This window comes from Salvia splendens, chromosome 2 (genome assembly GCF_004379255.2).
Source record: "Salvia splendens isolate huo1 chromosome 2, SspV2, whole genome shotgun sequence".
Taxonomy (NCBI): domain Eukaryota; kingdom Viridiplantae; phylum Streptophyta; class Magnoliopsida; order Lamiales; family Lamiaceae; genus Salvia; species Salvia splendens.
In genome coordinates this window covers 18,624,640-18,695,855 of record NC_056033.1, presented here as the reverse complement: position 1 = coordinate 18,695,855, position 71,216 = coordinate 18,624,640, and the positions used below count along the sequence as shown (strand labels likewise).

Sequence of the window (71,216 nt, the reverse complement as noted above, 5' to 3'; positions counted from 1 at the left end):
TCGTGAAGACTATCACATGTTCGACAACGCCGAAGAAGTCATTGTTCGCCCAAAAGCAAGCGGTGGCTCGGAAAGATGTGGAGCGAGCATTCAAAGTCCTCAAAGCACGGTGGGTTATAGTGAAAGGAGTGGCCCATGGATGGCACCATCCACTAATCGCCTATATCATGTATGCATGTATTATAAATGCATAACATTGATGTGAGACTTTATACATCACATGGAGTGGCGACGCATGCTCGAGCACCTCCAGTTCGTTCTTTGTAAACGGCCCTCTAGTTCAGGGTTTTCCTCTTGACATGCGCAATGTCATGGCCCGTTCAACTGAGATGCGCGAAGAATAAGCTCACACTCACTTTCAAGCTTATCTAATTGAAGAAATTTGGACACTTACAAATGTTTTCCAGCATTGATGTTGTGTTTTAACTTTTTTTTATTTTTTATGTTTGTAAATTTTTGTTTTCGACTGAACAATGAGTTTTTCGTGTTTTAATTATTCAATATTTTTCTATTTTACGAGTAAAATAACTTGCAGTTGTGAATAGTGTAACTTTATAGTTAGGGTGTGGATGGGGCCTATAAGGTTATAGGAGTTGTGGCCTGACACAAAATATTAGGGGCATAATGACGTGGAGGGGACTTGGCCTGGATCCAGACCAGGGTGAAAGATGCCTTTATACGATTTCGTTTAAGATTTGGCCTCTATAGTCTAGAGTTATCCTAATTTGAAGAGGATGATTTCCAGCCCTATAAATACCCCACAAGAATAGAGTATCCCATTTTGGGATTTAGGTTTTCTTTGACTAAACTTATAATTATGAGATCTTGTATTCAGTTTTCCTTCTTGGTTGTGGTTGAATAAAGATGCATTTTTCATCCGTGGATGTAAACATTGGCGAAGCTAGGATTTTTATGATAGGGGTTCAAATCACTGTTAATAGTTATATAGTTCATTCGATGTTGGTAACGCCGGAAGCTCAATATAGTTAATATTTAATATTTTTAATTTTTATGTAAGAATAATATAGATGGAAACGAAATTGCAATTATGAAGTGATAAAGATTTAAAATTAATATATAGTGGTGTAAAAGAGAAAAGATAGGAATTACTCCATGTTCCAAAAAATAGAAAGTAGGCAGAATATTGTATTGCATTAGATAGAATGAGAAGAGAAGAAAAAAACAACATATGTAGAAGAGAAATATCTTGCTGAAGATAATCGAATTTGTGATACCTGGGTTACAAGACATCATCTCTAGCCAACTGTGCCAGAGATGCTATACGTTTATTTTAGTTTGCATGTATTAGAGACGGAACATCTTTTTTAGTACATAAACTATCTCAAATGAGTAAATTTGATCCGTTACATTTCATAATATCTTTTAAGGTACATCAACTATAAGGTAATATCAATTCAACTAATTTTTGGCCATTTCCAATATTTTCATGACCAAAATACCCTTTTGGCCAATGAGGGCAATTCAATCTATGTACCCTCTCATTTTCATTAAAGTATATAATTTGGGATAGTTGATGTACCAAAAAAGATGTCTCCTCTAATTTTAATTTCAAAATAAAAATATCTTAATGATGTGAATATTCTATTACTATTAATTATTTACGTTTAGTTTTACTTATTTGTAATATTTTAAATCATTGTACTATATTTAATATTAATAGTGAAATAACTAAGATATAAATAAATGTAAACATTATACTTATACAATATTTGTATTGAAAGTAGTTCACTTTATTAGATGGAATATAAAATTTTCAATCTTAAAGCTATACATAGAATATGATATTTTTAAGTGCAATACAAAATTGATGATTCAATTAAAATTTATATGCATAGAATCTTAAATAATTCAAAGAGCTAAGTTTTAATTAAATAGTTAAAATTATCAATAATCAATTTAATAAAAAAGACAATGACATTCTTAGTTGAATATATGATTAATTTAAATCTGTGATTGTTTAATTAAATAAAATATCAATAGCTGCTATCAATTGTTTAGTATCACAATGTCGCGTCTTAATATTATCATTAGGGCATTTACAACATCATAAAAATTGTTCATAGTTCTCATATCTATTCCCTTAACTATTCGTAAATTATATTTTTTTTACTTTATTAAAATTTTATTTCCACGTATATATTATATATTATGATTAACTTAAATTTTCAGCTTAATAAAATTATGAGAATCATTAAAATAAAATAATTATCTTAGTTTTATCTAAATAATTGAGAATGTAACCATATAAAAGTATTAACTAGCACTAGAAAGTAATATCATAATATTCAAATAAGGTATGGTATATATTAATAATAATAGTATAAGATCTATTAAACTTAAACCCAAATAAATTAGAAGAAAGAAAAAAGTGGATGAATAAATAGATTGGATTGCCCTTCATGGCCTTAAGGGTAATTTGGTCATGAAAATATTGGAAATAACAAAAAAGTAGTTGAATTGATATTAACTTATAGTTAATGGACTTTAAAAGATATTATGAAATGTTACGGACCAAATTTGCTCATTTGAGATAGTTGATGTACTTAAAAAGATGTTCCCTCTATATTATATATACTCAATCGAAAAATTGATGGGGGACCAGGGGCCCTTGGCGCCAAGGTGGCTTCGCCATTGGATGTAAATATTTAAGATCGACCCACATAAATTATTTTGGGGGGGGGGGGGGGGGGTGTGTTTCTTGCGCTCTATTTATGCTTAATTAATCTTTTCGTTGTCCTCAATGGTTCACACTTCCAGATTATCTACTTGATTCATATTTTTCTATATCTTCTCAGTTATTGTTTTATGAAACTATTATATACTTTTGGTTTTATTAATCTTGTGCGTTTGAGTTGTTCATATCCATCTCTCTTTTTTTTACTTCTCATTTTCTATATTTCATGTGGCCAAAGGAAAATTATTTTAGAAAATAAAATATAATAGTATCAACTTTTATGTCAGTCGATTAATCACCAAAACACGAACATTTGCAATTCGATTAAAAACAAAACACACGATCATTTGAAGTTAGACTAAAAACTTCTAATTCGATAAATTCCTTGCCCAGTCTATAACATGAATAGGAATAACTCAGAAACTCAATTAATTGACCCGATTAACATCTTAGAGCGGAAATTCTAGTAAATTCTAATAAAGCTATTTAATAAAAATATAATAAAATAAAAATAATAATAATAATAAAGTAAAGAGTTATGTAGGGGAAGGGTTGGGTTTGGTTTTTTTATGGTGGAACAAGAGCTAAGAAAAAGGTGAGCGCACTATATACATACACATTGATTAAGTAAAGAAAATCGTGAAAGTAGATTGAGATGCCCAACAATTATAACCCAAACAAGTAAGTCCATCGTTTACACCAAAAACTAAACCCAAAAAGAGAAGAAGTGAGTAATTTTAGAGGTGGATCGCTAGGTTAGATCAATAACAAGTACAGTAACGTTGTCCGCACTCCTCCGCGCGAGAGCCAGCTTAGTTAGCAGCATGGATGCGTCATTGCACGCCTTGTCCGAGCTGCCTTCCTTCCCCTTCAGGCACATCCTCGCCACCCCGCAGGCCGTGTCGTTGGACACCACATCCCACAGCCCATCGCTAGCTAGTATTAGGCACTCGTCCTCTTCATTCCGCTCTGTTATCGTCACCTCCGGCTCACAGCTTACGTATGGCTTCAAATAATTATCGCCTGCACTCGCCACCTTCCCTTCATTATTATTCGTACTACCCCGTCTTCGAAAAATATAAACTTTTTTAAACGAAACGAGTTTTAATGTAAAATTGGTAAGGTAAGAGAGAAGAATGGATAAAGTAAGAGAGATGAAAACAAAAAAAAATGGGTAAAGTAAGAGACAAGAAGAGAAAAAATAATGGAAGTGTTAGTGGATCGTGGGACTACATTCTAAAATAGAAAGAAAAAAATTTCTATTTTTAGTTTCTATTTTTAAGGGACTAAGATAGTATCAATTACTCCATTCGCTCGATAATAAATATCTCCTTATATATTATTCCCTCCGTCCCGGCTACGATGACACATTTCTTGGCCGGCACTGGATTTTAGGAGCTATAAGTGTATAATTGGAGAGAGAAAATGTAAGTGTAAGTATTAAAATAGAGAGAAGAAAGAATGATGAATTTTTAATAGGAGTGAGAAAAAATGGTTGAGTGTATTAATTGGAGAGATAAAATTTCTAAAACGGAAATGTGTCATCTTAGTTGGGACAAACTAAAAAGACAAAATGTGTCATCTTAAGCTGGACGGAACGAGCATTAAGGATTCTAAAAAATTATTTAATTTTATAAACAAAATGAATAGGGAAAAGGAGAATATTATTTCTATATATTAACTTTTTAATAAAATGTAAATAAAAGTAAAATTAGACAGCAAAGGGACAAAAAAGAAAAACTAAAATTAAATTCAGTAAAGTTACCAATAGCCCTGGACATGGCAAGAACACCAAGAACCCGAGCACCCTCCCAAAATATGACTCGGCCACCGGCAGCCTGTATCCGGTTCATCTCGTCCGGCCGGTCAGGCTACAATTAAGCACACACTAAGCCAACTACTCCTTAAATCAAAATAGGAAACGGAAAAACTCACTTTGTGGTCGGTGGAAAGTGGAATAGCCTTGCCGCTCCGGCACAGCACCGCCCTCGAATCACCGCAATTAGCCACCACTATATTGCACGGACTGACCACAGCAACCACCGCCGTGGACCCCACCGCGTCGCACTCGGGCGTCTGCAGCTCGCACCGGCAGCTCGCAGTCGCAGCGCTCTCATCCCATGCAACCGCCTCTTTGTCCATGCGCCTGAAGCTTCGCTCCATCACGCGCTTCCACCAGTCGCTGCTGTCGCGATCTTCTCCGAAGACTAACTCTTCCTTCACCATCTCGTGCAATCTCTCCTTGCATTTCGTAGCTACCTGTAATCAATATTCGCTCAATTATACATACTACCTCTCCAACTCTAACCAAGATTTCACTTAATTGACACCAATTAATTAATTTGGTACGAGTTTTAAAGAATTCAGTGAAAAACTGTTGAAAAAAGTTAAAGAGCACGTGGATCCTATATATATATATAAAATAAAATGTGACAAAGTTGCTAATAATTACCAAAAAAATGATAACAAATAAATATAAAAAGCAAAGGTGTCGTAATTAATTTACATGAGAGCATCCGTGGCCGTCGTAGACGCCAAAGTAGTGTAGGCCGGCGGAAAAATCGTCGTCGGAGAAATTCCGGCAAAAGGAAGGATGACTGGCGACGGCGTCCTCCATGTCTCGGCGGCGTCCACAAACGGAGGCGAATCCGAATTTGGGGAGAATATCCTTCTTATTCTCGCAATCTGTAGGGGAGGAGAGTTGGAATTGGAGTTGGAGACGACGTCGTTTAACGGTGAGGTCCACTCTGACGCGGCGTAGCTCCATCCTCCGTCTCCGCGCGGCTCTGCTGTTAGTCTCGCACGAACCCTCGCTCTCGCAACAGATCTCTGCCATCCCTTCGATTGAGAAGAGAGCATAAAACTGAAAATGAAAATGAAATGAAAGTAATTGGAGCAGGAGGCGAATAAGAAAGCGACTGGAACAATCAATGGATGCTAGTGTGATATTTTTATTTACCACGTAGTTGGAAAATACATGGAAAAGAACAAAGGAAGATAGAATTAATAATTAATTAATGATAATAAAGGGGGAAAAGAGAGAGGGAGGGAGATGGAAGAGTGGCGACGATGTTCCTTCCACCCGTCTGCTCGAGCTCAACGCGTGTACCAGCGCTGCTTTAGGTGCCGGAGAACGTGGACCAATGGGGGCCGACCACCGCAATGCTGGAAACCCTTGCTTTTCATGGTGGGGCCCTTCCCTACACACGTGGCCGCCCTCTCCGCAATGCTGGAAACCCTTGCTTTCCCCTACCCCTCTACCGGGGCCTGCGGAGTAGTATTTTTAAGATTTCCCCCCTAAATTTCGATTTATTCTACTCCCTCCGTCCCGGACTACTTGCACTTATTTCCTTTCTGGGCGTTCCAAGTTATTTGCATTCTTTTCATTTTTAATAAAAATTATCACCTACTGCCGCAATTGTTGACTTTGCTATACACTCATTCCTTAATCTCCATGCCGAAAAGGAAATGTGCAAGTAGTCCGGGACGGAGGGAGTATAATAGTAACTACTCTATCCGTCTCAGTTTAAGAGTCACATTTTACCATTTAAGTCCGTCTCACTTTAACAGTTACATTTAGAATCTTTTATATTTAGACATAAAATTTTACCCCATTATTCATCAAAATTACACCTAAATGCCATTATTTACATAAAAATAAAAAATAAAAAATTGAAAAACATAACCTACCCCCACCCCCCAAACGCCACCCCTCATTTGACTTTCATCTCTCTCTCTCTCTCTCCACATTCTCGTCTCTCCTCACTCTCATCCGGCGAAACCCTAATCGGCGCTTCCTATAATTTCCTCTCTACCCGCCATTATTCCATCACTGTTCGATTTTCATGGCCGATGAATGGGATGCAACGCCGGATTTTGAATCGTTGTCATCTTTGGATACCATCGACCCTGATACACCACCGTTCCTGCCCTATGACGACACTGAAACGCAGACACCGTCCCAGCCCTAGGACGACTCTAAAACGCAGGCACCGTCCCTGCCCTTTGACGACTCTGAAACTCAACCACCATCCCACCCCTTTGACGACTCTGAAACTCAACCACCGTCTTCATTAAAGGTGGAGTACACCGAGAATGAAAAAGCAATGTTGTTAATCTTGTTGCCTAGTCTCAAGGATCTCATCTAATCTGCGAGTATTTTTTCAATTCTAAGCCACCCCTTGTGTAGGGTTTGGAGGCTGTTTTTAGGGAATTGATTGAGGGTTATTGCTGCCTTGGCTATGTTGGTTTGTATGCTCATCTATGATGAAGTTTTTCTGAGAGCAAATCATGCTAATCTATGTATTCTCTGCATTGGTTGGATTATTGTGATTTTAGCCACCCATGTGATGGTTTGGAGGCTCTGAGTTGCAATGTTTGTGGCCTCTAAATGGTTTGTTGGCTCTGATTTTGTGTTATTGCTCCTCTGTGATGAAGTTTTTCTGATGATAAGCCACCCATGTAATAAGTTTGGAGGCTTAAACCATATGATGAAGCTTTTCTGATGGTTTTTAAACAAAAACACATACCTACATCACTTACACCTGGAATTCATACAAAATGCAGCTTATAGAGCTGTAATGCAGCCTATTTACCCTAACCCAAAATGTATGCCATAACCCAAAAAACAAGTTTACATCCTAAACACCAACCTATTTTAATGTTTATATTGTAAACCCCATGACCCAAGTGGCCTATCTAGAAACTTAAAACATTGCTTAGATGCCCTATGTCATATGAGGCACCCACATCATTCTCAGGGAGTAGTAGATACTCCAAGCTTTCCCTTACCAGATTCTCTTCAACTTCAAGTGAGGTAGGAAGCCTCACTGTTCTACTCAACCTATCTTTGTTCAAGTGGGGGATTTTGTAGTTGTTGCCCCCATGGACTTCTAGGATCTTGCTGAAACAGCTTTGCAATGTTAAGAAAACATTGTTCAGAGTTTGTGGTGTGAGTTCCTCAAAAGAACTCCAAACATTACCCAACAATTCATCTATATTGGTGGATAGTTTGTCATCTTGTACTGATTGTATAGCCCTAAAAATGCCAAGGTCCAATACATTGGTGTCTGGGGAGTTGGTTGGTTGGCTAATTAGATGGAATTGAAAACCATCTGAATTTGCAAGAGCCTCAAATTGTAAGTCAGAGGATTTTAGGTGGGGTTTGACATTATCTTGTTGGATATATATCTTCTTGCTTGCATTGGCTGACAACTTAGCCTTGATTGTTAGAATAATCTGTGCATGATGTATGAATGAATGAATGAATGAATGAATGAGTAAGTGATGACATTACCAATGTCTGATAGTAATGTGAAACAAAAAAATGTACATACCTGATTCAAGAGACATTCTCTCGTGGCTTCCATGTTAACTAATGGGATAGGCTTTGTCTCAAGTGTCCCTTGGCCTATTCTTTGACTTCATTTTGGCTTAAACTTGTTGTGTGAATGGAAATATGTCTATTTTGCCATCAAAGATGGTCTGCCCCATCACTGCCAAATTGTGGCCTACTTACAGCACACATGAACATCACTTTAGTGATGAATCTTTTTTACTTACAAGACCTGTAAGGGCTCATCCTCATCCGGCAACAGATAGTATATGTCTGAAGCCTTTGTCGTGTAGAACCATTTCTCATCGATATGAAATGTGTTGTGCATTGCATGATAAAGAAGCTTACCTTCAGCTATAGTTGGCTGAATATGAGTAAGACACCATCTCATTCTAGCAATTTTATTTGCTTTAGTGAGTGTTGGCTTTATGGCATTTGTATGTGGTCTTATCTGGTTATCCTTCACCCATCTACTAACTGTGGACTTGCTAACTTCCATCTTAATAGCAAGTTCTCTTATTGATGATCTCTCAAGAATGGACAAGTGTCTAAACTTATCTTCATCAATAATTATTTTACCTTTTTTCTTACTATATCCTGATGCTTTGTCTGTCATGACAACAGGTTCCCCATTTTCAATTTGTTGCTTGGCTATCATCCATAAGCGGTTGGCTGTCCTTGCATGCACTTTTAATTTTTTGGCTGCCTCTTCAAATGAACCATATGGAAGTGCTCCAGCACGGCATTGCTGTTGAAGGAACTGCACAATAAGGTTCTTCTCTTAGCTACTCAAACTCAGAGAGGCCCTCGACCCTTGCTCTTGCTCTGCCTCTTGAAACTGCTCATACTCCATCTCTTGGTCCATCTCCATTGCCCTATGATGAGAATTATTTTAGGGTAATTTAGCTATAAATATGTTTGCTTTGTTTTTGGTAAGTGGAATCGAAGTCTTTGATAGTAATGGTGGAGTGAATGTATTTATAGGTGTAGTTTAGCTTTTGATTGGTTTTGGATTTTTCCCTCCATGGGATAGTAATGTTTCCATCCTTAATTTGGAGTTTGAGTTTGTGAAAAGTTGTTGGTTCCCTCTTTAAATTTGTTTGAGATGTGATGGCCGATGCACTCCTTCACATGTGTTAATCAATTTTTTTAAGGTTGGCAGCAGGTTTAATAAATTGAAGGAAGAAAGATTAATCAAATTGAAAGATTAAAAACCATAAGTTTAAATAATTTAATGAATTTGACTTACAAGTCAAAAAGAAACATCTTTTAAATCCAAAAAGTCAAAAGGGACTCACTTTCCACCAACTCACTTCATTTATTACACACTACAACAACTCACTTCATTTATTACACACTCCTAAACTGGGACGGAGAGAGTATTTACACCTATGATACCTTTCTATTTGCGGCAACGGAATTTCTAAAGCGTTAATCATAATTATTAAATAAAATTAAAGGATATTAATGTCAATTTTATCTTATTAAAATCATCCTAAAACTTTAAATTTTCATAACTCTCCCGATTTAAATTTTTTCGCAAAAAAATATATCAAATTAAAGGTGATTTTATAAGGATTCTAACGAGATCTCAATTGCATATGTTCCGACGACGTTCAGAAGATAAAATTTGATTATTTTTATTTTAGTTTTCGTGTATGTTGATAAGCTGATTTTTATCTACAAATACATCAAAAAATCTCAATATAATGCATGTAAAATCTCAATAAAACTATGTTAATATTTTCGTGTATATGTGTTGAAATACTGATGTCATTGTATTGATATTTGTAATACACTATGTTGACATAAAAACACGAAAATTGTGGTATAATAACAGAATGACGATCTTACCCTTTTGTTGATATTTTGTCTACTATTTATTGAAATTCGTAAGATTTAATCTCATCTACTCATTTTAAAATCTAAGAGTGGAGATTTGGTCTTGATTTTGGATTATGATGCTATAAGCATTATAAGAGGACCCCTACTTCCGATTCTATAAGGATATTTTCTTTTTTCATTTGTCCCATAAAAATATTCTATTAGCAACAAACCTTTCAATATCTTTTGTGAAGTAATAATAAATGAAATGTAGTTGGATTTTATCGTTGCTGGGAAAAAATTAAACAAGTATTTCAATCCTTGATATTATATACTCCCTCTGTCCCTCAAGAATATGCACTTTCTAATTTTGGAAAGTCTTTTCTCTCTACTGAGGTGAGATTCATTCTCCACTAACAATAATTTATTTACTTTTTCTCTCTACCTCTCTCTTACTTCATCAGTTTTACTTTAAAACCTGTGTCGTCCCCAAAGTGCATATTCTTTGGGGACAGAGGGAGTAGTATTAAGTTCAAAGTTTGTGCTGCAATTTTTTTAAAAAAAATATTTCGTGATATTAAACACCAATATTCCTTTTCTTTGTCTGGTTCATAATAAATATTTAATTTCACTTTTATATTTTTTATATACAGATTTCACATTTCACTAATTTGATCTTACTTACAATTATTACTCACACTAAGAATGAACTTCAAATTGGATTCCTAAAGAATGAACTTTGCACCTTTTAGATCCTAATATTGTGAAAATTATTGGCAAGAGTCTCTAATTTCCTAATTAGAGAATTGCTATATTCTTTTACTAAAACAAGTTAGGATTTTATTCCCTTTTTTTAATTTTTTTTCCTCCAATAATTCCTACATTCATCTATAAGATTATAAATACTTTTATACTTTTTACACTCATGCGGTTATCCAAATTCAATTTTCGGTGCGATTCAAGTATGGATCCCAACGAAGGGCTTAGAGCATCCACATCCATGCTTTTTCCAAGAGCACGAATATGGACCCGGATCTACCTTTATTCATTTTTCATTCCCTGCTTTTCTGCAACAGCACAACACTCATGTCCATGCTCTTCCGCAAGAGCATGCTCTTACATATTCAAGGGTCCTATCATTCTATTATTCAATTTAAATACTTCATTATTAAAAACATTTTCATAATATTAAAATGCATTCAAAATACCCAACATACTCGTACAAATTACTAAAAAATAAAAAATTACATAATTGATGAACCTTGTTACTTCTTAATTGAAGACACAAGAACAAGCTTATATATATAGGCTACAAAATTGGGAATTGCAACTATAAACATAACATATCTATTTTAAGTACAAATTGACATTGAGAAAGATTGACTGATATCACTACTATTTGTTGTTTTTAAAAATAATAAAAATTTTCTAAAAAAAGTCGAAAAACGACTATATTTTTGGGAATCAGAAAATATATATACATACTCCCTTCGGCCGCCATTAGGAGTCTCATTTCTTGACGGCACGGGTTTTAAGAAATGTTAAGAAAAGTGGGTGGAGAAAAGTTAGTGGAATAGGGGTCCCACTTGTATCTATTAGTTTTAAATGAAATGTGAGTGAAATAAGTTAGTGGAAGGTGTGACCCTATTACCATTCATGGTAAAAGTGAACTGGGATTCCTATTCGCAGACGGACTACAATGGAAAAACGGGACTCCTATTCGCGGGCGGAGGGAGTATTTTTTTAATATTTTAAATTATTTTTGATTTTTTCTGAATTTTTTTAAAAAAAATTAACGGAATAAAAACACTCCCAATCCACGTCACCCTGCTCTTCGGCACGGTGGTGCTCTTCGGCAAGAGCATGTCCGTGCCGATGGCAAAAGCACTGCGGCGAGCACAGTCGTGCTTTTGCCCAAGAGCACCATTGTTAATGCACTTAACTTGATGCATTGGTGTCTTGGGGGAGCTGGAGAGTACTATATGAATTCTCCCTTGGTTCCAGCACCAAGATCTTGCAGTACATTTATCGTAACCGAGATCTTGCTCCAGAAAGGCTCATCGAGGACTATTTTGACAAGCAACCGCGATGAGGACCAGACATCTTTCGACGTTGTTTTCGTATTCACCAGGATTTATTTTTTCACATAGTGAATACATTGGCTGCTTGTGATGAGTACTTTCAAAAACAACTAGACAACCTCGGAAGAAGTTCGGGTATCTTTAACGGATACTTACACGCAACATAGTCCATTGGCACGGATGCTTGATTTTTTTTCCAAGGGCATTCGTGAGGCTTTCGGTGCTAAATTTTTGAGTTGTGCCGCTACCATTCTATGAATACCAATGTAGTTGAGAGTCGTCTCGCAATTCTGTCAAACACAGGTATAACGGTATTACAGTATGTCGTACCTTTTTTGGTATACCGAGTAACAATACGGTAATGGTATAGAAAATTTATCATAACGAATTTTTGGTATACTGAATAATCCGATATGGTATGTGTATGATATATTCTTATGTTGCAATTTTCGGTATGGTAAGGAATATAGTATTCTTTGTGCGGTGTATTGTACCAACCCACTTCTAGCCAAAAGAGCTGTTTCAGTTTGAGAAAAATATCCTCATATTTATACACTCCCTTCGTCTCATAGAAAGACCATTTGCGAATGACACGAGTTTTAATGTGTAATTGGTAAAGTAAGAAAAAAGTAGAAAAAATAGTTGAAATAGTGTTATGGATGGTAGAGTCTATAAATGATAAAGTAAAAAAGAGAAGGAGAAAAATAATTGAAATAGTGTAGTTAATGGTATTATCCATAAATGATAAAATAATAAATAGAAGGAGAAAAAATTTCCAAAATAGATATTGACCATTTCTATAGGGACAAACGAAAAAGAAAATTCAACCTATTTTTATGGGACAGAGGAAGTATAGTACTCTCTTTATTCCAACTAATTTGAGTCGTATTCTTTTCAGATGTCCTAATTAAATTGAGTTATTTTTTTTATTTTAGCTAAAAATAAAATATCTAATCACTCTCTTTTTACGTTTCTGTATGTTATTTCTTATACGTTATTTTCTTATTTATTTTATTCTATCTTTATTATCCCGTTTCACACGAATTGCCCCAGTTTACGAGCAGTAACATTTTGTTAGTGGCGGGGGTAGGGTGGGGCCAGGGGGGGCCTTGGGCCCTCACCCTTCCGAACTTTACCTATATATTATATATGTACGAGTCGTGTAACAAAGTGTTTATTGGTACAATGGGTAAGGTTAGTTCTCAGGTGACGAGTGGTCACAGGTTCTAATCCTGAGCTTTGCTGTAAGAATATTTTTTATCATTATCTTCTTAGATTTCTCTTGAATATGGTTAATATTTTTCTATATCTCCTTAGATTTTCTCTTGAATATGTTTATGTTCTATTAGATTTTCTAAGTTAATAATTTTTTAATTTTCTCTAGTAATCTTGTATAAACCATTTTATTTTGTAACTATTAAGAATAATTTTCATAATTTAAGAGCATAAATATGTAAATATGTCATAGTATAATATAATTTGAAATTAATTTTAATGATATGCTATTTATTATTAAAAATCTAGAATAGAAAATAACTCTTTTATTTCATAATTAAGTATATAATATTAGCAAAATTAATTTTAATACTATGCGCTTAATTAAAAAAATATTCTTTAATTATATCGATGTTGACGTTGTCACTGTATCTCTATTTTTATTACCATCCTCTAATTATCTAATTATCCATCTCTCGCTTACATCTCTATATTACTTATGTTCGAGTGAATTATGTGTTGTAGATACTGAAACAACTCGACACCGAAACAACTTAACAAAATTTAATAGTAATTTGGGCCCCCCATGATTAAAATCCAGTCTCCGCCACTGCATTTTGTTACTCCCTTCGTCCCATTAAAGATGACTCACTTTCCTTTTTGATTTGTCCCAACCAAGATGACTCATTACTAAAAATGGAAAAACCTTTCTCTCCACTGATATAGATTGGGATACGACAAAGGACCCGTTGGATATATTGATCCAAGAACCCCACGTATAAGGTTTGGAAGCGGACTCCCTTGATTGACAATCTGGTTTGATCCACTTCCAGAGCTTGGAAAACCCCGACCCGTTGGCTATATGATCAGCCAAGAACCTCGGTATGATTGAACGCCACAAGAACTTGCTCAAAGTATCTTTATAAGTTCCAAACAAGTGAAAAACTCTACAAAGAGAATTCAACTCACAAGACAAAGTCTATTTTCGTATTTGATCAATGGTGTCTTCAAATGACATGCTTACAAGCCTATTTATAGGCTAGAATGGACTCTTGAAAGTCTCACATCATTAGTACAACTTAAGACACTTAAAAATGACTCATAATAAAGAAAAGTAACTCCTAAACCTTTGGTGTAACTCTAGGATATCTAAAGTCACTTATTTAACATAAAATGTAACTAAAATAGACCCTTCATTTTGGCTGCTCCAACTTGGACGAAAATGCATCATGTATCATCAATTTGGGCCTCCAAAATGTGATATGTAGTGACTCCAAACTTCAAGCCTTGGGCTGCCCACAAACTTGAATAATATTCACCACTTGACCCAATGTAGAATGGTCTTGTAATTGAGCTTTTATCTCAACAACTAAAAGCAACATGGACTCATTTATCTTCTTAGCTCTAGCTCTTGTAATTGGTCCACTTGGAATGATCAATGGATCTATCTTCTTGTCCTTGTAGATCAGCTTGGGTGTGTCTCCATCCTTCCCTTCTTCTTCAAGGGGATTCGTCCTCGAATCTAATTCACCAACATAAGGAGATAAATCAGAAACATTGAAAGTAGCACTTACATTAAACTCACCAGGTAAGTCTAGTTTGTAAGCATTATCATTGACTTTTGCAATCACTTGGAATGGTCCATCTCCTCTTGGCTGCAACTTGGACTTTCTTTTCGAAGGAAATCTCACCTTTCTCATATGCAACCAAACCGAATCTCCCGGCTCAAAGATGACTTGTTTCCGACCCTTGTTGGCTTGCTTTGCATATTGTTCTGTCCTCTTTTCAATGTTGAGTCTTACCCTTTCATGCAATCTTTTCACCATTTCAGCCTTAGCTTTTCCATCAAGACTTGCACGTTCTTCAATAGGTATTGGAATCAAATCTAGTGGACTCAATGGATTAAAACCATACACAACTTCAAATGGAGAAAAGTTAGTAGCAGAATGAACACTTTGATTATAAGCAAATTCAGCAAAAGGTAAGCATTCCTCCCAACTTTTCAAGTTCTTTTTAACTAAAGTTCGTAGTAATTGAGACAAAGTCCTATTAACTACTTCAGTTTGTCCATCTGTTTGTGGATGACAAGTAGTAGAAAACAAGAGTTTAGTTCCCAACTTATTCCACAACAGACGCCAAAAATGACTCACAAATTTAGCATCTCGATCACTCACAATTGATCTAGGAACACCATGCAAACGGACAATTTCTTTAAAGAACAAATCACCAATATGAGATGCATCATCAGTTTTGTGACATGGAATAAAATGTGCTATTTTTAAAAACCTATCAACAACCACAAAAACTGAATCTCTACCTCTTTTTGTTCTTGGCAAACCAACGACAAAGTCCATTGAAATATCCTCCCAAGGTGCACTAGGAATTGGTAACGGTTTGTACAAACCATGTGGGTGTGATTTAGACTTGGCTTGCATGCAAGTTATGCATCTTTTACAAATTCTTTCAACATCCACACGCATTTTAGGCCAAAAGAAATATTTTTGCAAAACATCCATTGTCTTATGGACTCCAAAATGCCCCATTAAACCACCACCATGAGCTTCACGCACAAGCAATTCAAGCATATAACCTTTAGGAATGCACAGTTTATTTTCTCTAAACAAATAGCATCATGCCTATAGAACTTGTCAAATGCAGCATGCTCACAAGCTAAATAGATAGAACAAAAGTCCGGGTCATTAGCATACATTTCCTTAATCAACTCAAAACCAAGCAACTTAGAACTCAAAGTAGTGATCAAAAGGTACCTCCGAGACAATGCATCAGCCACAATGTTTTCTTTTCCCTTTTTGTATTTGATTACATAGGGAAATGATTCAATGAATTCCACCCACTTAACATGTCTCTTGCTAAGCTTACCTTGACCTTTCAAGTACTTGAGAGATTCATGATCCGTATGAATTACAATCTCTCTAGGCCACAAGTAATACTGTCATGTTTCCAAAGCTCTAACCAAAGCATATAACTCCTTGTCATACGTTGGATAGTTCAATTGAGCTCCTTTCAACTTTTCACTAAAGTAAGCGATTGGCTTTCCATCCTGCAACAAAACAGCTCCTATGCCTACTCCAGATGCATCACATTCAAGCTCAAACATGTTATCAAAGTTAGGCAAAGAAAGAATTGGTGCAGTTGTAAGTTTTTCTTTAAGGCGATTAAAAGCATGCTCTTGTTTTTCTCCCCAATAAAAACAAACATCATTTTTCACAATTTCATTCGAAGGTGCAGCAATTGTACTAAAATCCTTGACGAACCTCCTATAAAAACTTGCAAGACCATGAAAACTTCTAACTTGTGCTACATTTTGAGGAATTGGCCATTCTAAAATAGTTTTCACCTTCTCCTTTTCCATTTCAATCCCATTAGCACTTATAACAAAACCCAGAAAAACAACTTTATCCATGCAAAAAGAACACTTTTTGAGATTTGCATACAATGATAAGGTATCCAAAACTGCACGTACATGGTTTAGATGTTCATCCACATTTTTGCTATAGACAAGAATATCATCAAAATAAACAACCACAAATTTTCCAATGAATTTTTTCAAAACATGGTGCATCAATCTCATGAAAGTACTTGGTGCATTAGTTAAACCAAAAGACATTACTAACCACTCATATAGACCAAATTTTGTTTTAAAGGCTGTTTTCCATTCGTCTCCTTCTCTAATTCGAATTTGATGATAACCACTTTTCAAATCGATCTTACTAAACACAACAGATCCATGCAATTCATCAAGCATATCATCTAGCCTAGGAATAGGGTAGCGATATTTTACCGTGATTTTGTTGATTACTCGACAGTCGATGCACATCCTCCATGATCCATCTTTCTTAGAAACAACAATTACCGGAACAACACATGGACTCATGCTCTCACGGATTTTTCCTTTGTCCAATAACTCTTGCACTTGCCTTTGAATTTCCTTAGTCTCTTCGGGATTGGCTCTATAGGCTGGTCGGTTTGGTAGAACTGCCCCGGGAACAAGGTCAATTTGGTGTTCAATACCTCTTAATGGAGGTAATCCACTTGATTCTTCCATGGGAAAAATATCTTCGAATTCCTGTAAAAGAGACACAAAAGTACTTGGCAAAGAAGTGGTTAATTCGTTAGTGGTAAACAAAGACTGTTTGTACACTAAGATGAAAACATTCTCTTTTTCAACTATTGCACTCTTTATTTCTTTTGCTCCCACATAAAAATTTCTTTTTTTCATTCGGCTCTTTTTCAATGCCCTCATTTTTTTTTTCTCTCAACCTCACGAGCTCTCCTTGCTTGTGACAATTTCTGTTGGTCCTCTTGAACTTGTTGAGGTGTCAATAAGACAAGCATAATAGACTTGTTGTTGTGCTTGAAGGTGTAGTGGTTGTGAAATCCATCATAAATCACCCTACGATCAAACTGCCATGGCCTCCCCAAAAGAATGTGACTCGCATGCATTGGCACAACATCACAAAGAACATCATCTTTATAATTGCCAATTGAAAACGAAATTAGAACTCGCTTAGTCACTCAAATTTCTCCACATTCATTAAGCCATTGTAGCTTGTATGGATTAGGATGTTTTTCCGCTGTTAAGCTCAACTTTTCCACCATTTCAGAACTTGCAACATTTGCACAACTACCACCATCAATAATCATTATGCAAAGTTTACCTTGGACCAAATACCTTGTGTGGAAGATGTTCTCCCTTTGTTGATCATCGTTTCTGTTTTGCATGTTTAGAGCCCTTCGAACCACCAAAAGTTCTCCATGTTCTGGTCCAATCTCATCCAATTGCTTATCCTCCTCCTCCTCCTCATCATCATCATCATCTTCACGTTCACTTTCAGATTCTATATCTCCATTTGGCTTCAAAATCATCACCCTTTTGTTTGGACATTGAGATGCAATGTATCCAACACCTTGACAACGAAAACATTTGATATCTCTATTTCGAGTAGAAGTAGAAGTAGAAATACCTTTACCCTTCTCAAATTCTTTGGACTTGGATGTCGACGCTTCATTTTGGGGTTTAGAAGCTGCCCCAAAATTGGATTTGGATGAAGTACACTCTTTTGTCCTTGAAGAATGAGAACTTGTTGAAAAATTCTTTTAGATTGTTCCCTTCTTCTTCAAATGTCCCTCCACCTTCATGGCCATATGAACCATGTCCTCCAACTGCACATAGTGTTGAAGCTCCACAATGTTTGCAATCTCCCTATTCAGCCCACATAAGAATCGAGCCATGGTTGCTTCTCTATCTTCTTCAACATTTGCCCTAATCATAGCAATCTCCATCTCTTTGTAGTACTCATCAACAGATTTAGTACCTTGTTTTATAGATTGTAATTTTTTATACAATTCACGAAAATAATGAGAAGGTACAAATCTCTTACGCATTATGCCTTTCATTTCTTCCCAAGTCGAAACTGGTCTTCCTCCATATCGCCTTGTACTAGTTGTCAATTGATCCCACCAAACTATAGCATAGTCAGTGAATTCAATAGCAGCAGGCCTAACCTTTTTCTCCTCGAAATAGTTGTGACATTCAAAGATGAGATCCACATTTCTCTCCCACTCCAAATAAGCTTCGGGGTCACTCCTTCCTTGGAATGTTGGGATCTTCAGTTTGATGCTTCTCAAATCACCATCAATTTCATTTGTACGCCCTCTTCTACCGTTTCCATGCCTCTAATTTCGATGCCTATGTGAAGCATTATCCTCTCCTCCACTCTCTTCTTCCTCATTATTGTTTGCATTTGCTTGAAGTTCCAGCCTTTCCAAGCGCTCTGAAACACTTTCCAGAACACGTCCAAGCCTTCTAAAATGTTGTTGGATGGCTTGCAACGTAGGATCAATTTGATTTTCATCAGTAGAATCCATCCTCACAGTTCACTCGTGTATCACACAAAAATAAACCTCACAAAACACTCGTGTATATCACTCGTTGGCTTTTACCTCCCCTCAAATAATCTCACCACTCAAGCCTTTTACCACTCTTTCTCTTTTGCAAAGATAACACAAGTAAAAAACAAATCAAGAACAAACAAGAACTAATAACGACCAACCAAACTTCAACGCTTGAATGAAGGATGAAAGGAAATGGTCAAGAAAATATGAGGTGAAATATGTATTTCGTTTTTTTTCTTTTTTTTTCTTTTTTCGGTTTTTTTTTCTTTTTTTTCAGTTTTTTTTCGAGGATATGAAAGATAAACAATGTAAGATAAAGCTAAGGATAGATCAATACTAGTTGGTTCGTGATACCAAATGATATAGATTGGGATACGGCGAAGGACCCGTTGGATATATTGATCCAAGAACCCCACGTATAAGGTTTGGCAGCGGACTCCCTTGATTGATAATCTGGTTTGATCCACTTCCAGAGCTTGGAAAACCTCGACCCGTTGGCTATATGATCAGCCAAGAACCTCGGTATGATTGAACGCGACAAGAACTTGCTCAAAGTATCTTGACAAGTTCCAAACAAGTGAAAAACTCTACAAAAAGAATTCAACTCACAAGACAAAGTCTATCTATTTATAGGCTAGAATGGACTCTTGAAAGTCTCACATCATTAGTACAACTTAAGACACTTAAAAATGACTCATAATAAAAGGAAAATAACTCCTAAACCTTTGGTGTAACTCTAGGATATCTAAAGTCACTTATTTAACATAAAATGTAACTAAAATAGACCCTTCATTTTGGCTGCTCCAATTTGGACGAAAATGCATCATGTATCATCAATTTGGGCCACCAAAATGTGATATGTAGTGACTCCAAACTTCAAGCCTTGGGCTACCCACAAACTTGAATAATATTCACCAATTGGCCGAATGTAGAATGGTCTTGTAATTGGGCTTTTATTTCAACAACTAAAAGCAACATGGACTCCATTATCTTATTAGCTCTAGCTCTTGTAATTGGCCCACTTGGAATGATCAATGGATCCATCTTCTTGTCCTTGTAGATCAGCTTGGGTGTGTCTCTATCATCTACTTTATTCACTCTCTCTTAATTTACTCTCTTCACTTTATACACAAAATAAAATTGCATAAATTCATGTGCCGCCTAAGGAAGGGGTCATCTTCCTTGGGACGGAGGGAGTACTTTATTAGATAGTAAAACACACATTTCCTAAGAAATAAATGGAAGTTGTGGTTTGTGTTGGCAGTTGATGTTGGAATAATTGAGTGAACAATTACATAAAGCTCTCTATGATGATTAACCAAGAATGACGGAGAAGGAGCATAAACTGTAGAGCGGAAGCGTACCTTGATCCATAACGAATTAAACGGTGGAATTGCTTTGCAGCGGCTATGGATCTTCCAAACGATCAGAGACGTCCTTCACAATAGTCTGCCGAGAGAATACAGAAATATTGAACGTTCTTCTGACGTCTGGGGACCATAACCCTATCTTATATTTATATTAAATATAAGACCCTTTATTTTCTATTTGGTCCCTCATCAAATAGAAAATCCCATATGGTATCTACACTTATTTCCATAACAAATAAATACACTTTAGCCCAAACTTTAATCTTTAATAGATCACTTTAATTGGGCAACTGAAAGATAGTCATACACATTAAATTAGTCATGTGGGAGCCCAAAAATTCTAACAGTTGAGATATAGATGGTTAAAGAAGAATCTCGTTGGCGCCACAATCCCTTAACTTAACCTGGAGAGCATCTGCATCCACCTCATCCACATCGCAACACTCTCTCTTCCCTCCATCTCGTTGCCAATCCAGCCTCTTCGACGGCGAGAGGATCCGAATCACGGTGACATTGTCAGGAGAACGGCCACCGCGGCACACACTTAGGCCCCACGGGGATGCTCTTCTGTAGGCAGTGACACGGCCCAGTACTGGCGCCAAGAAGTATTGACGAGGCGCGTCGCAGGGGTCCGCAGAGACTGGGCGGGCATTGAACATGTATGGCGGCGAGGCGCCCTTCATCCATTGCACGAAGGTCTCGCGAGGGTGGTAAAGATGGCTTGGAGGGAGAATGTTCTCGTATAGCTCGACCGAGTATCCCCACGCGGCCAAGAGAGTCTAGTTGTATTTCTTCAGATAGCATGTGCTCGGCTGCAGCAGTCGCGATTCGTCGACTGCTGCGGCTTGCTTCAGCAGGCTTAGTGACTCGGTGCGGTTGGTCGAGGGGAACAACGGCTCCACTGCGTCCAGATGGTGGAGTGACACCAGAGGAGAGTGGGGGTGGGCTGATAGCAGCCCTGAGATGTCTCCTGTGAAATCAATCTGCAAACCCATACCACATCAGAGAATGAGGGTAGTTGAAAGATTTGCTAAGTTAGATGAATCAATGTACCGGGATATGATAAGTTGATAACTACTCCCCCCGTTCCTTAAAATTGGTCACACATTGACCTGGCACGAGTTTTAAGAAATGTAATGGAAAGTGAGTTGAAAAATTTAATAGAGAGTAGTTCCTACTTTTATATACTCCCTCTAACCTCTGTCTCATTAAAAATGAAACGTTTTTTCCTTTTTGAATTGTACCATTCAAATTAAAACGTTTCCTAAAATGTAAAATTTTATGTCTCTACTTTTTCATCTCTCTTACTTTACTTTCTTTAATATCACTACATAAAAACTCGTGCATATTTAATGGGACCAATGGAGTATTAGTTTTATACTCCATCCGTCCCACAAGAATATGCACTCTTTCCTTTTTAGTCCGTCCCACAAGAATATACACTTTCTAATTTTGGAAAGTCTTTTCTCTCCAATGAGGTGAGACCCATTCTCCACTAACAATACTTTATTTACTTTTTCTTTCTACCTCTCTCTTACTTCACCAATTTTACATTAAAACCCGTGCCAACCCCAAAGTGCATATTCTTTGGGGACGGAGGGAGTAATAAAATGTGAGTTGAGATGAGTTAGTGGATATGAGGTCCACTACCAATAATGGTAAAAAGTGAAATGTGACAAATTTTGTGCGACGGGCAGGAAAGGAAAAAATGTGACAAAATTTAAGGGACGAAGGGAGTATCGTAAATTGATAACCTACAACTATGTCAACAACCTATGTGATGGATGTCTAAACGAAGACATTTGTATGTTAACTAAATGCAGTTAACATACGTATATGTTATGTTCAAATGTAGTTGACATACGTATGTCTTCAGTTATCAATTTAAGATAGTTGTCAACCTAACAGGACCCTCAATGTATCTGGTGGAAACCAGGCTCCTGAGTGAGAGAGACTCCTAAATCAGCAATACATGATTGGAGAATGAGATCACTCCCATAGAGAAATGGATATCTCTTGAGGCACAAATCCATGTTCTCAGCCACAGCCTTGGCCAGGGGATAGCTCAGGGCATATCCACCTCCACCAAATGCCATCCCAAATGAGTGAACAACATTGCACACAAAGCACTCTGAGTTCATCCCAACATAAAAGTACTTGTTGTGATCATACTTTGACAAAACTCCAACCAAGTTGTCAACAAACAACACCGTGTCATCGTCTGTCATCACGTACCACCTCACCTCCCCTCCCTGAACGTCTCCTCGATCACCCTGGCCATCCATATCGCGGATGGAATACGGTGCTTGTTGTACTCCTTGTACCGGGAGTTGTCATCCGAGACACGATAGGGCAGGTGCGTTGGAGGCCATGGCAGGTGCTCCGTAGGGGGACGGTCCAAGAACACGAAGCCTCGGCTCGCATTAGGCCTCCACCAGGCTTGGATGTAATCTCTTTTGTCTCTCCACCTGTTTGATGTACTAGTGATCCCAAACACCAGATGGCTGATGTTTGTGGAAGAATGTGCATTGTAGCCTCTTGATAAGGCTAATTTCATGCATAGATCTAAGGGTTCAATTCATACAATTATAGGGTCTAACACATGTCTTAAGCCAGGTGTGTAGAAGAATTCGCCAGGTCGAGGAACAAAGAAGGCGAATTACAAGGACCATGCAATTGCGGCAAATAAGTGAGCAAATTCGGAGGAAAATGACTAGACGGAGGGATCGTGAAGCTGAAGGGCAGAATGAAGTTTTCTGCCAAGGTTTCTAGAAGATCCTACCGCATCTATATAAGGAAGAGAGCATGCAATGCTCAAGAGGAGAACCTTTTTTTTGGCACTGAGGCCTCTGGTTCTTAGCTCACACAATTCTGCACACTTAGGGATTTTTCTTATTTTGAAAGGGGTCACGTTCGGGTCCACAGCTGTTTTCTGATTCCAAAAAAATTTTGGTGTAACACCGTCCTCGCAGAGGGCGAAGAAACAATTACTTGCTCTAATTTTAGTTACTGTTGTTGATTTCACCGAGCTTCGCTGCTTGAAGCTCGGCCCTGTTCTCGTTTGAAGCGTTCGAAGTTTATGAAATCTCTGTTTTTCCGTATTTGAGCTGCTGTTGAGTTTTGATTATGGATGTCGTTTACTTTGAGCTTGTTGGTTACTGAATTGGATGTTTGGTTTCCGTGCTGGTTGTTTATTAGAGTAGAATCATTGGGATCTGTGTTGAACAGAGTAGATTTGTTGAATCAGACGTTATGGAGTGAGTTTGGTTGTTGTTGGGTTAGGACTGCTTGGATCCGGAGTGGATGAAACTTCCGACGTTTAGATCTGCGACAGAGTGATCAGGATTTATGCCTAATTTTCGTGTTTTCATTTCATTTCGTCTAGTATACGTAGATCTGTTTTATTTCCAGTTGGTTGCGAGTTTCCGTCGTCCGAATCTTTACATTTTGTTTGAATCTCGGTATGTGCTTTGTTTTCTTCATCTTCGTATTTGATTCAGTTGAAGTTATACATGTCATTGTTAGTTAAATTCGTAGTTTGTTAGTTGCAGCTTTTCTTCCGTACTTGATATTTTTGGGAGTTGGTCCCCACTTTTATTTGCGTTTTGTTTAGCTATAGTTGGTAATTGTTGCTCGGTCTAGGAAGTTAGTTTAAAATTACGTAGCCCTAAGGATGTTCGATCTCAGCATGACGTTTACAGTTTCCTAGGTGTAGTGTTTGATTTTGTGCCTAGGTCAAGCCGTAGTTATACCTCAACCCAAATTTGCGTGGCAGCAGCCGCTTTATAAACCAAAGTCTCTAGATGCTTTCTTACGCGTCCATCTTCGTGGGATCGACCCCTGCTTCTCTATACTAATCTATAGTATAACGGGTTGAGGGATCTTTGAAACGCAAGAGTTTGTGTGTTCATAGACAGAGTCTTCCGTGTCACCTTGAGTTCCTAGACCTAGTGTTTAGTGGATTCATTGGACTTGATAGCTCGACCTAGAAGTTTATTACACATACACTCACACGACAAGCAGCCGTTTCACCTCTCCTCCATTTCACCTCTCCTCCATTTTGGTTGGCTTGACACCAAAATGTAGGTGACACATACTAAACAAATCAATACATATTTGCATATGTTTTGGTTGAGTCCTCTGGCTCTGGGGAAAGAGAGATTGGAAGGCATTGAGGTAGAGAGTAGATGCTTTAAGTCTTTGGTTTAATTATTTGTTAGTATATATTTCCGTGCAACGTCTTTGTATAGTGTCAAATTCATGTGACAAGAGGTGAGTGCACATGTAATTAATGCTCATCTTATTGACATTCATGAGATTCATGAGGAAAAACAAAGCAATGTATTTTGCTTTACCTTTTTCCAACATGCTTTCCCTGTTGTGGCGTCTGCCCCTTTCTTGTCTTTTCACTCCATGGAAATCAAAATTTGGATGTGATCCTCTTCACTCCATGGCAATCAAAATTAGAAATGATTGCACTATTTTCTTCCTCAAACCCATGTTAAATTCCAAGTATCCAAACTAAATTTCGCCCCTATACCAAGAGTACTAGATTTCTTATTAAGAATGTTACAACTATACCAACGGGTCGTAGTGCAGTTAGCAGCGTGGAGCTGTAGTGACATTGAGGTAGACTTTCGTCCTTAATCCGTAAATCCGGTGGAGCAGGATTAGTCAAATTTCGCTGAAGGCATACGGTTGTAGTAAAAAAAAAAGAAAAAAGAAAATTGTTGTTACAACTATTTTAGTTATTACTCACATGTGCAATTTGACTTGTAAATTATCCTTTTTTTCTTTTACTTTGCATCTTGTGTCTTGAGCATTTAAATAAATACTTACAATAGTTTCATATTTTATGTACTCCGTACTATTTTGGTGTTGATAAATACCATTACCATTTTTTTACAACTTATATATATTTTGACACACTACATTTTGTAAAGCTAGCATGATAGATTGATATTTAAATATGACTTTTACCAAGTACTTCCATCGTTTAATTTGGACGAATGTCATCTTATAGATGGGTCCTGACGTTTCTATTCACCACAAGAATAAAATATCTATCAAATTTCCTAGTAATACGACAATTACATTATAAAGGATCCAAATAGGCAAATATCATTTTGTTCTCTATTTTTTAATGAAAAATCATAACTCTACCAGTATGTCAAATTATTAATTAATATCTATATTGTCTTTCTTCTTAATTATTATACTACCTTCAAATTAAAAATATTACTCCCCCATCCCCATTGTATGTTAAATGAAAAGAGAATAAAATATATAAACAAAATAAAGTACTTATAATATTATTTTTATTTTAAGAAAAAAGCAATTTTTACTAAGATATTGTAAAAAAAATAAGGATAATGAGTTATCTATGACAGAAGATCCTTGACATGGCAATTCCAACTCAAACTGTCATGAATCCTTAATTTTGAAACATCACGTTGATAATTGATATCTTGTTGAAATATTGGTTTGAAATTTTAAATATCAGTAACTGAAATTCCATCTAATAGAAACTTCTAGCTTATTTTGTCGATGAAATAAATCATTAACTATAGTGAAGTGTCATTTGAAATGTCTGATTCTAATTAGTAACTAACTGATTTTCTTCCTATAAATAACAAATAAAAAATGGAATGTTTTAAATGAGACAGAAAATATATTCACAATTTAGCATATACTATTTGGAATACAATTGTAACAAATTAAAATGTTTGGGTTTTTTCGTATAATAAAAATCCAAACCAACATAATCAAAACCTGTTTCTGTAATTCTGTTACAGAGTTGGGTGTAAAAATGGCTCTAAACTGTGTTCCGCCATTGCTAAACTCAAATCTCAAGCTCTGGAACAAGAACCGACAAGCCAATTTCTGCGTCGCCAAGAGATCAAATGCTGTAGCCACCGCCGCTTTCAGCGGCAGAAACGCTCTTCTCCGGTGTTCTCACAGTCGCTCAATTTTGGCTAATCATAACGGATTTAGAATGCATTTTGTGCGCCCTACTGCTAAACGCAACTTCACGAAGGTAATTGCAGAACGAGGCAGTTTTCTTTTACCTCGTTCCTAATTTTGGTCAATTGGAGTTGAATTCATTTAGAATCTTAGATACGGAGCTATAATTTTACTTTTGTTTATTTTTTTTGCTGGAAGGTTGGAGCTTCTGCGGATGAAGCTCAATCGTTGAATTCGGAGCAGGAGGACTTTGCTTGGTCCTCTGTTTTGTTACCGTAAGTCTTTCTATTTTTTTATTTTTTTTTCATTCTTCTTGTAATTGAATATTGGAAGCTATTATGTGTTCCAACTTCTAATCTCTGCAAACTTAGCACATTTGGTTTGATGGTTAACTTAAATGTATGTTTCTTCAGTGTGCAGAATAATGGAAAAAGAATCTAAATAAGTTTTTATTTTGTACCGGTTATCAGAAGAAGGCTTTACTCTGTTTTGAAATTGAAATGATTTACACAATTTAAATTATACATATACTATTGAGTTTGTAGCATATAAACTTCGTACCTGCAACTTAGGATACTTATGATCATATTGGATTTTAAGTTTGTTTTGGATTTAAAAGGCAATGCGACGTTTGATGATTCTATGAAACTGTGGGAATATATATATATATCGTGCATACATTTCTTTTTCTTTTTGTGATGGTTATACTTTAATGACAGTTTTCTATTCCCTGCCTTGGGGGGTTTGTTATTTGGCTATGACATTGGTGCCACCTCTGGAGCTGCAATTTCGCTGCAGGTAACATTCGCTCTTTGCGCATTCTAAAGCTTGACGACTTATGGTTATTATTATTTTGGTTTTACAGTCACCTGAGCTCAGTGGTACCAACTGGTTCAACCTTTCAGCTATTCAGCTAGGTTTAGTGGTATGCTTTAAGATTATATGGAACTCCTAGTATCTGTTGAGATGGCATATTTTTCATTGATTCCTGTATTTTTTGTTTTGGCTTTCTGAATGAAGGTTAGCGGCTCCCTTTATGGTGCTCTTTTTGGTTCGCTCATAGTATATCCCCTGGCTGATTTCCTCGGTACTTTTTATTTGACAAACATTATTTTAGTAATTTTTTTGAATATCATAAAAAATGTAATAAGTCTTTTGGTTGAGTAACTTTAGGAAGGAATAGAGAACTTATCATTGCGTCCCTCCTTTATTTGAGTGGTGGTCTGTTGACCGCTTCTGCCCCTGGCCTCGGATTTCTCTTGATAGGAAGATGCTTATATGGTCTTGGTATTGGCATGGTGAGCTTTCTAAGTTTTTTCTTGAACGCACATGGCAACTATTATCCATTTTTTACTCAAATATAAATTGGCAGGCAATGCATGGGGCGCCTCTTTATATTGCAGAGACATGTCCATCTCAGATTCGGGGCACTTTAATATCTCTAAAGGAGCTTTTCATAGTTCTGGGGATATTGGTAAAAACCTTTTACCGTTATCAATAATGTTCTGCGGTGTATATTGTGTACATAAGCTAAACCTTGAAGAATGATCTTCAACACAGTTAGGCTACTTTGTTGGTAGTTTTGAAATCAATGCTGTTGGAGGGTGGCGTTACATGTTTGGATTCAGTGCCCCAATTGCATTGGTCATGGGCCTAGGGATGTGGAGTCTCCCTCAATCTCCACGATGGTTGCTTCTTAGGGCTGTTCAAGGTAAAGCATCCTTGCAAGAATACAAGGAAAAAGCTGTGCATGCGCTGAATAAACTGAGAGGCCGATCGACTGATGATAAAGCATCTGAAAAACAAATTGAAGAAACCATTGTTTCCTTGAAAACTGCATACACTGGTCAGGATTCAGAAGCAAGTGTTCTTGAGGTTTTTCAGGGCCCAAGTCTGAAAGCCTTCATAATTGGTGGAGGATTGGTCCTTTTTCAGCAGGTTTAATGGCATGCTTCCAGTACTTATCTAAGCTGTTAACTGAGTCTAATTTCTCATGATGCATATTCTGTAAAATGTATCAGATTACTGGGCAACCAAGTGTTTTGTATTATGCAGGTCCAATTCTTCAGGTACTCCACTTCTATTGGTTTGAACTGATCTCTATTTTCTCATATCTTCCATATTTATTGGATGTTCTTTTTGAGATATTGGTTTGTGAAATCTGTCATTTGTCCTAAGACTGCTGGATTTGCTGCTGCTGCTGATGCGACAAAACTCTCAGTTGTTGTGGGGGTATTTAAGGTACGCGTAATCAAAATGATTTTCACATGGTAACCTTTTTTGATTTGCCTTTATCAAATAAACTTCCCATCGTAGGTAACCGAGTCTAACCGGTGTCTCCTTCTTTTTGCAGTTGCTCATGACTGGAGTAGCTGTCCTGAAGGTTGATGATCTAGGAAGAAGACCCCTTTTAATAGGAGGGGTTGGTGGACTTGTATGTAACTTGCTGTCACTGTTGATTTTGTATTTAAACGGTCATGCTACAAATGGATTTCAAGTGATTCTAATTATAGTTGCTAGTATGAAGTGAACTATATTCAACTTTTATGCCCTATCACATTGATCACAGGCTTTTTCTCTGCTGCTGCTTTCTGCCTACTACAAATTCTTAGGAGGGTATCCTCTGCTGGCTGTAGCTGCATTGCTTCTCTATGTCGGTTGCTATCAGGTGATTGTGTTGCATGTGGATGGTGCTTAAGCTTAACACTGAAATATGATCGTCTCAACCATGTACAACAAAACGCTAATTTGTTGTTGGTTGGAATCCCAGATATCATTTGGACCTATCAGTTGGCTTATGGTGTCCGAGATATTCCCTAGTCGGACAAGAGGAAAGGGTACCAGCCTTGCAGTACTGACGAATTTTGGCTCAAACGCTATAGTAACCTTTGCATTCTCCCCGTTGAAGGTACTGAGAGCACTCCCATCCTTATGTATTTAAGTGCATTGCTTTCTAGAATTCAAATTTTATCTGGGATGAAGATGATATTGTAAAAACAATAACATGTGCAATTCTGCAGGAGTTACTTGGAGCTGAAAATCTGTTCATTCTATTTGGAGCAATTGCTATCCTCGCACTAGCCTTTGTCGTAGTCTATGTTCCTGAGACCAAAGGGTTGAGCTTGGAAGAAATTGAATCCAAACTGTCGGAGTGAAAATCTTTAATTTGGCAGCTGTGGCTATCATTGCAGGTTTCGGTTCCTTGATGTTCATATATAAATGCGTACATATTACTTCCTATGTTGACATTTTAGACTCTTCACTCTACTCTTTTATTGAGTAGAACTAAATATTCTGCAAGTGATGTAATGCAACGTTTGATGAGATTAGTTAATAAATAAATATCATTTTGTTTAGTATGTTGTTTAGAAATTTAACTGTTCAGAAGGAGAATATGATATCAATTTACAAATCTAGATCAGAAACTGAAAAGCATACAAGAAATGTTAATTAATGAGAAGGAAATGAAAGTATTCGAAATTTACAGCCAACACCGGAAAGAACTATGTGACCATTAACTTGAATGTGAGATTTTTAAGTGATTATTGCTCAAATGTTGAATAGTCGAAGTATTTCTTTTGTTGAATCAGAATCACTAATTATCAGGAACACAGTAAGATAATAAGTTGGTGAGGAGCAATGTATTGATAGCATACTCTCATCTTATTATTATCAGTTTTCTGCAATTATGAATGAGCTTTTGATATGCAAAAGCATGCATGTTACTGGTATTCACATGTCAAGAAATGTAGACAAGCTCCAACATTCATCCAAAATGGCTGAGCTTTTCTGCATTTCTTTTCAGTATTACAAACTAGTGGGAGCAAGGCTCTAAACCTCAGCCTAAACACAGGCCGGATAAAACAAAAAATTACACAAAAGCAAAAGCGATTTGCTAAATGCTGTTCTTCTCGGTGGGTGTATAAGCAAGGCACTCCAAAAGCAAATCGTGTCATTTGCTGCATATGAATCTTCAATTGGCTTGCAGAATCTTATCATTGGTTTCTTCCTCATAATCTGTGTCAATCCACATCAATGAACAAGTTATATGTTTTCCTACTTTGAATTCATTAGAAATTCTTGATGTATTTTCCGTTTCCCTAGGCTATATATTAAGGATATGGCAGGTTACTGTAACAGCTAGAAATGATATAATCTTGACTCTGTATTGCTGTAGTATAAGAATGAAGTGAAACAGTAAATCACCTTCATGAGTATTGGTGTACACTGGGATGATAGGTGAGTTGTTGGTACTGTTGGTGAAAACTTTGGTGGAATGAACATGGACTGAAGCAACGCGGTTCAGTTGAGCATTCGCTGGAACGATTGAAGTGTCAGGAGCAGCAGGAGACTGACTTGCAGGTTTTTCTGCATAAGTTGAAGCCACAGGTTTCAGTTGAACAACTGTTGGAGTGTTTGAAGTGTCGACAGCAGCAGCAGACGGGCTTGCAGATTTATCTGCATGGATTGAAGCCAGACGGTTCGGTTCAGCAATTGTTTCAATTTCCGAGGAGGCAGAGGCTTCGGAAATCAAGTCTGCAGATATTTCTGTTGAGTTGGAGGCCTCCTCCTGCCTGAAAAATGAAGTGATGGCCTCTTTAACCTTATCCACCACACCCGTCTCTCCGGTGCTTTTCCTGGGACTGATGGCCTTTGTTATAGCCTGTGAGAGTGCTTTTTCATCTTCTCCAGGCTCCAGCTTGTTCAAGAAATACTCCTTCACAGAAACTCCTCTTTCGTATGTTTGAGGACTTCCGGTCGCACATTGCTTCGGGTTTCCGGCATCATCCGTCACATTTAGCCGTGCCTTCAGGTTTCCACCATCCTCACTCATTAACTCTGCTTTAGCTTCCTGACATGGTTGTGTTTCCGGAGATGCAACAGCAATGCCAGCAATCTTAGTTGCAATCTTGTGGGTTGCATCAGACACGACATTGCAGGCCGGAGCAAGTTTGTCAGCGACAGCGTGACTAGTGTTTGTGATCATATTGGCGCTATTGTGGGTTGCGTTGGACACGGCAGCGCAGGTTGGAGCCAGTTTTTCAGCTGCAGCATGAATCTTGTTTGTGACTATGTTTGTGTTCGGGCTTACAGGTTTGTCGCCTCCCAGCAGTGAAGCTTCGTGCTTCATGTTTGGCGTCCTATGACTCTCGGAGATGACAGGCTCCGCCCTCGGGTGCTGCCTTGCCGTCTCCTTCAGACAGTCGGGTGCTGCTTCGGACTCGTACACTGGATTCAGAAAAGCAGACGATATTAGTTAGCAATTTCGGGTGAGCATAACTGAACTCGTGACCGAAAAATTCAGTTCTGGTTTGTATTCGGTTAGAAATTCAGAAACTGATTTTAACTTTGCACATGCAGGTATAAAAAATCCATGAAATCAAGATTCAGTAATAGGGTTGATTGGTTAGCTACTTGGAGCGCCAAGGTACTCGGGATCATAGGCTTGTTCATGATCCAAGTCATCTTCCATCGTAGGGGTCATGTGGTCGAAATCATGGTTGTGATCGTGATCGTGGTGGTGGCTCTGGCCGTGGTTTTGGTAGAGGCTCTGGCTCTGGCTATGGCTATGGCTCTGGTTGTAGTTGTGGTGGAAGTGTTGGAAGTAGCTTAGGTTGTGGTCGTCTTCGTGGAATTCGAATCCATTCTTGCGGCGGGCGCTGATGTTATGCCTCCACTTCTTGGCTGTGTCTTTAACCAGAGAGAGAACAGACTTCTTGGTGTCGCCGGAAGTGCAGTAGCTGGGGCAGACTTCATGATCATGACATGATCTACCTTGGGGCGACAACTTTGCCCAGTATGCTTCTTCATCTATATTAACATTATTTCATTTCAACATTCTCAAACAAAATATACTATAATAGGCATGTTGGGTCCCGTTATGTTGACAACTTTCTTAAAAAATTGATAACCGACAACTATGTCAACACCAAGACATTTGTATGTCAATCCATAACATAGATTGTTGATATTAGTTATCAATTTAAGATAGTTATCAACTGATCATATATCTAGACATGTTTATTTAAATAGATTACCTCTTAGGAGCTGCTCAAAAGTGGGGGGTGGTTGAGATTTATGGCTGCTCTCTGAAAATTTCTTTATCCTCTCAAGTTGAGCCATTTTTATGTGTTGTTGAAATGAAATGAGAAAAATATATATACCAACCCTTTTTCTAAGGCAGGTATTTCGGCTTCTTCAGTGGACTATAATCTAAATCTAAATTTAAATTCTGCCTTTGGCTATTGCAATTTTCTAATATGCGACTCCTTGTAATTATACTTTAAATAGTAATTTGACTGGGTCCTGCTTTACGCTCTCTACCTTACTTCATTTTCTTTTATTACCATCTCGTATTCAACCACAATTTTATTTATTTTATGGTTTTTTTAGTTCTGAATATAATATTCATTTTGTTTTTATTCATGTATCCCCTTCGAGGCTAATACTTATGAAGGTTCTATAGTAACTCAGCCAAACCGAACCTGAACCGTACCACAATTCAAAAATCGACGGTTTCAGATCGGGTAAATTCTCACGGTTTCGGTTTGGATAAATTCTCATGGTTTCGGTTCGGAACCGTAACCGGCGATTACGATTTCGATTTTAACCGCCGGTTCGATAAACCTTGGGCAAGTCTAACGCTAACTGACCAACTGAAAAGCATGTAAACAATATGGATCTGAACATCTAAGCTAACTAGCCAACTGGAAAGCACGTAAGCAGCATGGATCTAAACATAACAATTGCGAAAAGCATCCAACAAGCTCAAATAAAAGATAGCAGCACGAGATCTAACTAAAACTTCCACAATACAAGAATTTAAACAATGTTTAACTGTGGAAACAAGTGATTCAATTCCAAAAACAACAAGATTTAACCAAAGCATCAAATATAAAAGAATTTCTAAAGCTAAGATGTTCAAACACTTCAAAAACTTGAAATTAAAAACTGAAATGTGCAAGAACTAATATAAACGGCTGGAACAAGCTGGAATTAAGCTAAACTAAGGAAAATCTGAAGCAAAACTAATCTAAACTAAGAGAGTGGTGGCGTTAAGTGCCCTAGAGAGCTCTCTAACTAGCCTAAACTAAGAAAATGGTAACGTTAACCGCTGCTTCTTTTTCGGTAAGACCATCTATTTATAGGGAGGCGTGGCCCAAATCCCTAGGGTTACATCCTTCAATAATTTAACATTTCTGTCCCTTGATCATTTCTTAAGCAGTCTCCTGACTAACTGACCGACTCTGTTGGTCTACTGACCAGTTTGCAACCTTATGCTCACTTCTTTTCTCGTACAATTAGCCATGTCAGCGAGCCATTTGTTCTTCTTGATCAGTTTGCGGCTTCTTCTTCGGTCTGTCTTCAAGACGCAACCTCTTGACTAGTTTGCACACTTTTTGCTGTTTTTTCATTTCTTTTGCCTTTAGCACCTCTCCTGTGATTTATATTATTTCTTGCACATTTAGCAACTAATTTGCGCATATTATCTGTTTATAAATGGTAAACTGGCCAGTAATCAAGGCACAAAACTCGACTTATCAATCATGTTTATGGTTTTCGAGCATGCTAGCATTTCATCCATGTTTAGATGTAAATCAAACCATCATTTAGAATAGATTTTCAACTGCAAACCCAACCGTTAATGTCTTAAATGTAAGCCTCTTTAGCAAGGAAATTTAATTTTTAGGTCCTACACATTATTATCACATAATCCTCTTGCTGTCCAAATGACATTATTCTGAACATACATGCGGATTTTATATTTAACATTGACCATAACTAAAGCAAATGTATACAAAAAGGCAAACTGCAAAACTACCATGAGTGCAATATACTCCTTTCGTCTCATTTAAGATGTCCACATTTTTTAGTGGCACGTGATTTTAGGTGGAATTGCTAAGAGGAGTAAGTAAAGAGAAAAATTTAGTTAAATATTTTAATAAGAAGAGAGGAGAGAAGAATTTATTTTCAAATATAGAAAGTGAACTTATTGAATGGGATAAACTAAAAAAGAAAGGTAGATATATTCAATGGGATGGAGGGAATACATCTTATTTATGTACTAAAAGGTGTGTAATGTACTACTCTCTCCGTCCAGCTTAAGATGATTCATTTTCCTTTTTAGCTTGTCTCAAATAAGATGACACATTTCATTTTTTTGTAACTTTCTCTCTCCAGTTAATACAACCAACTACTTTTTTTTCACTCCTATTAAAATATCCATCTTTCTTTTTCTATATTTTAATACTTTCACTCATATTTTCCCTCTCCAATTAACACATTAACCAATAGCTCCTAAAATCTCGTGTCAGCTAAAAAATGTGTCATCTTAGTCGGGACGGAGGGAGTATTAAATAAAAAGATTATAAAGTAGGAGAGGGGAAAATGTAGAAATAATAAAGTAAGAGAGAGAAAGAACAGTATGATTGGAAAAAATGTGCTACTTTATACTAAAAAAAGAAATGAATCTATTACTACGAAACACTAAAATTGGAACGGAGGGAGTACTAAATAATAATGAGAATTGAACTATTACTACTCCCTCCGTTGCATAATAGTGGAGTCATTTTTGCCCTTTTGGTATATTACATAATAGTAGTAGAGTTATTTCACTTTTTAGTTAAACTGTTAAAGTCAACACATGTCTTCTCACTTAATTTACTCCCTCTTACTTTTATTATCTCTTCATCTCTTTACATTTTTCATTTCTTACTTTATTCTTCATTTACTCAACTCATTTAACACAAAATTTCTTAAATCGCGTGCCGAAAAAAAACATCTCTACTGCCGCGGAATTGAGGGAGTACACGTTATACATTATTCCTACATTTATGTAATTCATTCTTCCCTAAGCCAGCAAATGACAACCTTCTATTTAATGAAAGCACAACTCAGTAATAGATTCGTTTGAACGAATTTACAAAATTAAATATTTGTTCGAATACAGCCAAACTACTAATTCTCATTTTTAATTAAAACTCCAAACTATCAAAGAATAATTTTAATCAATTACTATATTAATATACAATGAAAATTGGGAAAAGATGAAATAGATATAGAAGTATATTGTTTTGGGTTGCTAGTAAATTTATTTAGTCAGTACTCTGTAACCGTCATTTTGTTTATGTATGATGATTATTACCTTATTGACTGCATCCAATTTAATTAACCAACGAAAATCCTTCTTAGTCGAGAAGTGGTATCATCATCGTAATACAATATTGTGCAAGTGCCTTATTCGCCTAAGGAGTACATTCAACTGAAATAAATTCAGCTTTATAATTTTAATTATATACAATATGATTTTTATTACTATATTTAAATATTAAACAAAAAACTACTAATTCGCTTCGTTTCCTATGCGCTCATTATCTCATCATACAAAATTCAAATATGTAGTTTATTTATTTGTGTTTCATAATGCGGCCGATGATACGTTATCGTTTCGATGATGAAAAAATAAAAAATTAAATTTATATACTATATCTTATCATTGGGGGCAGTCTATCTAATAGATGTTTGCTTATTGCATCCATAAAGCCGCGGGCCGGGTCGCACCTGAGTCCCGACCCGCAGCCTGGCGCGTTGGAGGGAGGCGAGACGCGACCTGAGCCGCACCTGGGGACGGAGGAGAGGCCCGGGGCCGCACTTGGTTGCGACCCGTCCCGGCATTAGAGGCTCCCAGGCCACGTCTGGTTGCGGTCCGTATCCTCTCTACTTTTTTTTCTATATTTTTGGTTCAGACGTGATTTAACAGCGACCAACGACAGTTGGACGAGTTCGTCGCGGCCAACAACCGGTACCTACCGGCATCGCCCCATCAAAATGTTGGGCCTACTAGTCCGGGGGTTGGGTACACCACCGCCCCGACGGAGTTACCGTCGCCATGAGTACGACTTCAGTGATATGGAGCCCATCGCCGCTCAACGTACAGGGAAGGGCAAAGTTGCGACAGCTGATGATGATAGCGGACCGAAGGAAGTACAACCCAGAGGAGACCTTGTGGCTGGCCAAGAACTTCGTCGACGTCTATGAAGATCCTGTCATCGGCAACCAGCAGACCAACAAAGTGTTCTAGGAGCGGATCGCCCAGAAGTATAATGCTGGTCGACCAAGAGGGGCGTTCGAGCGTGGCTACGTGAAGCTCCAGAAACATTGGGGTCGGGTTCAGAGGGAGCTTACGAAGTGGAATGGCAAGTGGGCTAACGTGGTCCGGATGTGGCCAAGCGGTCACAACGAGATGGACCTCGTGGCGAAGGCCAACGAGGAGTTTTACTCTGACGGGAAGAAACACTTCAAGTACTACGACGTTTGGAAGCTTATCCACAAGAGCCCGAAGTACACTGGCGGGGAAGAGGAAACTAAAGTACACTGGCGGGACAGAACCGACAGGAAGTGGGGAGCCGAAGAGAACCAAAGTTTCCGCCTCCGGAAACTACTCTACGAGGGATGGAGTTCCGACAATCGACCTCAATGTGACAGACGACGACGTCTTCATCTCATCCCCTAGCACTCAAAGCCGTCCAATAGGAAACAACTCGGCAAAGAGGAAAGGGAAGGGGAAGGCCGCTCCGAGTTACCCCACTAAGCCGCCGCCGCCGCCGCCACCGCCACCCAATCCTTCGCAGGATAGGATGTCTGACTTTATGTCGCACATGAGTATTACCTTGCAGTTGGATCATCTGAAGGAATTGACAGCGAGGGATACATCGGGAATGTCAGAGTTTGAGCTCGAGTTGCACCATGAGATGATTGCCTACATTCGCGCACAATTAAAGTATTTTTTTTTTCAATTTTAGGACTTGTAATTTTTATTTTCTAGGATTTGTAATTTTTAATTTACAAGACTTGTAATTTTTAGGGTTCGTAATTTTTTATTTTCGACTGAACAATGAATTTTCATGTTTTAATTGTTCAACGTTTTCTATTTTACGAGTAAAATATGTTGTAGTTGTGAATAGTGTAATTTAATAGTTGGGGTCTGGATGGGGCCAGCAGGATTCAAGGAGTTGTGGCCTGGCCAGAAATTTAGGAGAATGATGACATGGAGGAGACTTGGAGCCTAAATCCGGGCAGGAGTTGTGGATGCTCTTATGTTCTACTTAATTCTAATTCAGTTAGATGTATGATTTCAGAATTCGCCTAAATATACCCACAGATTTAATCGCATCGCTAATACAAATGAATAATACATCTAGTTGAGTTGGACAAAAAAAATTAGACAAATTTCACCGAAATCGGACTAAATCATAATTTGCCATTCAAATTAGAACTGAATGTAACAGAACAATTATAAGACAAAAATAAAAAAACACAATCATTCAACTATTAACTCAACTAATAGTACAGGCATCAAAATAAGATGGTCCTTAAACCAGGTGTGCTCATGCTCCATAAACAAACTCTCTCTCTTCTTCATTCACTATGGCCACAAAAAAGGATTAACAACTTTCACTCACAAATCTGTATAAAGCATTATCTGAGCAACATTCTTCTTCATTTAAACCATGCAATAAGATCTACCAGGCAAAAAATACACAGAATAAAGAGATTTGCATGCAAAATCATGAAGACGACTTGATTTCTGTTATAATGTAAGATTTACTCCTAGAGAAGTTGGTATTAATACTTGACTCTCAGAAACCAGACTCATAAAACCATGCTTGTCAAAGAAACACACAATTATCAGTACAGCAAGTTAAAGAAAAACTAACAACTTCTGCATGAAGCCGGACTAATTTGACGGTAAGCTTTAGCTTCACTGCACCCACAGAAACTCGTTCCATTTTACTCTGGTATGCAGACACCAAATGCCATAAGTCGTTGCTCTTCCAAAAGATCAGGTGCAATATATCAAGGCTTTCTGTTCTTGAATTATAACAAAGCTTCGCAAAATCTGAATGTACGCTATAAAATCACGCATACAGGTTAGGTGCCAACACAATGAACTTGAAGCATAGTAACTTCAAGTATAGTCAAGAAAAAAGCTTATTGTTCCGACAATCATTTACTATCCCATCTTTGAAACTGCATTGATTTATATTTTTAAAGTAGGTTCAGCAGTCGAAGAGACCTAGAAATGTCAAAAGAGGACGGTATAATTTCATGTGTATATTATTTTCAGCAAAACCGTAACATTTCAATCAAAGATCTCTTTGTTTGTTCAAATTGATCTGAATGATAGCACAGTAAAAAAAAGCATCAGATAAGAGGATAATAAGATGTCAAGACTTCAATGAAGTCAGCATATCTAATTGGATGAAGGAAGATGCCTAGACTTCAAAATATATATTCCCCAACACCCGAAAGGGGAATAAGAGGATAATAAGATGGAGAAGTATCAAACGCGATCAGAACAATTCTAAATTGCTATCGTAAGTGCTAAAAGGAATTGCAAGCCTTTATAGGATAGGACCAAATGCTACATTAGATGATCGTGGAATATCTTACATTTCTTAACAGAAGTATAGGAAATGGAAAACATAACTTAAGGTAAAGATAGATGAAAGATGACCTAAGATTGTAACTCAGATAAAATTTCAATTGCAAACGAGATGTCCACAAAGCTCAAAGGAGTAATACACGGAAAATCGTCCAGACAGAGGGATATCTAAGATTATGTTCCAAACAAGAAACAAGATCGACTATATTTAGGCAGATAAAAGATCTATACCTGCAAGATCAGGGCATCATGGACTTTAAGACTATAGTTGATGAGAACCATTTCACTGAACGCATAAACAATCCATGTATGAAATCCTAATTAACAATATAGATCAATAATTTCATTTAACATATTCCTGACTCCTGCAATGTACTACTGTCTACCTCCGTCATTACAAATAGAAACTATTTCCATTTTGGTCCGTCCCTTAAACATAGAAACTTTCTATTTTTGGAAGTGGACCCCACAATTCACTATCACTTACTTCCACTACTTTTGCTCCTACCCTCTCTTACTTTACTCATTTTTCTCTCTGTCTCTCTTATTTTACCAATTGTGCATTTTAACGCCGTCGTTTCAAAAGTTTCTACTCTCTCCGTCCCCCATTAATTGACACCCTTACTTTTTACTACTTTTGGTAATGGACCCCACGTTCCACTAACTCATTCTAACTTTTTCCACTACATTTCTTAAAACCTATGCAGTGGTATCCAGTACTTTTTCCACTCGTTCCAATTAATTGGGGATGGAGGGAGTATTTTTTAAGGACGGAGGTAGTATAAAATAATACTCCGTAATAAACAAGGATTATACGGTTGTATCCAGTACTTTTGAAATGCTATAGGTTTCTTCTTTTGAATCAACCTTGATTTTGGGTCTTCAAAGAAACAAGCTATACACTACATTAACAAGTTCCTATTAGTAATCAGTAAGCATAAGACAAAACTCATCTAACAAATTGAGAAATCTACTGAATCAGCAATAGAAGATGAGAATCAACAATGCACAAAACAATCATCAAGAGAAGAAGAAAAACTCACTAGCTTTATTCTCAGTCTAACAATTGCTATTATTCTGAGCCATGTGATGCTGTGAATAGCCATTATAACCATACTGCTGATAGTGTCCATGGTAGCCGTGTAGCATCGGAATCGGCATCGGCATCCCTACACTGCTTCCGTTTCCACGGCTGGAGGACTCATTGAGGCTCTGCGGGGGAAGCGGCGTGGAAGCAAATAGATGATCGGAAGGGGAAGGCCCCTCGCTGGAAAGCCCCTGCATCCGCTTCACATACAGCCGGTATTTCTGGAGATGGCTGGCGACGTTCTCGCGCGTCAAACCCTCGACGTTCATCAGCTGCATAATCGTCTTCGGCACGGCGTTCCTCAGCCCTAGGTGCGCCACCACGTCCACGAACCGCTTGTGCAGCTGCGGGGTCCACACGAGGCGCGGGCGCTTCAGCGTCTTGGCGTCGGCGGCGGAGCTGTTCTTCGCGTCGTCGGCGTCGGAAACCGCGGGATCGTCGGCGAGCGGCTTCGAATTGGCGGCGGAGCGGAGGGAGGAGAGCGTGGAGCGGGAGGCGCGGGTGACGTCGACGGCGGTGCGGGGAGGGTCGAGGGAGATTCGGAAGGCGGAGGCTAATTCGAGTGGGATCAGGGACTGAGATAAGGGGGTGAGATCGGCGGCGGAGGGGAGGCCGGCCTCCCAGTCGGAGACGGTGGAGTCGTCGAGCTTCACTTCCTCGCCCATGGAATTAGGGATTGAATCAATCACATCAATAACAAGTTTGATTTGGGTTTTGGATTATGGTGAAGAGAGGCGGTGGCGGTGGGGCGGATATAAATAAGTGGTTTTTGGGAGGAAAAAGTGCAAATTAAGATTCCAAATGGGGTGCCACGCTGGACTCCTTGCCTAGATATTTCCGCTAAATATCTTCTTCTCTCTAAATCAAATTCGCCCTTTTTACTGGCGTCAACCTTCAACCTCCTTTTAGGATGACCAATCTTTTTTTTCTTGTTTTCCCCAATAAAAATCTTACGTTGAACTGATTTTACTTTGAAATTGGCTAAATATGGAATGTTTGTGTTATACAAATTCACTAGTTCAGCCCCTCTGCGATGTGATGTGCTGTTGACGACATTTATAGTATACTTCACTCAAGATGTGTGTAAGTTTATTTTTGATACAGTATTTATTGAGTTAAATGGAGAAAATAAAATAATTCATAAAAGAGGAAAAAGTAAGATAAATAAAGAAAAAATAGAGTAACAAATAAAAGTATTTAAATAACAAAGTTGTTATGTGCAATCATTTTAGATGAATAAAAATAAGTTGTACATGTGATGTGCAAAATATACTATTAAGTTGGATTGAGGTCATTAATGGAAGTGAAAGTTATATCAAATTGAAAGTTGAGTATGTGAATGAAAGAGAAATAAATATTTCATTAAATTTTTGAACTTGAATCATCTGCAGTGGTGCTAACCACAACATGGAGTGTTATGCCTAAAACGCATGGATATGTTCATCAAACAACATCCGTGATAGATGAATTCATAATATTAAGTTAACCATGTATTTAAGAAAATAAAAGATATTCTAGTAATTGAATTTATAGTATTTTTAAAAGACAGTACAGTAATATGATTAAGAACTTAAAAATTAACATGTAATATAATAAAAAATATATAATACGAAGTAATGTAAATGAGTTTGATGAAATACTTTATTAATGACATTGGATGATTATAATAAATTGACTTTAATAGTATAAGAATCACTTATACGCCGTTTGGTGAACAAATCAATGCGCGGAGTTTGTATTACTCACATTAACCGAAACATCATTAATATCTTAACCTAAAAATGTAGTAATTTAAATAAGTCACAACTCAGTATGTAAAAATTCCACCTTTAATTTCACATCACATAAATATCAAACACACATAATTAGAAACAATATATCTTATGTCATAAACAAGTTCACATAATCAGAAACAATATATAACTTATTATGTGACGGATCAAGCCTAGTCTCTGCCCGGGATTTCGGTTGTATACGACATGTAGGTCCCTATTTATTTGATCTTTCCACGAAGGCCCATCTTTGCTCTTTGTATTGACCTTTCTATGAAGGTCCATCTTTACTCTTTTGCTTTAACCTATAGGTCAATTATCATTATATATGACCCGTAGGTCTATTGTCATTGTATATCAGAGTAAGGGCAAGACCGTCACATATCTTCTTTAATCGAATGATTCAAATAGTTTCAATACTATATTAAAACATATCAATTATATCCACTACATATCCATATTATACCCCCCCCCCCCCTCCATTTTTATTCTAAAAGTGGAAATTTTCCCTCTCATATTTTACCTATTTTTTCTCCTCTCTTCCATACTTGACCAATTTTCTAAATTAAACATGTGTCGTCCATAAATGAGACTATTTTTGTGGACAGAGGGAGTATTAACTATAAAATATAAAAACAAATTATTATATTAAGTTATCAAAACCTTGGGAGCAGACATCATCTTAGATTTCCCATGAGGTTTAGGATCGCGATAACACTGGAAAACCGATGTTGGTTGGTTGTCTTGTAGGGCTAGGAGTCGTGCAACAAATATCATTGTTTTTAGAATTATTTTTATTTTTGAAATTTGTACTCCATATTTAAATAAAAAATTATTAAAATTGTTAAATCAAATTTATAAAAAATAATACAATCATTTCAAAATAATCCATATTTTAGTTTAAGCTATGCTTTATTAATTTTACAAAAATATAAAATTTAATACACCCTCTTTAAGTCATTCATTTTGGTCCATCTACTCAAATTAATTGTATCACATATTCGTCAGTCACACGTTTCATATTCTAAAGCTATAAAGTTAATGCCTTTTCTTTTACTTTTTAAAACAATAGTGTTCTTAATTGAATTTATTGTAACATGCTAACACATTAAAATTTTGATATAATAACACATTAAAATTGGCTGAGTTTACAAATTTGATTTTAAGAGAGTTATAATTTTAGTTTTAATTCTTTATCTTTCCAAAATTTAGTTTCTATTAACTCTTAACTTTTTAAGTATAGTATACTTTAAAAAAATTACATGATCTTAACTCATCTATTTAATATTGAGTAAAACTTTAATCTTGTACGACATATACAAAGTACCCATGTCAATTTGAAATAACAACGAAGTACCATTTAAAATTGAAAATCTGCAAAAGATGGCTAAAAGAAGATGCCAACAAATTTAAAGATTGCCAAAAATGTCCTTCAGAAGCTAGGAATATTGATTATGAAATGCTAGGGACACATACGAAGTACCCATGTCAATTTGAAATAACAACGAAGTACCATTTAAAATTGAAAATCTGCAAAAGATGGCTAAAAGAAGATGCCAACAAATTTAAAGATTGCCAAAAATGTCCTTCAGAAGCTAGGAATATTGATTTTGAAATGCTAGGGACACATACGAAGTACCCATGTCAATTTGAAATAACAACGAAGTACCATGTAAAATTGAAAGTCCGCAAAAGATGGCTAAAAGAAGATGCCAACAAATTTAAAGATTGCCAAAAATGTCCTTTAGAAGCTAGGAATATTGATTATGAAATGCTAGGGTGTACGACGATATATTTTTTTATTAGAGGCATGTGATGTTACAATCCCAAAAGACAGGAAATGAAATAAAATACGTAGTTCACAATTTCCTTTTTAGTTCTGAGAAAATAATTGATTATTTGCAGCTGTACAAAATATAGAAAGCGTGATGAAAAATAAGTACATACGTGATTATGTTTCAGATGTTCTTTTAATACTCCCATTTAACAAGATCATTGTAAGAGATTTGAAATGCACCAGATCTATAATAAAAGGGGGCTGATTACATATGCTTCATCATCGTCTTTATCTAAAGCACTGGACTTTTATGAAAATTATATGAAGAGTGTTCAAGAATATTTACCCGAAAGAGGGTAACCACACATCTCATTCGAGCAGGAAATAAAATATTTTCTTTAGAAGGAAGTCAAACACTTACAAAAATTAAATCTCTGATTAACATGTTTTACAGAACTTATGAATTTAACAGCAGTAAAAGAGCATTCTTGTTATTTGCACGACCCGATCGGGGAACACAGACAAACTCAGTTTCGACAAACAATGCTCAAAATCTGTCATTGGAGTCTTGTAATTGATTTAAAAGGATAAAAAATCATAGATGGGATATTCATTTCCATGATGAACGGACTTCTTCATTCACCAAAATTAGTGACTATCTGCAAAATAAAGTGATAGGAATCAGAAAAGTGCATTCACCATTTAATCTACTTATATTCCAACTAACATTGCAAGAACAGCAACTCAATTATATATACTTTTAATTGGAATTCCTAATTTCAATAAGATCAAGAGCCACATCCATTCTCCAAGTAATATGGATGTTGCATACTTGCATATGACAAAGCCAGATCAGCAAGTATCGATAACATTGTTTATTGTAAGCATATCTCAACATTTCATCAACTTCCAAATGTAGTCGAAACCTAGCTCTATCTGAAGAACGTTTTCCTTCTCATATTGTTAGCAAAGAGATAAAGATATAACTGGTTGTATGTCCTTGTTCCGCGATGGTGCTAAGGCTGGACCATCAACATAATCCGACATATTAGAAGGCTAAAAAAGTAGGTCTTGGATTCGACCAAGCTAGTCGAGGCTAGGATCCTATTTCAGTGACAAACCATTGATGTCTTTTGAGTGATGCCTAGTCTTGAAACAATTCAATCTACTCTGGGAAAATCCAGTTGATTATAGCCAGTTTACACGATGTGGAGTAATTATATGATATGAACATGTAGAGATTTTATCTACAAATTAATTCGTTCAGGATTCAAATCAAACAGGCTTCAACAACTTAAAACAGCTATGATATTCGTAGTTAGTCTCCATTATCCCTAAAATAGTAATCAATGACAAAATTCATTTCACCAGTAAATGGTAGGGGAAGTCTAGAACATAAAACAGATCATAGATTCGTATAAAAAATTGCAACTATATCTGACCTAAAATTCAAATTGCCCTACTCAATCGAGATTCATAAATAAACCGAAGACTTTACAATTAAACAAATTCTACTCTTTCTGTGCCTCTGAACAAATGGAAATTTCGCCGCCTCCTCCTCTGAATAGAAACACACAATTCATGAATAAAACATATGAATCGATAATAAAAATTGGGGGAAAATGGGGATTTGGGTAAGACCCGTGAGAGACTGAGGGACATCTTAGTGACAATGGTAGCAGTGACTCTGAATCCGACTAGGAATGACCAACAGCGTTTCCATTCTCTCTTGAAAAACACCGGCCACAAATTAAATTTCCTCATTTTCTGTTTCTCTGGAGATGGGGGTAATTCTTTTTTAGTTCTAGAGGGTTTTTTAAATTCCATAAGTGTACTGGTTTTTTTTTTATTCCAGATTTGGGAGAGACGCATGACCCTCATGCGTCGCTCGTTAATGAAACGCATGATTGCGATGCGTTTTAGTGTAAGACGCATGAAAGACATGCGTCGTTCAATTTTTTGAATTTTTTTTAGAAGACGCATGAGGGTCATGCATCTTCCAATAAAACGCATGAAAGACATGCGTCGCTTAATTTTTTTTATTTTTTAGACGACGCATGACCCTCATGCGTCTTAGGGTAAAACGCATGAGGCTCATGCATCTTTATTTTAAACAAAACAGACGCGAAACAGAGGCAGCAGCTCATTCTGCGCGAGAAAAAGAGAGAAAGGGGCAGGCGATTTCCGGCGATTATCGGCGATTTCCAGCAATTTCCCCTTATATTTCGGTAAGTTTTGTTTAATCTTTCAAAATTCTTCCCTTATTTGTTGTTTATTTGCATAATATTAGGGTTTCTAATAAATTTATCTTAAATTTACTAAATTAGGGTTTATAGAAAAAAATTGTCTCTAATTGTTGTTGGTTTGTATATATATTTTTGCATAAATCATGCAAGTATTTGTGAGTTTATATTAGGGTGGTAGAATAGTTCAACTTCCTCAAGTGGGTATTGGTTATGATTCACCTTGTGCAAGAGCCTCCATCGTATTGAATTCGCGTGTTTCATTATCTGAATTAGTTGCAATGATATGTGCTAAGATAAGAATATATTCATATCAACACTCCATCGAAATATCATGGAGGCATTGTCTCTTTGGTACCGGCATGAGTTATATATGTACAGGGGTTGACAGTGATGAAAGTGTGATGTTTATGTTCAATGAGGCTCTAAATTCTACTCGTCATATTGAATTATTTCTTGAGTATTCGTCTTTTGGAAATTTATAAATCCCACCCGTTGTTGATTATGGTGTTGGATCATCTACGAGGGTTGAACATATGAGCTTTGATTGTGGTATGAATGAGCAAGCAGATGTTGTAGAGGCTGCTGATGTTGGAATGAATAATCAAGTGAATGTTCAAGATAATGTTGATGTTGATGTTGATGTTGTACGAAGAGACCTTGATCCACCATTGTCGTCATCATCATCTGATGCTATTTTAAGTAATGATTCTCCAGGTGATGTTTCTAGTGATGAGGTGATAGTGTGTAAACCCGTCGTGCAAGGTGAACAACCACTTCCAGAATACGTTTACAGTGGGTTGAAATATTTTCACAGACTACCGAGTGGTCCTTCTGGGGTACCTGATGTTGGTAATGAACACAATACTATGTACTGGGATGAAGCACACCCGTATCGGATTAATTTGGGAACAAAATTTGATAGCAAGCTACATGTGAAGACTGCTATTACTATGTGAAGTCTGAGGCAACACCAGCAATTTAGGGCGGTTGAGAGCAAATTAAGAAGGTGGTATGCCGTATACAAATATCCAACAGGGAGGACAGAAGATGGGGTAGCTATTATCAACAAGACCGACGCTGAAAAAGCGAATGAATGTTCGTGGTTTTTGGATCATGTAAGAATTCATGTGGTGAAATACCAAATGGATGTGTGCATCATTTCGGATAGGCATAAAGGAATCCTTAAGGCTATGCGTTCTGGTGAATGGAAAAAGCCGACTATATGTCACCACAAATTTTGTTTGATCCATTTGAGGAAAAATATCTTGACGAAATGTAAGGGCACTAATGTGAAAGGCATGGTATGGGCATTGGGTGTCACAACTCAAGTACGTAAATACATGCGAATGCGACGTGCACTACGGGAGGAAAGTCTTGTTGCATACAAGAGCTCAACAAAGCCAAAAAAGAAAATTGGTCTCTTTGTTATGATGATGAACTGAGATGGGGGGTGACCTCAACAAACATGTCATGTCTTACTTTCCGTCCGTCGAACTTTGAAAAGATGTGTTGTACCATCTTTCAGTAGTTTATTTGAAATGTGTTTTTTCTGAAGATATAGCACTAACAGATCTTCAGGTCCATATAATATCTGTCCGCTAGAACTTGAAGTTTCCATCTAATCTAATAACATATTCACAAAACAAGAATTACAAACTCACATTTAAAATACAAATAAGATATAAATTCAAATTCATCATCAAAACAACAAAATATTATAAACTAAATGATTCACTCCTAATCCATTGATATCCAATCATGCGTCTATATTTTAGAAATTCTAATTCATCACAATTCATGATTTATAAGACCTAATTTATATATAACTCCTAAATTAGAAATTCACAATTCATTCCACTTCAATATATATATATATAACCTGTAAATGATTATCATAATCAAAATAAGTAGTCACTGCAAAAATTATGGGACAATGGTTGAAGATTCATTTCACGCTGCTACTGTTTGCGAAGGATTTTGCGGCAATTCAGAAACTATGGGACAGAAGACACTCATTTTATTGTTTTATTTTACTTCCTTGTTCGACTACTTCTATCTGTTATTCTCGGAATTTCAGCTCAATTGATTTAGTTTTCCATTTAGCTTTGTTTCCTGCAACTTTCAAACTCGTCTTGCAGATTGCATAATGGTATTTAGATAATTCATGACTACTTCGCCATTAGTTCTCTTGTTTATAAAGTTAAATTAGTTCAGGTTCTTTTCGGATTTGAGCAGTTCCATCTGATTTCCAGTTTTCTTTCCATTCATTGAGTTTTAATTTGAGTTCTTGCTGTCATATGGCTATTCTTCTCTCATTCCAATTACAGGTTGATTAGTATTTCATTTGGCAGAATGTTTCATTTGATTTCATGAATGAGTACATTGTTTTAAAACTCAAGTCTAGTGATTCTAGACTTGGGTAATCGAGATTTTGTTCTACATGTTATGGTGGAGTTCACTTTAGTTTAGTATTTATTTAATTTCTAGGTAAAAAGTGCTCTTTAGAAGGGGTGTAGTTATTTAATCTTCTCTAGTTCAGTAGATTAATATGCATTTTCTTAACCTTGTTTAAGGCCTTAGTTTACGTAAGAATTGTTGGTCCAATTTAGTAGTAGTCAAAACAATCTAGAGCTCAAAACAATCTCCCCAAACTTCAAACTCAAGTTTCCTAAATGATACTCCTTCTCTGATTAGTTTAGGAATTTCAGTGCATAACCCTTCTCTGATTTCAGTTCATTGCTTCTCTCAAAGCTTTCAAAACACTCATGCTCATTTGCTTCTCTCAAAGCTTTCAAAACACTCATGCTCATTTTAGTTGGATTTAGTTTAAGCTCTCATACTCAATTCTCATGTTTTCAAAGTTTCCCACTTTAGTGTTTAGGTCCATGTTGAAGTGCTTACGGCATGGTGGCTAACACCAACCTTGTGTCATAGAATCGATCTCGAGTAGGTCCCTAGTCTCTGTGGTTCGACCCCGCTCTTGCCGCTTATACTTAGTAATATTTGTTGCAAAAGTGGGAAATTTATAAATCTTGTTGAAGTAGGGACACATGCACACGACACACGTGCAAAACCCCTGTCTTCAAATGGCGCCGTTGCTGAGGATGGATGGCATTTTTACTTGCTTTTGTGTGTGATACTTTGGCGTATATACTGTTCATAATTTTTTTCCTTTCTTTTGTTTTTCAGTTTATGAGAAGGAGCTCAACTTTTGAGCAATGGAGGCCGAAAATACTCCCACGAGGATCGATACTTGTTACCACTCGTTCTGGCCTGTCGACAGCCTTGTCTGACCTAGGCACGAGTAGCGACGAGGACAAGGATACCATAGAGGAGCCAGTATCACCAGTTCAGTCGGAAGGAAGCCCAACAAGGATGGCCGAAAACATTGAAGATGATCCAGAGATCTGGTCACTGAATGCACATGACGATGGAGAGCCCCCACAGGCTATAGTTATCACTCCAGGGCAGGCCGCATGTGATGTCAAGTCTCATGTTATAGCAGCTTTGCCCACCTACCATGGGAAGAGCTATGAAGGACCTTACGAGTTCCTTCATGAATTCTGTAAAATTTGTAAGGCGCAGAAACGACCAGCAGGGTCGAGTGAAGATGATTACAAGTTGAAGGCCTTACCGTTCGTCTTGAAGGGAGAAGCGAACACGTGGTTCATGCGTCTCCCACCCAACTCCATCAGAACTTGGGTCGATTTCAAGTTAGCCTTTCTGGACCAGTTCTTTCCGTCAATCAAGACGAGTGCGCTGAAAAAGGAGATATCGTGCGTCAGGCAAGACTATGAGGAGTCCCTGAGCGACTATTGGGCGCAATACTTGAGTCTCTTGGATGCATGTCCCAATCATCGCATGTCTGAAGTGGAGATCTATAACACTTTCTATGAGGGAATGAACAAGGAGACCAAAGATCTGGCAAACTCATCAGCCAGAGGAGGTTTTCCTCAGTTGAGAGTTAGTAAGGCCAAGGAAGTCTTGGGAAAGAATTAAGTGCAAAAAGGGCTTACGATAGCCCAAGAGACAGCTACAGCAGGAAGGGAGCGGCGAGCGCTTCTTCAGCCGAGATGGAGGATAAATTGGAAATGCGCATGGATAAGTTGGAGAAGGCACTCTTAACGGTAATAGAAAAGCATGCACCACCTTCCCCAACTGAAAACCGACAAGTTACTGAGCCAAGAGGCCAGGATCCTACCTACAGTCAACCGGAGGATCTGGACAACATGGTGCAAGTCAATGCAGCTGGGCATTGGAATCCTAATGGGAGTTGGAACCCAGGGAAGCAGCGAGACGCACCATGGAGGGATGATCCAAATTTTCGATGAGGAGATGAAAACCAGAACCAAAACCAAAACCAAAACCAAAACTAGTGCCAAAACCAGGGCCAGAACCAATACAACCCCCATAAAATCAGAACCCCTATCTTGAACCTGCAAACCCAGACCATCAATACAATTGGCCAGGACGGAACCAGCGGCCTAGAACCCAAATCAACCCCCGTAGAATCCAAATTCGAGTTTCCCGTATGTACCGCCCCACCAGAGGAACTACCAAAACCATCAGCACCAAAACTCTCAACCTCCACACCATTCCCACCAAGACAACCCAAACCCCCCTCCAGATTATCACCACCATCACAAGAAGCAATCATCCATCTCTATGGGATTCGACCCTTGCTCTCACTATACTAACCAGTAATGTGGGTTGAGGAAATTGTTGATACCAGGTTTTAGGTCGTCGTGTCAGGGACACAACTAGGTTGGGAATCACTTCCTGATCAGTTGAATACACGAACCTGTACAAACCTGCTCTTTCAAATGGACCTCCTCACACTAAAAATATGCTTGTCCTCAAGCATGTAGAAAAAAGAAAAGAAGGATAAGAGCGAGTATTTGTGGCATATGACCACCCCTCAACTAACTAACAAAACAAACACACAAAGAGAAGAAATAAACACAAGAAAATAAACAAAGAGAACAAACTAAGGCACATGCAACAAGTAAGGCAGCCCATTAGTCATCTTCTGCAGACTCTCCCACAATCCTAAGATCCCATTATAAAAAAAAATCATTCAATCTTAACACATGACTCCAATTAGGGCAGGTAATTCGGTCGGTTCGGTTAGAACCGAACTGAAAACACAGTTAACCGAGATTGAAGCATCAGAACCGAAACCGAATTGGCCTCGATTCGGTTCGGTTCCTAACCGAATAGGGTCGGTTCGGTTCTGGTTAACCGAACCGGAACCAAATTTTAAAAAAATTTATGTAGTTCACAAGTATTGATCCTTGGACGTTGCACACGAAAAATTCCCACCTTGGCCACCACTTGCGCTGCATTGCATATTTAGTATTTAAATTTGTAGAAAAAATTATGTAGGTACTTTTGTATTAGAATTTAAAAAAAAATAAAAACAACCTATTTATAATATGCTTAATCCAACGAAATAAAAAAGTTTACAACCTGCTCAACCCAAAAATTAAAATATTTTAAAAAGTAAACAACTTTAAGCTCAAAGCTTCCAAAACAACAACGTCAATCAATCAAAGTAAACAACCTACTTATAATATGCTTAATCCAAAAGTTGAAATATTTAAAAAAGTAAACTCCAAGTTTAAAGATTCCAAAATAACAAGGTTAATCCATCAAAGTTTACAACCTACTCAATTCAACAACTATTCAAAGTTCAAATATTCGAAAAAAACCTCCAAGTTCAATATTTTCAAATTCCAAACCAAATGCACGATAAATTTAACTTTCATCATGATCACTCGAATGAGTTCTTTCCAATTCTCCCAAATCTGTACCGTCCAATGGCCACATCACTTTGCCATCCTTATGGAGTGCCTCCACCACTATAAAAAAAATAATGAATTAAAGAAAATGAGTTAAAAATGAAGAATAAATAAATATATTAGTATATAGCAATGAATTACTCACTTTCATAGTATTGCTTTCTCAAAAATGGTATTGGCTCTCCTTCTTCTTCCATGAGATCGGCAGAACTAGAACTAGACCTCAACCGATCCTCGGAGCATATCAAAGCTTCTACCATTTCCGGTGCCAAAGAGTTTCTAAATGTCGACAGCACACGCCCCCCCCCCATGCTGAATGCCGACTCAGAAATAATGCTTGATATAGGAATAGCAAGGATATCTTTAGCCATCTCTGACAGAATAGGAAAGGAAATACCATATGTCTTCCACCATATAAGAATGTTAAAATGCTCATGTTCACTGGCCTTGTATTGCTTCTCTGCGAAGTAACGAGTGAGCTCTGAGCTATCATCTTTATCATCATCTCCCTCACTAGCAACGCAGAGAATGTTACAATAACTTTTACCAAGAAAATGCCGATCAGTTGGCCTATTCGACATTTGGCTAGTTGAAGTTGTTCATGGTCGTGTTTGGTCAGCCACTAGAGTGAATTCTTTCTTGTACAACTCAAATAAGTCAAAGATTGACTTTCTCAACTCCTCTACCAACTCATTTGCCCGTGCATCACCATACAACTTCTTCAAACAAAACTCTACATGCTTCATCTTTTGTCTAGGATCAAGCATTGCAGCAATGTACAGAATTTTGTTCATGTTTGGATTTAGCTCATATTCCTCTAACCAATACTTACCAAGCTTTTCCATCATCTTCTTAGCCATGTATCTAACCTCAGCATCTTCATCATCCTCCAACTATTTTATGATAAGGAATATGTCACACATCTCCATAAGAAATGAATGTGAGGTGGCATACGTGGTGCCAGAGACGAGATGAGTCATAACATAAAAGGATTGGAGAAAACTACACACCTTCCTCACTTCAATCCAATCTTCTTCTCCAGGTACGCCAACTGTGAGGTCGTTGTGTTTCAGGTTTCTCAAATTTCTACCAAACTGGGGATGCCATTGTTGAACAGCTATATATCCGACTCATATGGCAATGCTGCCTCGAGCATTAAGTAAGTTGAGTTCCATCTAGTAGGTACATCTTGACACATAAATTTTTTGGTATCAACTTTACATACCTTTGGCAATATCCTTGAAGGCCTTAGACCTAGCTGTTGAACCCTTTATACATTTCACGGCTTCTCTAACTCGTACAACAACCATGCCCATTTGTTTCATGCTGTCTTCGATAACCAAGTTAAGTATGTGTGCAACACACCTCTGGTAAAAATATTTCCTATCGGCAACAAGCATGCCTCTCGCATTGAAGTTGGTAGGGATAGCAAATCGTGCGGATTGGGTCGTTATCGGGTTGACCCGATAATGACCCAACCCAATAAGGCCAAACCCGAACCCAACCTGTTAAGGAAACCCCAAACCCGAACATGAATCCGACCCGCCACCTCCAAACCCAGACACGACCCGGACACGACCCAAACACGATAGCGACACGAACCGCTTTGGGTTGACCCGACACGATAGCAACACGATATCGACCTGAACACGATAACAACACGAACCACTTTGGGTTGACCCAACACGATAACAGCTGCCAATCTGTAAAAAAACATTCAACTCATTTTTACCAGGTAATCTGCCCAAAGAGTACAGCCGCGCAAGCCGCGGGGCAGCGACGAGCAGGGGATGCTCTCACACGAGCCCGATAGACGGGGCAGCGAAGCAGCAGGCCAAACGCCGAAAGATGAAGGCAGCGGTGACTCCGGTTCACCGAGCACCGATGGCGTTAATCCGCCGAGCTCCGGTGAGGCACAACAACGGCGGCGACTCAGGGTCGATGCCGTAGTGAGACGAGAAGAGAAGAGAGACGGTAGAATCAAAATCGTGTTCGCTGTTCTTAGAGTTGAGTTTGGGATCCCCTCGATTTGAAATAGAATGTAGAGATAGAGCTGGACGGAGACGGAGTGTGCCGGCGGAGTCCGCCGGAGAGGTGGAGACGGCGGCGCTGAGGCGAGAGGAGGGAGATGTAGCTGTTTCTTCTTCTCTCAATTAGGGGTTTAGAATTTTGGGGACGGATGAAATGGGGGAGAAATAGTTGGGAGTTCCCTTTTCACTGTGGGATGATTTTGAGAAAATGGAAGAGTGAATTGGAGGAAAACTCACGATGGGAGAGCATCTCCCAATTAATTTTTAACAGGTTACCTGCATCCGACCCGCACCCGACCGGAATATTTGCGTGTTCTTATTGGGTCAACCCAATAATGACCCGTATCCAATAAGACTTGATCCAAACCCAATTATTTCGTGCGGATTCGTGTCGGATTATCGTGTCGTGTCAAAAATTGCCAGCCCTAGAAGTTGGACTTCATTTCCTTGATTGCTACATCATTGTTTTTAGCATTGTCTATGGTGCAACAAAAAAGCCTCTGAATGCCCGAGTTCGTAAGAGCCTTTATCAACACCTTAGCAATATCATTCCCCTTATGACTAGTAATGTCAAAGAAGCTGATTATTTTCTTGTGCACCCTCTATTCCTGGTTGATAAAATGTGATGCAACACAAATAAAGCTTGTGTTATTGACTCCAGTCCAACAGTTGGTGGTAATTGATACTCTACTCATGTCTGGTCTGGAGAAAACCACTTTCAATAGTTCCCTCTCCTCTAGAAACATCTTCACACAATCCGATCTTATCGTATATCTGCTCGGGATATTAAAGTTTAGTAACATATCACGGCAGAATAAATGAAATCTCTCTCGTTCCACGAATCTGAATGGTTTTTCATCAAGAACAATCATCCTGCATAATGCGTATCTGCCCCTTTCTTGGATGTCTTGCCGCAATTCATCTTCGCTGAGTGGTGTTTGATTCTTTTCCGCTTCATTTTTCTTCAAACATGAAGCATGATGCTTCCACATAGCGGATGTGCCATTGTGCTTCGAATCAGCAGCTATACACGTTCCACACAGTTTGCATTTCCCTTTCTCAATTGAATCTTCAAACACTTTATCAAATTTTTTCCATATACCCGATCTTACTACGTGTTTACGCTTTTTTGATGCCGGCGGCGCCATTCCCTCTTCCTCTTCCTCTTCCTCTTCCTCTTCCTCTCCCTCTCCCTCTCCCTCTCCCTCTCCCTCTCCCTCTCCCTCGAGCCCTAGTTCTTCAACTTCAATATCTTCAAGTATATCGTTGAGTGGCTGATTGCTCCTTATGTCTTGGGTGAAAGACTCTGAATTTGACATCTTCAACTACATAGTTTGGATAGAATCAGAAATCATCTCAAAATGCAAATTATGCAATGTAAACAAATTCGAAAATTAGCTTGGCACAAAAAGAATCATAATTATCTCAGAATGCTACGAAAACAAATTTAACTTTGCTGAGATTTTCTCTCACTGCCCTCTCACTGCCCCTACTGTCTTATTCAACCAAAGTCCATGTTTTCATATTAACATTTAACTAAACTTGATGTACAAATTTAAAAATTACCAACATAATAACTTAGCATCATGCTTATAGCTTTTTTTCATTATAAAACATATTTAAGTCGGATATCATTAAGTATGACTAGTCAAGAAATAGATAAAATATGAAAATACTAATATTTGATTGGTGTTGTGTGAGTTGGAGATGAGTTTGCACTATAAATGGGATTTTAGTAGAAATGGATATTGGAGTTAGTGTTTTAACTTATTCACAAATTTTGAAATTGCAAACATAATAACTAAGCATCACGTTCTAAACTAATTTTAATAAAAAAACATATTCAAGTAGGATATCATTAAGAATAAATCATGAGACAAGTTAATTAGTTGATAATGATAGCAGCATAACTTAAGCAAATTATTCTCTACAAAATATTAATTGGGAACAAATGAACTTATATTCTGTACAAAATAGCAGCATAATCAACAAATGAACAAATATTAATTATTCTCTACAAAATAGCAGCATAATCACATATATTAATTCTAACCAACAACTCCAAACAATTGGGAACAAACCTCAACAAATGTAGTAAATGAACGGTTTGTGGAAGCGGCTGGTGTGGTGGAGAGAAGGCTGGGTCGCTGGTCGGGGCAGGGCTGAGAATCGCCGGCGGTGGAAAGGAGGAGTCGCCGGGCGGTGGGGAAGAGAAGAGGAGTAGCGCTGTTACGCTGTAGCGGCGATGGGAGTTAAAAAATAAGGACAAAAAATTAGGACTAATTTGAGTCTTTTATATTAAAATGAATAAAAGAAAAAATTTAGTTTTTAATAAAAATAATTATACAAATATTTCCTTGATCGATTCTCTCGGTTCTAACCGATCGGTTATCGGTTAACCGATTGACACCATGCTCCCGGAACCGAACCGAACCGACAACCGAAAATTTTCGGTTATCGGTTCACCGAGATTTATCATTTTCGGTTCGGTCATCGATTGACCAACTAACCGATGACCGAATTCCCAGCCCTAACTTCAATCATCAAAAAGTCAAGACAATTAAACTTGAGTTGGATGTTCTAGTTCACTCAACTTACAACTCTCATTTTGGAATTTTCCCTCAACAAAAGAATAAGCATTTCATCTCAATAAGATGTGGTCAAACCTTGCAGCTCAATAGGGACTTTCATTTTGGACGTAATGGGGCTCAGGGGGTTAACAGATATATGTAGGTGGGGGCCTAGGGGTCCTAAGCTTTAAGAAACGAAGATCACATCATGCATTTGCAAATTAGAAGTTGCACTTACCAAAAACCATCATACACTTACAATGTGTTTCAACTAGAATAAAATGTGTGTCAAATAGAATATACAATGTGTTTCAAATAGAATAAAATGTGTTTCAAATAGAATAAATAATGCATTGCATGCTTAAGTTCGGGTGTTAGCTTTATCTCTTCATTTTCTATCTCCATCTCCTTTTCCTTCTTTCATTCCTTTTCTTCTCTTCTCATTTTCTTTCTTCATTCTGATTCTTTTGCATTTCTTCTCTTGTACAATTTCTTGATTCTTTTTTAACTTTGAACAGGCATTTGACTATTTCCTTTTCCTTCCCAGCTTCACTTTCTTTTCTTCTCATTCTCTCTTCTTCATTCTACTCCTTTTTTTCTCATTCTTCATTCAGTTTCTTTTTTTTCTTTGCAATGGTACTTGCCTTTTGCATTTTCCTTCATTGATTCTCCCACTTTTGTTTCATAAGCTCAAAGCAATGCATTTATCTTGGACCATAAACATGTGTACAAGATGGATTCTAGTAAGTGCAAAAAGATATGCCGATGGGGGCCAAAAATGAAGTCTAAAATGAAGCTTAGGTTGGATATTCTCTGACTCATGAAAGAATAGGTCTCAAGCTTCAAAATGGCTTACTAGGAATATGGTACCAAGGTAGATAATCAAAGAAAATGAGGCTCAAAGTGGCTATCCTAGTTGTCCTCTATAACTTTCAAATATTGGCCACACCATATAAAGAATAAATGCAAACAAAGTCACTCAGAATAAATTAGAGAGTGTTTATCATCATGGCTCAAATCCCACATTATGTGGCATCCATCCAACTTAAATTCAATATTCCATTGTTCTTAAATCACTTAACCAGAATCATGTAATTAAAACTGAACTCACCAAACAAAAACATAATTTATTCATTTCCTAAGATGGGGATAATCAGGTAGGTACACTTAGGGCATGCTCGACTTGCTACTAAAACAACCAGGCAAATACTCGCAAAACAAACAAACAACACAAAATGCCTTCCTCACACTAAGGCCTTACTTGCTCGTCAGCAAGTTGGGGCTTAGTATGGAAGAAAACTCCAAAACACAAACCAATAGACAAATATTAAAACAAAATAAAGGGAAGGGGGTCACCGGGTGGCTGGGCAGGGTAGCTTCTGCACTTCATGGGATCTTGGGCATGTCATGGCATGGGATGTTCAGGCTCTTTTTCCTTGAGTAGGCAGCCATCTTCTTCTCTTGCATCTTCATTCTCTTTGGCAATTCAGCTAATGAGGTGGCTAATTTCATCTACTCCACAACTCTTCATCTCTTTCTTCTCTTCATCTCACTCCAAAAATAACTATGTAAAATAGAGAAGAGAAGAGGATTAATGCACACCAAATTAACTCCTAAAGTTAGTAGGGCAAAACTGATATTGCAAAGAGAAAATTCAGAATTTTGGTAAAAGAATAAGCCCAAAACTGAAATATGTTTTTGCCAAAACTCTTTTTCCTTTGCAAATTTAATGCACTTTTTATTAGCACTATAAATACATGCAAGTATACAGAGTAGGAATAGTATAGCTAAAGGTCAGTACCGGAATATCGAACACAGGGAATATAATTGCAACTGACAATCATGTACTAAGCGTCAAATACTATCTAGAGAAACAAGAGTTTTTGGGATTTTTGAAAATAAAACAAGTAAAAGCAAGTAACCAACTAATTGCAAACAAATCACAAAGATAAAAGAAAAGAGATAAGAGAATTCCAGGGACGTGCTTTCACAATTATGGTTATACAAATTTCAACTACAATACCCTAGCACAATTCTTACTTTGATAGAACGAGTCACCTAGCTTATGCTCATGTGATGCAAATATTGATTACAAACATTAGAGTTGTCAATCCTAAATACGTAACTCCTAGAAGCTCCTACAACCCTTGAAAAGTCCCCACTCTCAATTAACAGTGTCGTTTTAAAGGAAGCTAATTGTAGTGTCTATTAAGTGGATCTAACTCGCTAACCTTCTCTCACTATTATGTAGCAAGTTATATTAAATCATCACTGAATGTGTCACTCAAGCGTGAAGTATTATAGAAATAGGAATTGTATAACCAATGTTGTTACTAACACATCCCTAGAAAGAGAACTAAACAAAGCAAATGTAAAATATTGTTTGAAAGAGCTTTCAAACCAACGAGTACTTGAAATGGAAAGAGAACTAAACAAAGCAAATGTAAAATATTGTTTCTTCGCCTTCGCAAGGCGGTGTTACACAGCAGCAAAACAAACTAGAACCACCACGGTAGTCGGAAATCACCCCATCTCCAAGTGCGTAGCAACTGAAATGTGTTTCTGAAGTGTGAAGCTAAGTGAGTGAGCTAGGAGCCTCCTAAAAAGTGATCTCTAAAAAGTATATATTTTCCTTCTTCAATGTTGAGCTCTTTATATAGGTAAGGCTCTAATCCCTAGGGCATCTTCTTGGTGAATTGACGCTTGTGCCCCTGAATAGGATCTTTTTTAAAGTCTGCTCTTGCTCCATTCTGCTCGTGTCGCCAACTTCCTGATTCTCCTATGTCTGAGCGACGACTCCTGATATTTCACTTCAAAATTCATCTCTTTTGCATCAGCCAGGTCAATTAGCACAAACTCCTGGGTCCGGCAGATTTATTACGCACCTGAACTTAGAAACATACATTAGTGCACCGAAAACATAGAGTTTAGATCTAAAACCAATGCATGAAACGAGCCTTATCAAACTGCTCACACTTAAACCATACTTGTCCTCAAGTATAAAAGACAAGAAAAAGAAATAAGACAAGTTTCAATGCATGGTTCCCCTTTTAACCGACCCTACCGAAAAGAAAAAGACATAAACTCCTAGACCTAGACACAAAAAGACTTGGACAAAGAAAACAGACACAAACAGACATACAGAAAACAACAAGACACAAACAGACATACAGAAAACAACAAGACAAAGTAAACTTAATTCAAGAGGATTCAGCTCATTTTGCATAGGCCACTAAAACAATCAAGAAACACATTATACTTAATTCTATTTTTGATTTTTTTTCTTCTCAAGAAAACTTGCTGAAACAAGCTAAACTAAATCAAATATACAAACATACTTTGCTGTTTTTTTCATTTTCATTTTTTTTAAGAAATAAACCTAACTGACAAAGGTATTTACAAAAAACTTCAAAATCTTTTTGTTGTTTTTCAAATTTCAATTTTTTTTTTGGATTTTATAAGAGTCCTTTTTTTTACCAAAACTAAAATCAAGAAAAATATTTACAAACTAGGCTTTTAAAATTTTATATCTAAGGATCAATTTACAAAATAAGTATAACCATAAAATGAGAAAGAGGAGTGAAACTTCCTGGACTGGTGCTCTCCAAATGCCTCTTTCAGCCACTCAAGATTTCCATGTCTTTCTTCTTCCCTTCGGTCATAGTTATTTCCAATTTGTAAGCACACATTGTCCTAGATACAAACACTTGCCCAAAACAGAATAAAGGATCAAAGAAAAGTTATTAAAACAAACCTTTGGAAAACGTATATACATACAAGAGTCCTGACATTTTTTTGTAGTTTATATATATATATATTTAGATAAACCTTTGAAATAAACTTAATTAGGAAGAGGAATTTACAAAAACTTCAAATTTTTTTGTAATTTTCTAATTTTTAAAATGTTTTTAGATTTTCTTTTAAATAAATATTTACAATAAATCAAAATCAACGAAAAGTATTAGATAAGGGACTTCTAATAATATCCAAGACCAATTCAAAAGAGCAGACATTAACCCCAAAAATTGAGAATAAGAAGAAAACTCCCTGCACTATAAGCTTCCTTGAACCTCTCATAATTGTCAAGCTCTTCTTGTTTGCACTGGGTTTGGTCAGCTCAATCTCTGACTCACATACATGTATTGGATACTAAGACCGTAGATAACACCGTGTCATAGAAACAAAATCAGAGAACTATTTACAGTGTCATAGAAAAAGATGATTGTTGAAAAAGATGAAAAACAGAGAAAATAAAAGAAAGTTGAAAGCTATTTACAGTGTCATAGAAACAAAATCAAGTAGATAACACCGTAGTCCCTGGCAACGGCGCCATTTGAAGGAGCAGGTTTGTGCAGGTTCGTGTATTCAACTGATCAGGAGGTGATTCCCAACCTAGTTGTGTCGCTGACACGACGACCTAAAACCTGGTATCAACAATTTCCTCAACCCACATTACTGGTTAGTATAGTGAGAGCAAGGGTCGAATCCCATAGAGATGAATGATTGCTTCTTGTGATTGTGGTGATAATCTGGAGGGGGTTTGGTTAGCTACCACGCTTGGGTTGAGGTTCTATCTAGACACAAACTAAAGGGTGGACCTATACTCTACTGGCTGGTAAGAAGCTCTCATATCGGATCAGATTGGGTACGTGAAAGGTGGGTTGGTACAACTCCGGTGCATGTCAAAAGTGAAAGTTTAATAAAAATAGGTGGGCAGTGATAGAAACAGATCTCCGACCGAACTGGCTGATGAACTGCCAGATCCGCCAAAAGTCTGACAAAAGTGGAAGGACAAAAGATAAAGTAGCTGAAAAGTAAAAGGGGTCCCCAAATCAGATGTGGATGTTGTCTTCTCCAACAAGTTTCCACAAAATTCAGATAAACACAGATTCCATGGATAACAACTCAAATCAATACTTTCCACAAATTAAGATCCACAATTAAAAGTTAAAAGAATCGATTAACGACCGATAATCCCAGAATTAAACATACTGACTAACATGCAAGGAGGCGACAGTCACGTAATCACATATCTCATGCATTAAACTTCAGATCGAACTATTAACACTTGGAATCCTAGCTAACAAACTCAGATCTAGCCTACTCAAACGAAATCAGACAACAACACTTAGGAATTCCTTGCAGACAACTGGATCTAGCTAATCTAGGCAGATTGAAACACGATAGCAACGAAAAGATGAATAAAAACCAACTTCCATATCATAGAGTTTGGATCTCAACACGATACTTCAAAAAACATCAAGAAAAATAAGTTTCAATAGTAGATCCAACGAGAATAAACGAAATACGAAGTTAAACTAAGAAAGCAAGTAAAGATTATTTTGCCACTCGGGCGATGAAACAGTATTCTGGCGACTACTACGGCTGGAGGAGTTGACGGTGAGCTATCCTCGGTGGAATTCTGAAGTCTTCAAGTGATCATGACAGGTGGCGAGGAATGAGAGGTGTGGAGCTAGCCTCCGCTTCGGAACTAAGACTTCTGAGAACGGTTACTAAGTGTGCCTTCTAAAAAAGTGCCCTCCTCTCATTATAATACGACTTATCAGTTAAGCATTTAAAATAAAAATATAATTAAAATTTTAGGTTATATATCTATATGAAGTATATATGATAATTATGTCTTCTCTCTCAAATTGAAAGATAGGGTTATATGGAATATGGTTGATATGAAGTAGTACTAGTTTTAGACATACTACTATCTATACTATTTTTTTAATTGCTTAAAATTTATTTTTCGAGTATACAATTAAGAATGTCATTCATCTCCTTTGAGATGCATGATTTTCATTTAATTGTAGTCAGATTCAATTGTGCAACTAATTAAGCGATATGTTTATGTATTTTTTTCAATTTTCAGTTGTTATTATTTTCTTTCTGTTGATCACTTGGTAATACTTTACTATTTGCGACAATATGTTTTTCTATAAGGTAGAAAATACGATTTGATAAGAAGTAACACGTAAGATCACTTTTGGAATAGCCCGTGGGTTGGCTCGAAATCCAAAGATTTAGGGTTAGGGTTGAAAATTCATACCCCGAAAAATGCACAACCCGAATAACCCGCACCTATATAGCTCGAAAACCCGAGTGAATTGGCCTGAATCCGGGCAGGTTAACCCAATTGAGATCCCTATATATAACACTTTGATACGAAGGCAGTACAAATTTAAATATGTATAGCGATTCAGACCTAAGAAATTTGGCTTAAGAATCAATCACTTAGGGTCAGCATAGTCACTAAGTTTCTTCAGATATTTAGTAAGTACATTGGAGCTTCAAACTCCAAGTCGTTATAATGTCAATATTTACATTTTTATTCAAACTAAATAACATATATAGCGGTTTTTTAGAGTATTGTAAGAGGTGGTGTCATTCACACTCGCAACTCCAATTCCAAGTTATAGATGTTTGAGGTGAATCAATCAAGGTATACCCCTTGGTAAACAAATCCAAGACGACATAACACATAAACACATATTAGCAAGATGCAAGTAGGTTTAAGGCCTTAAGCAAAACACGCACAAGCCATATACATGAGCTGAAAATGAAACAAACGTGAGCTGAACTTTGGGATTTTTTTTTTGTATGGCTACCCAACCACAAATTGGCTAAAAATTTGTGTATAGCTTCAATTTTGAGTGTATTTCAAGGATAAAATTGTCCCAACAAGTCAGATTTTGAGATATGGTATGATTTTTCATTTTTCCTCCAACTATGCTAAAGCAGGGCACATATATTCAGTCGATCAAATACATAGATAAACGAATGTATTTTGGATGTTTTTTTTGCAGGCAAGTAGATAACATATCGAGGTATCAACACATAAAATTTTAGCTCAATCCAACAACAATAGATCAATCTGATCAGTAATCAAATATATGAAAAACAAGGAACACACAAAGGCTAAAAGAAAAAATCAAAGAAACAATAGATCAAAACACCTAGTGGGTACTAGGCTCTAGATACCAAATGATAAGGATCCATATAGATTGTGATCTATTAACCCAAGATTTATACCCTTTGATGATGTTTGATCTAATCATTTTTGTGGAATGGTTTTTAATTTTCTCAAGCAATCAAAGAAAAAACATAGATCTAACAATATCCATTGAATCTAATCTAAAAGAAGAAAAATCAACAATAGGTAATGTGGAATAAGAGATGAAATGTAATTAATGGAATAAGCTAAGGCACTTACACAATACTAACATGCATCCATGGCTAAGCCTTCAAGGAAACCACAATCCCTCAAAGTATACATCTACTTGATCCATGATTCACTAAGAATTGATGGATTCAAGCAACCTATAACTAGGAATTGGATAGGAAATCCTCTTCAAGAGAAACAATTCTCTCAAGCTTATAATTTCAATCGACAACTAAGGAAGAAAATGATAAAATGTGCTATTTATAGTAAGGCCCAAAATTCAAGGAAGAGGCCCACAAAATCTAGTGTTGCGCCAATCTACCCGGTCGGGTGGATTTAGGGGTGCTAAACCACCCGACCGGGTGAAGCTCTCTGGTACGTGACTTCCTTCGACCCGTCACCCAGCCGAGTGAACTGGTCGGCCAAAGGCCACCCGGTCGAGTGGACCTACCTGACTTTCGCATGCCTCTGACCAGCCACTTGGTAGGGTAGATGTGTTGGTACCCGGCAGGGTGGAGCAGCAATGCCTTGGCGACTCCAGCAGACTGTACCCGGCCGGGTGTTGTAGTGCATCAGAATCCACCTTGCGGGTGGATGCTCCCAACCTTCATTTTTCAGTACGATCCTCGTCGCGTGCTCCTCGGTCTTCATAGACTCCTCCCTCATGGCCTTTTGAATGAAAGTAGAGAGCCCCTCATGTAGCCGCCTCGCCATGGACCTCGTCATGGGTCCTCCACGTGGGGTCGTATCACCAAGGCTCGAGGATTTCAAAAGCTAGAGGTAGAGAAGGACAGTTTTGTTGCGGTGTCGATGATTATGGGCAGGTTCAAGTTCTAACTAATTGTCGCTCCTTAGTACAAAAGGTGCGTGACATTCATGATTTTAACTTAGTCGTGGTTCGGCATGTGCATAGAGAATGTAACTTTGCAGCAGATTTTTTGTCTCATTTTACTTATAGCTTTTCTAGAGGAGCTCATGTTTTAGAAGCTCCGCCTTTGGGGTTATATAGTTGGTTGATCCATGATAGCATATGTGATATGACCACGTATGCCGGGCATTAAGAGTCACTCTGAAGACATGAGCCGTGGATTGATTGGGGTCCAATGATGAGACCGAAGACACGCCGAGGATTCAACAAAGCTCGATGGCCTCCTAAGGATGATAGGAAAGAAGAACGCTCGGATTTGAGGACAAATCCTTCCAAAGAAGGATAGGATGATACGACCACAAGTTCCGAGTCTCAAGAGTCACTCGTAGGCCATGAGCCTTGGGTAGATTAGGGTCCAAGAAGGATGAAAAGTCCATGACAAGGAGCTAAGATGTAGCTAGACTCTTATTCAAGCAGTGATCTGACAAATCAAATGACGTCCAAATTCTCTTCCAAGGCAACCGATGTCTTCGTCTTCGAAAGAGGGTCGTGTGAATATGTTTCACGCCTCGATCGGAGTTCAGTGGAGAGAGTTATGGCCAATTTACGAAAAGCGCGCGCTGAAGAGCGGATGACTCCAGAGAGAAAGCACGACCGGGCGTTTTGAGATGTAGAAAACGTCCGGTCAGGCGTATTTGTCCGATTTTAAGGATTGAAGCAAAAAGTTCGCCCGGTCGGGCGTCGGCACTGTTTTGGCCGATTTTTATTTATTTTGGGTGCCTTTCCTTGGGATTCCAACCCTAGCTATAAATACTATTTTGTAAGACTTTTATCGGCAGACTTTGATGAATGATATTTTGAAGACTCCTTTGAAAGCATCTCTCTTGTGAGATTTTTATCCAAATTCCTACATGTAGGTTGCTTGGTTTATGTTCATTAGACTAGATCAAGTATATGTATGCATTTATGGTGGTGTAGTCATGAATGTGGAGCCAATGGAGTGTTTGCTTTGGGTGAATGTAGCCTAGGGTTGCCCACATCTTCTTGTGGTAGGTCATAAGTCCCCAAAGAGGATTCCTCCCTCTTTACACCCTTATTCCTTTTCTAACCTCTCCACCAAACTCCTTTTTTAGCCTAGTTTTTGTGGCTAGCTCAACCTATCATTTTTATCTTAACTAAAAAAATTGGAGTCAAACACTATTTTGGGTATTTCTTGGGCGCATGGAAGGATTCCCTCGTAAGAATCCTTATCAATATGTGTTTCTAACATCCCTTAAATGTGTTAGTTTCATGCGTTTCTTTACCCAAAAAAAAGTTTTAATTGTCAAATTTTACCATATAAATTTGAATTCAAGAAATAAAGCATAGTAGAAATAAAAGGATTTATTTCTAAAAATCATTGTGGACCTAATATAATTTAAAAAAATTTATTGTCTCTGTCCCAATAAAGAAGAGTCATTCCTTAGGTGGCACGAGATTTTATGCAACTTTATTTTGTGTGTTAAATGGCTCTTTAGTTTACTATAAAAGTGATTTAGTTTACTAAAATAAGAGAAGGAATAAAATAAAGATAAATTTATTTATATTTTTAGTAATGAGTAATTTTGAATGAGACAAACCAAAAAGAAAAAGAGTTATCTTCGATGAAATGTAGGGATTACATCATTTTGGAGTCCACTATCGGAAAACCCAAATTACTAAAATAATTTCTTCTTTGGAGCCCAAAGTGTCCAACGCCCAATCTCTTAGCAAAATTTGCTGATAGCTCTCCTCCATCCGAGGCTTTGATAATGTTGAAGCGCGCTTGGAGAACCCCGGACGCCATCTCCACATCCTTTCGAGCAGCCTCCTGCTTCTGCGCAAAAAGAGCATGTTTTTCATTTACCGGCATGTTGAACGTCTTCACGAAGGTTGGCCACTTCGGGTAGATGCCGTCGGCAAGATAGTACCCCATTTTATACTGCCGGTTGTTAGCGATGAAGTTGATGGCCGGCTCTTTACCATCCAAAACTTCGGCGAAGAGGTCGGATTGGTTGAGCACCTTGACGTCGTTGTTCGATCCGGGGACCGCGAAGTACGCATGCCAAATCCATGGTCGGTAGTCGGCAACGGCCTCGAGTATAACGGTGGGGTGGGTGCCTTTGTGGCCGCTCGTGTATGACCCCCTCCACGCCACAGGGCAATTCTTCTGTTACCAATGCATGCAATCGACGCTGCCAACCATCCCGGGGAATCCGTGCACTTCTTCGTGAAGGTGGAGCAGAAAATGACAATCTGCCGTGCTTGGCTTCCAGAGAAATTCGTCGGTGAAGGCTGCTCGGACGCCTTTGTAGAAGTTCATCAAACACATTCTCCCAGTGCTTTCTCCAATGTGGAGGTATTCATCGAACAAATCCGTCGTTTGTCTAGTAGCAAGCTGAAGGATTGTTGCAGTACATTTCTGCAGCGTCGTGTGGCTGGGACGGCCAACGGCGTCGAACCCTTCTTGGAAGAACTCTTCCCGGGCTGCCAATGTATTTGCAATATGGAGAAATAGCGGTTTCCGCATGTGGAAACGGCGACGGAAGTAGGTATCTCCCCATACCGGGTTATCACAGAAGTAGTCGCGTACTAACCTTGCGGCAGCTTCCTCCCGGTTACGATGGATGTAAGTCCGGGAACGTCTTTGGGGCGGCGCGGCTTCCTCCGCCTCCCAACGTCGATCTTCTTCAAGCGATTCTTCCATTATTCGACGCATTTGCTCAAATGGATCCATGAATGGATTAAATTTGAGAGAAGAATAAAATAGATGATTTGAGATGAAAATTGGAGAGGAAAGAGAGATGATTTGAGAAGAATAGATGTGTGTTTGTGTGTGTGAAAGAGGAGTATTTATAGAATTAAAAAAAAAAAGAAAAATAATAATTTTTTAAAAAAAATGACCGTTGAACGGTCATATGACCGTTATTTATTTTTTAATTTTTTTTTATTAAATTCGAATTTTTTTTAAAAAAAATGATTTATTGCGTCAGCGTGACGAAGCCCACTCGCGGGCCGGCCAGTGGGCGTCACGCGTGGCGAGACGGCTCGCCATCCCTCTCGGTGGGACGGGCGTCTCGGCGGGATGGTGACGAGACGGGAGGCTGCAACGCGTCCCGCGTCCGTCTCGTCTCGGAGGGACGAGATAAAAGACACCCGCGAGATGCGTTGCGGGTGCTCAATCTTCGAATTTTATTGCACCAAACACGAAAATATAACAAACAAAAATGAAATTATTTTCCTAAGCCATAATCCCGGTCAAACAAATAGGACTTTTTGTTTTTTTTTATTATTGAACAAGCGTTTGAATTAAAAAAAGGCAGAATTAAAATTATTTTTCCATACAAACAAATAATGGGAAATATTTATAAATAATATTTCCTTAATCCCATAAAAAATATGTGCAATTTCCATTTTCGTTCGTCCACAAAAGTATGTACATTCTATTTTTGAAAAGTTATATCAATTTAAAAATGTAAGTCTCATTATCCTCTAACACTATTTTAGCTATTATTCTCCTCTTTTCTTCTACTTACTATATTATTTTACTTTACCATTTTTATCTTAATTCTCATGCCATATTTATTGTCCATATTTTTATGGGAGGAGGGAGGGGTAGTAAAAGGTTGAGATTTAAAAACTATTAAGAGCACCCGCAACGCATCTCACGGGTGTCTCTTATCTCGTCCCTCCGAGACGAGACGGACGCGGGACGCGTTGCAGCGTCCCGTCTCGTCACCATCCAGCCGAGACGCCCGTCCTATCGAGACGGATGGCGAGCCGTCTCGCCACGCGCCCGCGCGACGTGGCGCCACGCGTGACGCCCACTCGCCTGCCCGCGAGTGGGTTTCGTCACGCTGATGCAATAAATTATTTTTTTAAAAAAATTGAATTTAATAAAATAAATAAATAATCAAACGGTAATATTACCGTTTTCGACCGTTTTTTTTACTCTATAAATACTCCTATTTCATCCTCATTACACACACAAACACACATCTATTCTTCTCAAATCATCTCAATTTCCTCTCCAATTTTCATCTAACCTCTTCAGTTTTCATCACAAAATGTCCGGCGATGGAAACTCTGGCAGTGGCGGCTCCGGCGGGTTTGACATCAACGCGTTTGGCGACTGGGGGCATGTACAATGTATTGGGTAGTTCGGGTTCCGGTTCGTCGACGCCGGCGTCGCGGTGGGTTTTATTTAAAGAATTGTGTTTTTATTAATTGAATTTGTTGGAAATAAAAATAAAAAATGAAATTGAATGAATAGCTATGGGATGAGATGGTTAAGAGACAGCTAAGAGATGGAGGTTGCAGGTGCTGTCTCTTAGTTAAGAGATTGAGTGAAAAGTATTGGAGCCCATGGATAGTTAAAAGATGAGACGGTTAAGAGATTGATAAGAGACAGCGTTGCAGATGACCTAAGTCGATCAATTTATGAATCATTATTTTATGCCTGAAGAAATCTGGAGCAAAATTCTGTTAGAGTGTCCACTATAAGGCGGACAAGCCCAATAGCCCCGCCCCAGTTTTGTCCATAGCCCCAGTTTTATTGTCCATAGCTCCAAAATTTTGTGTCCGCCACTATAGTGGACACCTCCAATAGCCCCCAAATTTTATAATCAACTTTCATTTTATAATGTTTCAAGTAATTATGAACAAATTTATCGGGCTATACGTAATTAGAAGAACACGACTATACGAAGTAGAATTAAAATTAAAATTAAAATTAAAATTAAAATTAAAATTAAAATTAAAATTAAAATTAAAATTAAAATTAAAATTAAAATTAAAATTAAAATTAAAATTAAAATTAAAATTAAAATTAAAATTAAAATTAAAATTAAAATTAAAATTAAAATTACACACTACATTTAATCTAGTACAAATCACTAACATGTTTACACTGCGCCACCACCTCCCCTACGTGCTCACACTTCTTCAATCAAATTTTTATAGATATAGAGTTGGAATGGTGTGAAAATAATGAATGGGCGTGGTGTATTTATAGGTGAATTGAAATGTAAAAAAAAATTAAAATCGGCTATAGCCGCGGCGGTCGGTGCCGCCACTATAGGCGCCGCGCCTATAGCCGCGTCCGCCCCCATTTCGCCGCGTCCTCGCCCCGGAGTCGGCTGAAGCCCGTCCGTCCCTTAGGGTGTCCACTATAAGGTGGACACGCCCAATAGCCTCGCCCCAGTTTTTTGTCCATAGCCCCAGTTTTTTATCCATAGCCCCAAAATTCTATTTCCGCCACTATAGTGGACACCTCCAATAGCCCCCAAATTCCAAATACAAAATGCTATTTTTCCATAGCCGCGTCCTCGCCCCGAACGCGGCTATCCCGTGTCCGCCGCCCCCATCGCCCCAAAAAGTTGTCCGCCCACCTTTCCCACTATAGCCGCCCGCCCACCGCCGCCCACCCGCCCCAGACGCGGCTATAGCCGCGTCCACCCCCATAGTGGACGCTCTTACCGCCCCCATTTCGGTGTCCGCCCCGCGGGCGGACAACTTCTCCACTATAGCCCGCCTGCCCTCCGCCCCAACCCGCTGCTATAGCCGCGGGCTCCCCATAGTGGATACCCACTCCTCTCTCTGCGTTCGCCGGCGGTGGCGGCCAACGCTATTCGTGGTATCTTCGTCAGATCTCTTCCTACGCGTTCCATTACTGTCCCAATCTGTGATTGGTGAGTTCCGAACAGAAAAGGGGCATTTTAGGTAAAACGTGTTTTAGTCAAAGGAATGGCAGTTGAGTGGTTGAGTATAAACGATTGATTGAGATTGAAAATGCATTTGAGTTGATTCCGAGCAGCTATGGAGAAGGCGAGAGAGTTTCTGGAGAAATACACCACCGGCGAAGCAGCCGATGAGGTGTCGCGGCTCCGCTTGCCTCCCCACCGACCCCTCGCCGAGTCCAGCTTCTACGAGTGCTTCGGCGGCAGAGGCGTCCGCCTCGACGTGCTCCGCCCGGATCTCATCTCATCCTCTTTCAAAGTGCCTCCTCGTCTCCTTGTAAGCTTTTCGTCACTGGATCTCCATTTTCATGTTTCCTAGAAATTGGAATTGGAATTGGAATTAGAAAAGTAACTAGGAATTGGAATTGGAATTGGAATTGAATGTCAACAACTCACAGGGTGGAGATGGAAACCTAACTATGGGTGCGATCAGCACTCTAGTAGATCTGTTAGGAGCTGCGGTGGCGTACCAGGGAGAGGATTCCTGGAATCTATCAGCTGACATGTCAATCTCCTACATCTCGCCTGCTAAACTGGATGTAATTGCTTCTCTCAATTTCAATTTCCCCTATGAAATTGGTTGCATTAATTCATTCAGGAGGAGAAGCATTGTTTGCTGTGATAATCACTCATGTTAATTATTTGTCTCGGATGATGTGATTTCGTTTTCCCCTGTGAAATTGGTTGCATTGATTGATTGTTACCTTTAATTTCAACCGCGCTTCTGGCCTGCCTGCAATATCTCGGGCTTGGTTGCTACAAAAACTCATCAAATCCAACATTGTGGCATTTGAGTGTGGAATTTCTATGTGTACAGGATATTAATTCAACTTGTAGTGAAATCATTATTCAAGTTATGGCTTTGCTAGCACTTACCTTTCTGATTGAAAACTAGGTTTTTAGATTCCACAAGTTGAATAGGATATATTGGATCCGCATTTAGTTTCTACATCCAAAATAGGGGATTAGCCTCAGCGAATAATGGTATAATTACGGCTCTTCATGTTTGGCCTTCCTGAACTGTAGTTTCGTAAGCTGTATAAGAACCACATTTAAAGCTTTGTATCAACTCTCCAGAGTCCATGTATGCAAGAAGATGATTGGTCGAAAAATCGTCATAACTGCCTGCAAATTTAAAATGCATATGCGCCAAGACAAGTTGGGCTAGTCAGACAATTTCCATATTTGACCGAGTTAGGTTGAAAACAGATCAGAGGAAATATATATGGATTTATAGTTGGAAATTAGTTTGAATGCATATTCAAATGAGAAGGTAAGATTGATCTATTTAATAAA

At 37.9% G+C, this 71,216-nt stretch overlaps 6 protein-coding genes and 2 long non-coding RNA genes across 12 annotated transcripts in view; 3 read left to right on the top strand and 5 right to left on the bottom strand.

Moving 5' to 3' along the window:
* Positions 1-3,287: 3,287 nt before the first annotated feature.
* On the bottom strand, positions 3,288-5,575 carry LOC121770624 (probable protein phosphatase 2C 24). The gene is made up of 4 exons (XM_042167379.1): positions 5,202-5,575; positions 4,631-4,954; positions 4,461-4,566; positions 3,288-3,718 (listed from the first exon to the last, which is right to left on the bottom strand). Exons 1-4 carry the CDS (start codon positions 5,529-5,531, stop codon positions 3,447-3,449), a joined length of 1,032 nt encoding a protein of 343 aa, XP_042023313.1. The 5' UTR covers positions 5,532-5,575; the 3' UTR covers positions 3,288-3,446.
* Positions 5,576-21,215: 15,640 nt separating this feature from the next.
* LOC121775382 (glycoprotein-N-acetylgalactosamine 3-beta-galactosyltransferase 1-like) lies at positions 21,216-22,721 on the bottom strand. Its single transcript, XM_042172464.1, has 3 exons — positions 22,370-22,721; positions 22,269-22,306; positions 21,216-21,419 (listed from the first exon to the last, which is right to left on the bottom strand). Exons 1-3 carry the CDS (start codon positions 22,719-22,721, stop codon positions 21,216-21,218), a joined length of 594 nt encoding a protein of 197 aa, XP_042028398.1.
* Positions 22,722-26,171: 3,450 nt separating this feature from the next.
* LOC121790734 (D-xylose-proton symporter-like 3, chloroplastic) lies at positions 26,172-29,756 on the top strand. The gene is made up of 14 exons (XM_042188875.1): positions 26,172-26,473; positions 26,599-26,675; positions 27,120-27,198; positions 27,266-27,325; positions 27,421-27,487; positions 27,574-27,698; positions 27,773-27,874; positions 27,961-28,338; positions 28,422-28,469; positions 28,579-28,641; positions 28,754-28,834; positions 28,970-29,068; positions 29,171-29,308; positions 29,421-29,756. Exons 1-14 carry the CDS (start codon positions 26,246-26,248, stop codon positions 29,553-29,555), a joined length of 1,680 nt encoding a protein of 559 aa, XP_042044809.1. The 5' UTR covers positions 26,172-26,245; the 3' UTR covers positions 29,556-29,756.
* Positions 29,757-29,907: 151 nt separating this feature from the next.
* LOC121790739 lies at positions 29,908-31,947 on the bottom strand. Of its 2 annotated transcripts, XM_042188883.1 has the most exons (3): positions 31,816-31,947; positions 30,607-31,629; positions 29,908-30,417 (listed from the first exon to the last, which is right to left on the bottom strand). In XM_042188883.1, the coding sequence occupies exons 1-3, from the start codon at positions 31,883-31,885 to the stop codon at positions 30,374-30,376; spliced, it is 1,137 nt and encodes a 378-aa protein (XP_042044817.1). In that variant the 5' UTR covers positions 31,886-31,947; the 3' UTR covers positions 29,908-30,373. The 2 variants fall into 2 exon arrangements, with proteins under 2 accessions (XP_042044817.1, XP_042044812.1); XM_042188878.1 differs by having other exon boundaries at positions 29,908-31,629.
* On the top strand, positions 31,287-32,719 carry LOC121790751. The gene is made up of 3 exons (XR_006048408.1): positions 31,287-31,427; positions 31,495-31,670; positions 31,762-32,719. It is a non-coding gene; the product is annotated as an uncharacterized LOC121790751 (long non-coding RNA).
* Positions 32,720-37,640: 4,921 nt separating this feature from the next.
* Positions 37,641-40,692, bottom strand: LOC121790713 (transcription factor PCL1-like). Of its 3 annotated transcripts, none has more exons than XM_042188863.1 (2): positions 39,889-40,692; positions 37,641-38,195 (listed from the first exon to the last, which is right to left on the bottom strand). In XM_042188863.1, the coding sequence occupies exon 1, from the start codon at positions 40,595-40,597 to the stop codon at positions 39,905-39,907; it is 693 nt and encodes a 230-aa protein (XP_042044797.1). In that variant the 5' UTR covers positions 40,598-40,692; the 3' UTR covers positions 37,641-38,195; positions 39,889-39,904. The 3 variants fall into 3 exon arrangements, with proteins under 3 accessions (XP_042044797.1, XP_042044802.1, XP_042044789.1); XM_042188868.1 differs by having other exon boundaries at positions 37,641-37,825; XM_042188855.1 differs by having other exon boundaries at positions 37,641-38,310; positions 39,889-40,691.
* Positions 40,693-43,861: 3,169 nt separating this feature from the next.
* On the bottom strand, positions 43,862-45,251 carry LOC121770692. The gene is made up of 3 exons (XR_006043809.1): positions 45,123-45,251; positions 44,980-45,041; positions 43,862-44,140 (listed from the first exon to the last, which is right to left on the bottom strand). It is a non-coding gene; the product is annotated as an uncharacterized LOC121770692 (long non-coding RNA).
* Positions 45,252-69,726: 24,475 nt separating this feature from the next.
* The window catches only part of LOC121790698 (acyl-coenzyme A thioesterase 13-like), a 2,482-nt gene continuing 992 nt past the window's right edge, over positions 69,727-71,216 (top strand). The window contains exons 1-3 of one of the 2 annotated variants that reach the window (XM_042188848.1): positions 69,727-69,903; positions 69,998-70,197; positions 70,319-70,459. In XM_042188848.1, the coding sequence (XP_042044782.1) occupies positions 70,000-70,197; positions 70,319-70,459 (339 nt within the window). In that variant the 5' untranslated portion in view covers positions 69,727-69,903; positions 69,998-69,999. Of the gene's footprint in view, positions 70,198-70,318; positions 70,460-71,216 lie in introns of both variants that reach the window. The other variant, XM_042188843.1, reaches the window with a different exon arrangement.

Coding starts and splice junctions, on each gene's coding strand:
- LOC121770624 (XM_042167379.1), bottom strand. CDS start 5,531: ATGGCAGAGATCTGTTGCGAGAGCGAGGGTTCGTGCGAGACTAACAGC. Junction 4,955..5,201: donor ACGGCCACGGATGCTCTCAT/GTAAATTAATTA, acceptor TATTGATTACAG/GTAGCTACGAAATGCAAGGA. Junction 3,719..4,460: donor TGCCATGTCCAGGGCTATTG/GTAACTTTACTG, acceptor TGGCGAGTGCAG/GCGATAATTATTTGAAGCCA.
- LOC121775382 (XM_042172464.1), bottom strand. CDS start 22,721: ATGGATGGCCAGGGTGATCGAGGAGACGTTCAGGGAGGGGAGGTGAGG. Junction 22,307..22,369: donor CTCTCTCACTCAGGAGCCTG/GTTTCCACCAGA, acceptor TGATAACTGAAG/ACATACGTATGTCAACTACA. Junction 21,420..22,268: donor CATTTGAACATAACATATAC/GTATGTTAACTG, acceptor ATGGGTTTGCAG/ATTGATTTCACAGGAGACAT.
- LOC121790734 (XM_042188875.1), top strand. CDS start 26,246: ATGGCTCTAAACTGTGTTCCGCCATTGCTAAACTCAAATCTCAAGCTC. Junction 26,474..26,598: donor CTAAACGCAACTTCACGAAG/GTAATTGCAGAA, acceptor TTTTGCTGGAAG/GTTGGAGCTTCTGCGGATGA. Junction 28,642..28,753: donor TTGTTGTGGGGGTATTTAAG/GTACGCGTAATC, acceptor TTCTTTTTGCAG/TTGCTCATGACTGGAGTAGC.
- LOC121790739 (XM_042188878.1), bottom strand. CDS start 31,885: ATGACCCCTACGATGGAAGATGACTTGGATCATGAACAAGCCTATGAT. Junction 31,630..31,815: donor CGAGTACCTTGGCGCTCCAA/GTAGCTAACCAA, acceptor TTCTGAATCCAG/TGTACGAGTCCGAAGCAGCA.
- LOC121790713 (XM_042188863.1), bottom strand. CDS start 40,597: ATGGGCGAGGAAGTGAAGCTCGACGACTCCACCGTCTCCGACTGGGAG.